Source organism: Saccopteryx bilineata, chromosome 5 (genome assembly GCF_036850765.1).
Source record: "Saccopteryx bilineata isolate mSacBil1 chromosome 5, mSacBil1_pri_phased_curated, whole genome shotgun sequence".
Lineage (NCBI taxonomy): Eukaryota > Metazoa > Chordata > Mammalia > Chiroptera > Emballonuridae > Saccopteryx > Saccopteryx bilineata.
The window spans coordinates 183,852,915-183,925,003 of record NC_089494.1 but is presented as its reverse complement, the minus strand read 5'-3'; the positions used below and the strand labels follow the sequence as shown (position 1 = coordinate 183,925,003).

The following is a 72,089-nucleotide window of genomic DNA, read 5'->3' as shown; positions in this document are numbered from 1 at the left end:
TGGGGCTTTTGGGGAGGGACTTTGGTAACAGGTCAATGTCAAATACTGTCTTTCATTGGGCCTAGACAACCTATTTGGAGCTACAAAAGATCCACAGTTGCTGGCTGCCACTACTAAGCCTTGTGTGCATTAGAAGGACAAAGCTGTATACCATGGCTGGCTTCTACCAGCACTGAGGGACATATCATCAAGAGGCCCACACACCCTGAGATCTGCTTCTTCCTGCCTCTGTCTGCTGACTACCTGTTAGGCTTATGCACTGAAAGAGCCTCTGGATGTACTCAAATTGCATGAGGTAGGTTTTAAGTGAATCAATAGGTAAGAGTGAGTGGTGTTTACTAGATTGATGCAGGTTCAAATTCTGTGCCAAGTGTTGGGTCTGAGACCATGCAGCAAAATCTGGGATGATCCTTGCCTCAAAACCAGATAACTCAATTAGTGATATCCCTGAATGTGCTTGTACCTTTACAAACTAGCCCAGGCAGCTGACTGCTCAGCAGGTGGGACGACTGGAATTCAGAAGGTGGGGCTCTTGCATTTCCCTGGCTTATGCCTTAAGGAAAGATGGATGCCTAGGAAAGATGGTGTCTTCAGTGTTGGAGAGGAATTCAGTGCAAAGACCCTGGCCTTGTCCTGTCAGCTGTCTGTTCAGAGCCACAAATCCCAGTTTGTCCTCACATAACTCTAGTCTGCTTTGCTCCTCTTCTGCTGGAGCCCAGAGTGAGTGGCTGCAAACTAGATTTTGTTCATTGGCCCTTTAAAAGGGCACCTGTGTCTCTAGCAGACTCCTGTCTTACTAGGGTGGACAGAATCCCAACTGATTTTCACATGCAGATGTTATGTGGGCGCCTCTTCTCAGTCCTGGTGCTATGGGCTGGGGAACCTGGTGTGGGGTTCAGAAACCATACTCTTCAGGAAAAATCTTTGTAGCTGAGATATCCCTCTGGAGCATCAGCTGCTGCCCATGGTAGCCAGGCCAACCATATTCATGTCTATGCCTTTCCTACCAATCTTGATGTGGCTTCTCTGTAAATCCTTGGTTATTATACTTTTGTTCAGCTAGTCTGTCATTGATTCAGGTTGATTGCTCTGTATTTTGGTTGTAATTACAATGTCCTGGGAGGAGGTGAGTATAATTTCCACCTACTCAGTTCCCAATTTGAAACTCCCACAAGAACACATTTGTAATGGGAATCCCAGGAGGAGAGGAGAGATACAATGTAACAGAAAAAAAATTTGAAGAAATAAATTAAAATATTTTCAAATATCATAGAAAATATCTAGCAAATCCTAAATCTCACAGATACGTAAGAGGGTAGAAAATAACATATATAGTCTCATCATAGACAAATTGCTAAAATCCAATAATAAAGAAATCCTATAAGTAGCTAGAGAAAAAAAGACATTCTATGAAGAACAGTGTAACAATGAAGAATGAATTCTAATCAAAGGATTGTATCAATAAAACAGTGGAATAACATTTTTTAAATGCTGAAAGTAAATAACCCTCCACCTAGAATTCTGTATCTAGTTAAAGTATTCTTTACAGTGAATAGAAAATGAAGGCATTGTTTGAGTTATGGTCAAAGAAGAAATCACAAGACAAAAATGGGAACTTATTTTTAAATGAATGATAATGAACATCTATCATATAAAATTTTGTGAATACAGTTAAAACAGTATTTAAAGGGAAATATATAGCATTAAAAGCTTTCTTAGAAGAGAATAAAGGTTTAACCTACCATCTAAAAAATCTAAAAATGAAATAGAAAATTAAACTCCAAAGTAGAAAACAAGAAGTAATAAACAGTAGAGATCAGTGATTTAGTATATAAATAAATAATAGAGAAAATTAATAAAATCAAAAGTTAATTCTTAGAAAAATATATAAATTGATATATTTATAATCCCTTGATTAAAATAAGAAGAAGACATTGCAAGAAAAAGGCATTGCAGAACAATATCTATTATGATAATAGGAACAAGTTATCAATGACAAAACATTAACAAAACAAAATAATAGGCCATGACCAAATGTGAATCATCCTAGTTTGGTGAAATATTAAAAAAATCATTCAACATCAATTTCCACATTCACAGATTACAATGGAAAAATTATATGATAATCTTTAAAGACGGACAAAAATTATATGACCAAATTCAATACCCATTTATGAGAAGACAGGTCAGCTAACTAGGAGTCAAAACTCACTTCCTCAATCTGATAGAAAGTTATGAAATACCTCCAGGTAATTACCATACTTGATGAAATATTAAACATGTTTTCCATAATGTTGGGAACCAAGCAGTGGTGCCTCTTCTTAGTAGGTTTTCCCACGTTCTTCTCAATGTTTGAGCCAGTTCAATAAGGAAAGTAAGAAATAAATATTATATGGAAAAAAATAATATGAACCTTATGTGACCCTTACATAATTGCTTAAAGAAACTGCAGTAATCTATAAGAATTAATAAACCTAACAAGATATCACTTTACTAGGCAAGTATACCAAAAATCAATTGTATTTTTATGGACTAGTAAAAAAGGAAAATAATTTTTAAATTATTTAAAATTCCATAAAAATAAAAATACTTAGAAGTAAAACCACCTAAATCTATAATATTCTTGAGAGCCTTACAAGGAAGTGGCACATTGGATAGAGTGTTGCCCTGGGATGCTTAGGAGCCAGGTTTGAAATTCTGAGTTTGCTGTTTTGAGTGTTGGCTAGCCAGCTTGAGCATGGGATCACAGACATGACCCCATGGTCACTCACTTGAGCCCAAAGGTAGCTGACTTGAGCAAGGGGTCACCGGCTTGGCTGGAGCTCCTTGGTCAAGTAACATACAAGAAAGCAACTAACAAACAACTAAGGTGTTGTGGCTACAAGTTGATGCTTCTCATTTCTCTGCCTTCCTGTCTGTGTGTCCTTCTCTCTCTATCTCTTTCTCACTACAAATTAATTAACTAATTAAAATGAATAGATAGATAGATATCCTTGAGAGAATTTAAAGAAGACAAATAAATGAAGAGAAACCACGTTTACAGATTGGAAAATTTCATATGCTAAGATACCTATTTTCCTGAAATTGACTTACAGATTCACCATTAACCCATCACAATCCTAGAAGCCTTTTTATGATAAGTGATAATAAAATTAGTATCTAAATGCAAAGAACCTAGAATAGCAAAACAATTTGGAAAATAAGAAAAATATTGGACTACTTACACAGCCTAACTTCAAGAATTAACATAAAGCTTCAGTAATCAAGGTAGTGTGGTATTGGACATAGTGTAGACAAACAGATCAATTAACAGAAATAAAGCCACACAAAAATTATCAGTTGATCCTTTCACAAGGGCCTAGTTAATCTGAGTTAGTGAAAGGGTAGTTTTTTACACTAATGATGTTTGGGCAACTGGATAACTACAATATATGGAATGAAAAATGAACCTCTATTCATACTTCCCAACAAACACAGCTCTATGGATCAAAGACTTAATTGTAAAGTTAAAACTATTGGGTTTGATATGAAAGCAAAGGTAAATATTTTATAATCTTGGAATAGGCAAACAGTTTTTAGAGAGGACACAGAAACCACTAACCAAAATAAATATAAAAATAAATTGGATTTCAGAACTTTAAAAGCTTCAGTTCATCATATCATTATAAAATCACATTGACTAACCCCAGATTGGGAGAACAAGTAAATTGGACTTTTACATAATAATGCACAATGAAAATAATGTTCATTTGTGGTATAATATAGAAAATACTTGAATTCTAGGCATGAACTTCTAATGATGAACTAAAAGGAAAAAAGAAAGAATGGTGGCGTAAGGGATACTCCTGAACTCTCTCCTTGAAATTTCAACAAATTCAACAACTAAACACAGAGAAAAAAATCTCCAGAGCACCTGAAATATACTCACAGCAGACAAAGGTATGATTGGTGAAAAGGTGGCTGAAAATAATTCACTCAGAAGGAAATAAGACGGAGGATGGGGTATTCTCTTTCCTCACTGATCTGAGGAAGAAGCACTTTTGTTTGGAACTGGGTAAAGTGGAGAGACTGAGATAGAGGGGAAGTAGCTGAGTTAGGGTAGGTGCTCAAACAAAAGAAAGAACACACTGGCTCTAAGTTCACAGACACTGGGCCCGCACATGGGTGGTGGGCTCCACCTAAAATTACTAACACCAGGTACTCACATGGGCCCGTGCAACCATCTTTGTGCATTCCGGGCTCCAAGATCACCAGCACTGCGGTATGAGAAACTCCAGCTAGCATCACCGGCACTGGGCATGTGCACGGGCCAAATTGGTTAGCCCAAGATTATTGAAGCTAGGCATCTGCATGGGCCTATGCAAACATCTTTGAGCATTTCTGGCTCCACGATCACCATCGCTGGGCACGTGCACGGGCCAAAATTCTTAGCCTGAGACTGCCCAAGCTGGGCAGGTGCAAGCATCTGTGTGTGTTGCTGGAGTCATGGGAACTGGGCACACACGTGGCCTACTGCGAGCTATCAAACAGCACACACAGGAGAAGCCCATGGAGATCAGACCAGTGGCGTGCTGAGGTATACTAGATCTGACTTCGGGCCATGAATTTTGCCTGAGTTGAGCAGAAAGACACTTGATCTGCGATCTGCGTCTGGCCCTGCCTGCTCTTGCTGGTGGCTCTCATTGCCACTGCCTTGCCCAGAACCGTGCTTTGAGTGGTACTGGAGGAAGGATCTGGCTGTGTGTACCTCCCCTTGCTCTGAAAACTGTGGCTAAGGCAAACCTTACAGCTAAGTCTTCCAGGCTGCTAGCTCTGGTGGGAGGATGTGTGGGGAGAGGCACCTGGAAGACTGAGACTCCACTGTTAGAGCCTTAAAGCCCTAACAAGTCCTACCTACCAACGGGATTGGGGCCCAGCCTATGTCATTACCACAGTGACACACTAGGAGACCCCTGCCCAAGAGCCCCACAGAGGTAAAACTTCTAGTACAGCGCCACCTGCTGAAAAAAGGAAGAAGTTACCTCTCAAAACCAGGAAAAATTTACTTTTTTTGAACAGTTTTTGTTATTTTTTCTTCTTTCCTTTTTCTCTTTTCTTTTTTTCTTTTGAACTTCATTATCTATAATTGTTACATTTTTTATTCTTGTTTTTTGTGAGGGTTTTATTTCAGAAACCTTTACTTATTTTGTTTTCTTTTTTCTCTTTTTTTTCTTTTCCTCCTCTTTCTCTCTTTCCATTTATTCTCTCTTTTTATTTTTTTCTTTGACATTTTTTGTTTTGTGGTTTTTTTGCTCTCAATTGAACCACATTTATCATCAAAATATGGACTCATATTTTTATTCATAGTATTTTGCTTGTTTTTGATTTCATTTTTTCTCTCTTCATTTTTTCTCAGTTCTTGCTCCTTCTTCTCTGTAGTTTTTGTTCCACTTATCATTATAGACTTCATTTTTTTACTGTATGTTGTCATTTTAAAAACTTTTTAATTATCTCTTCTTAGAGTTATTAGCAATACCACTCTCAAATGCCATTAAGAAAAAATAAATCAAATATCATGAATACAACAGAAAGAGACATAGCTCAGATAAGTGATGAAAAATCTCTAGAAAAAAATTTCAATTACTTGGAAACCTTGGAGTTAAGTGAAAGAGAATTCAAAGTTGAAGTTCTAAAAACACTCAATGAAATACAAAAAAGCACTGAAGAGCAATTTAGTGAGCTCAGAAAAAAATTTAATAAACTAAAACAGTACTTCACCAAGGAAACTGAAACTTTAAAGAGGAACCAAATAGAGATGAAAAACTCAATACATGAACTGAGAGAATTAGTGACAAAGAAGACAAACAAAAAGGCCCTGGCCATTTGGCTCAGCAGTAGAGCATTGGCCCAGCGTGTGGTAGTCCTGGGTTTGATTTTCAGCCAGGGCACACAGGAAAAGCATCCATCTGCTTCTCCACCCTTGCCCTTCTCTTTTTCTATCTCTTCCCCTCCCGCATCCAAGGCTCCATTGGAACAAAGTAGGCCCAGGCGCTGAGGGTGACTTCATGGCCTCCACCTGAGTCACTAGAATGACTCCAATTGCAGCAGAGCAATGCCCCAGAGGGGCAAAGCAATACTTCAGAGGGGCCAAGCATTGCCTCCTGTTGGGCATGCCGAGTGGATCCTGTTCAGGCGCATGCAGGAGTCTGTCTGCCTTTCCCCACCCCTGATTCTCACTTCAGAAATATACAAAAAATAAAAAAAGAAGACAGACAACTAGAGATACTACAAAAAGAAGAGAGAAAATCACGAATTTTTTAAAAAAATGGAAAAAGCCCTACAAGAATTGTCTGACTTCATCAGAAAGAGCAATATAAGAATAATGGGTATATCAGAAGAAGAAGAGAGAGAAAAAGGAATGGATAATATATTCAAACAAATAATTGAGAACTTCTCAAGCCTGTGGAAAGAACAAGAGCCTCAAATCTAAGAAGCAAACAGAACACCGAGTTATCTTAACCCAAACAGACCTACTCCAAGGCACATTGTAATGAAATTATCACAAGTAAACGACAAAGAAAAATCCCCAGGGAAGCCAGGGAAAAGAAGACTACACATATAAAAGAAGGCCCATTAGGCTATCATCAGATTTCTCAGCAGAAATTCTACAAGCCAGAAGAGAGTTTACCCCAAAATTTAAAGTACTGAAAGAGACTAACTTCCAGCCAAGAATACTATATCCATCAAAGCTATCCTTCAGATATGAAGGAGAAATAAAAACATTCATAGATATAGAGAAGATGAGGAATTTATCACCAGAAAACCCCCACTTCAGGAAATACTAAAGGAGGTTTTCTGACCAGATACAAAGAACAAAACAAAACACAATCACAAGTAAAAAGCTCCAGCAAGATCACAGTAAAAACAAGGATAGTTTTTATATGAAAACTATTTTTTGTTTTCTGTGAAAACAAAACAAAAAAGTGGAGAGGACAAAGATTAGTAGTAGCAAAGGAGGATGGACTGCAGAAGCACTCATGAGATAACAATGAATATGATATATATTCTTTTAATTACTTAATGGTAACCACTCCTGAAAATACCACTTCTGAAACACATAGCTTAAAAAAACAAGAAACAGATGAAAGAAGTATAGAATACAACCAAAAAAAAAACAAATGACAGAAAAACAAAAGAGAAGAACCAAACAAGAAACAGAGCTATCAGAAAGCAATATATAAAATGGTAATAGGAAACCCTCAAGTGTCAATAATTACATTAAATGTAAATAGATTGAACTCACCAATAAAAAGGCACAGAGTAGCAAGAGTGGATCAAAAAAGAAAATCCAAGTATATGCTGCCTTCAAGAAACACATCTAAGCTACAAGGATAAAAAATAATTCAAAGTGAAAGGTTTGAAAATGATTCTCCAAGTAAATAATATCCAAAGAAAAGCAAGTGTAGCCATACTCATATTAACAATGCTGACTATAAGACAACAAAGGTAATCAAAGACAAAGATGGTCATTCCATAATGATAAAGGGGACATTGAATCAATAGGACATAGAAGCACCAAAGTATATAAGACATCTACTAACTGATCTAAAAATAAAAACTGACAAAAATACAATCATACTTGGAGACCTCAATCCACCTCTGACGGCTGTAGATCATTCATCCAAACAGAAAATCAATAAAGCAATATTGGCCTTAAAAAAAACACTAGAACTATTGGATATGATAGACATCTACAGGACATTTCATCCAAAAATGTCACAGTATACATTTTTCTCTAGTGAACATAGAACATTCTCAAGAATTGATTATATGTTGGTGGATATGATAGACATCTACAGGATATTTTATCCCAAAATGTTAGAGTATACATTTTTCTCCAGTGAACATGGAACATTCTCAAGAATTGATCATATGTTGGGCCACAAAACTAACAACAACATATTCAGAAAGGTTTAAATTATACCAAGCATATTCTTTGACCATAAAGCTTATAAACCAGAATTCAACCTCAAAAAAGAAGTAAACAAACCACAGAAATGTGGAAATTAACATACTTCTAAAAAATGACTGGGTCAAAGAAGAAATAAAAGTAGAGATGAAAAGATATACAGACAAACAAAAATGATAACACGACATATCAGAATCTCTGGGATGCAGCAAAAAGAATAGTAAGAGGGAAGTTTATATCATTACAGACTTATATGAACAAACAAGAGAGAGCCCAAGTAAACAACTTAACATAACAACTTAAGGAACTAGAAAAAACAAGAACAAAGGCTACCCAAAACCAGCAGAAGAAAGGAAATAATAAAAATTAGAGCAGAAATAAATGAAATAGAGAACAGAAAAACTATAGAAAAAATTAATAAAACAAGGAGCTGGTTCTTTGAAAAGATCAAAAAAAAATAAAAAGTCCTATGCAAGACTCACTAAGAAAAAAAAAAAAGAAAGGACTCATATAAACAAAATCCAAAATGGAAGAGGAGAAATTACCACAGGTATCATAGATATACAAAGGATTATTGTAGAATACTATGGAAAACTATATGCCACCAAATATAACAATCTAGAAGAAATAGATAAATTTCTAGAACTGAATCTTCCTAGACTGAACCATGAATAAATAGAAAGCCTAAACAGACCCATAAGCAGGGAGGAAATAGAAACAACTATCAAAAACATCCCAAAAAATAAAAGTCCAGGGCCAGGCAGCTATATTAATGAATTCTATCAAACATTCAACGAAGATTTGGTTCCTACTTTTCTCAAAGTCTTCCAAAAAATTGAAGAAGAAGCAATACTTCCAAACTCATTTTATGAGGCCAACATAGCCCTCAAACCAAAACCTGGAAAGTACAACACAAAAAAAGAAAATGACAGACCTGTATCTCTAATGAATACAGATGCAAAAATCTTAAACAAAATACTAGCAAATCAAATACAACAACACATTAAAATAATTCACCATGATCAAGTGGAATATCCCAGAATCAGAAAGATGGTTCAGCATACGTAAAACAATTAACATAATACACCATATCAACAAAGAACAAAAACCATATGATCCTATCAATAGATGCAGAAAAGGCATTCAATAAAATACAACATCATTTTATGTTTAAAAAACTCAACAAAATGGGTATAGAAGGAAAATATCTCAACGTAATAAAGGCCATTTATGACAAACCATCAAGTAACATCATAATAAATGGCAAAATTATCATAACTTTTCCTCTAAAATCAGGAACAAGACAAGCCTGCCCACTGTCTCCACTCCTATTCAACATAGTGTTGGAAGTTCTAGCCAGAGCAATCAGACAAGAGAAAGAAATAAAAGGCATTCATATTGGGAAAGAAGAGTAAAGGTTTCAGTTTTTTGCAGATGATATGATCCTATATATAGAACATCCCAGAGACTCCACAGAAAGGCTATTAGAAACAATAAACCAATACAGCAGGGATCAGGAACCTTTTTGGCTGAGAGAGCCATGAATGCCACATATTTTAAAATGTAATTCCATGAGAGCCATACAACAACCCGTGTACGTTACGCATTATCCAATAAAAATTGGTGTTGTCCCAGAGGACAGCTATGATTGGCTCCAGCCACCCACAACCATGAACATGAGCAGTAGGAAATGAATGGATTGTAATACATGAGAACGTTTTATATTTGTAAAGTTATTATTTTTTTTATTAAAGATTTGTCCTCAAGCCAGATGCAGCCATCAAAAGAGCCACATTTGGCTCACCAGTTACAGTATCCTGACCCCTGCAATACAGTAATGTTGAAGGATACAAAATTAATATAAAGATGTCTATTGCTTTTTTATATGCCAGCAATAAAACTTCAGAAAATGAACTCAAAGAAATAATTCCTTTTACAGTTGCAACAAAAAATATTAAATATCTAGGAATAAACATGGCAAAGAATATAAGGACCTTTATAATGTAAACTACATAGGGTTGTTAAAGGAAATCAATAAAGACACAATGAAATGGAAATGTATTCCTTATCCTTGGGTAGAAAGAATAAATATACAGTGTGTCCATAAAGTCATGGTAAACTTTTGACCAGTCACAGGAAAGCAACAAAAGATGATAGAAATGTGAAATCTGCACCAAATAAAAGGATAACCCTCCCAGTTTCTGTAGGATGATATGGCAGCATGTGCACATGCGCAGATGATGATGTAACACTGTGTATACAGCGGAGCAGCCCATGGCCATGCCAGTCGAGATGTGGATGGTACAGAAGAAAGTTCAGTGTATTCTGTGGCTCCCTAAATTCAAATCCGTGACCAAAGTGCAACATGAATATTGGTGCATTTATAATAAAGCACTACCACATAAGAATAACTACTCAGTGGGATAAGCAGTTGAAGGAAACTGGCAGTTTGGTGGAGAAACCCTGTTCTGGTAGGCCATCAGTCAGTGATGAGGCTGTAGAGGCTATACGAGATAGCTACCTAAGGAGCCCTAAAAATTCTGTGCATGCATGTGCTCGACAATTACACCTAAGCAAGACTACAGTTTATAAGGTGTTAAAGAAATGTCTCTGTTTAACAGGGTACAAATTGTGGCAACAAATGGAGCCCACATCGAACTGCACTGAATAGGTATGAAACTGGGAGCATGTGCACATGCTGGGAGAGTTTTGCTTTTATTTGGTGCAGATTTCACATTTCTATCATCTTTTGTTGCTTTCCTGTAACCGGTCAAAAGTGCACCATGACTTTACAGACATACTGTAGTTAAAATGACCATATTGGCCAAAGCAATATACAAATTTCATTCAATTTCAATCAAAATTTCAATGTCATTTTTTAAAGAAATGGAACAAAAAATCACCAGGTTTATATGGAACCATAAAAAACCCCAAATAGCCAAAGTAATCCTAAGGGAAAGAAACGAAGCAGGAGGCATTATAATCCCTGACTTCAAATTATACTACAGAACCATGATACTTAAAACAGCATGGTATTGGCAGAAAAATAGACACACAGACAAATGGATCAAAATAGCCCAGAATAAAACCACATATATATTGTCAAAACATCTTTGATAAAGGAGCCAAAAACATAAAATGAAGAAAAGAAAGCCTCTTTAATAAATGGTGCTGAAAAAAACTGGAAAGCCATCTGCAAAAGAATAAAACATGACTACAGTTTTTCTTCTTGCACAAAAATTAATTCAAAATGGATCAAAGGCCTAAATATAAGATCTGAAACAATAAATTACATAGAAGAAAACATGGGTACAAAACTCATGGACCTTGGCCGTAGAGAACATTTTTTTTTTTTTTTCATTTTTCTGAAGCTGGAAACAGGGAGAGACAGTCAGACAGACTCCCGCATGCGCCCGACCGGGATCCACCCGGCACGCCCACCAGGGGGCGACGCTCTGCCCACCAGGGGGCGATGCTCTGCCCATCCTGGGCGTCGCCATGTTGCGACCCTCCTGGGTGTCGCCATATTGCGACCAGAGCCACTCCAGTGCCTGGGGCAGAGGCCACAGAGCCATCCCCAGCGCCCGGGCCATCTTTTGCTCCAATGGAGCCTTGGCTGCGGGAGGGGAAGAGAGAGACAGAGAGGAAGGCACGGCGGAGGGGTGGAGAAGCAAATGGGCGCTTCTCCTATGTGCCCTGGCCGGGAATCGAACCCGGGTCCTCCGCACGCTAAGCCGACGCTCTACCGCTGAGCCAACCGGCCAGGGCCAGAGAACATTTTATAAATTTGACTCCAAAGGCAAGGGCAGTGAAGGCAATGATAAATGAATGGAACTACATCAGACTAAGAAGTTTTTGCACAGCAAGAGAAACTGACAACAAAATAAACAGACAGCCAACTAAATGGGAGATGATATTCTCAAACAACAGCTCAGATAAAGGTCTAATAAAATATACAAAGAACTCACAAAACTCAACAACAAACAAGCAAACAATTCAATAAAAAAAAATGGTAAGAGGACATGAACAGACACTTCTCCCAAGAAGAAATACAAATGGCAAATAGATATATGAAAAAATGCTCATCTTCACTACCTATTAGAGAAATGCAAATCAAACTACAATGAGATACCACCTCACACCTGTTAGATTAGCTATTATCAACAAGACAGGTAATAACAAGTGTTGGAGAGGCTGTGGAGAAAAAGATACCCTAATGCACTGTCGGTGGGAATGTAAAGTAGTACAACCATTATGGAAGAAAGTATGGTGGTTCCTCAAAAAATTAAGAATAGAACTACCATATGACCCATCAATTCCTCTACTGCAGGGGTCAGGAACCTATGGCTTACAAGCCAGATGTGGCTCTTTTGATGGCTGCATCTGGCTTGCAGACAAATCTTTAATAAAAAATAATAATAACATTAAAAATATAAAACATTCTCATGTATTACAATCCATTCATTTCCTACTGCTCATGTTCATGATTGTGGGTGGCTGGAGCCAATCACAGCTGTCCTCTGGGACAACACCAAATTTTTATTGGATAATGCATAACGTACATGGGTCGTTGTATGGCTCTGATGGAATTACATTTTAAAATATGTGGCGTTCATGGCTCTCTCAGCCAAAAAGTTTCCCGACCCCTGCTCTACTGGGTATATATCCCCCAAACTTAAAAACAGTGGTACATAGAGACACATACAGCCCCATGTTCATCATAGCATTATTCTTGGTGGCCAAGACATGGAAACAACCGAAAAGCCCTTCAATAGAGGATTGGATAAAGAAGATATGGTACATATATAGTATGGAATACCACTCAGCAATAAGAAATGATGACATAGGATCATGTACAACAAGATGGATGGACCTTGATAACATTATACTGAGTGAAATAAGTAAATCAGAAAAAACTAAGAACTATATGATTCCATACATAGGAGGTTTATAAAATTGACTCAGGGACATAGGTAAGAGTGCAGTGGTTACCAGGGGGTGGGGAAGGGAGAAAAGGGTGGTTGGTGGGGAAGGTGAGAGGCATAAAGAAAACCAAATAAAAGGTAATGGAGAATGATTTGACTTTGGCTGATGGGTATACAATATAATCGAATGTCAAGATGATCTGGAGATGTTTTCTCTAAATCTATTGACCAATGTCACCACATTAAACGTAATGTCTAAATAAAATTTAGAAAAAAGTAAAATTACTAGAAATTTATATTTTATACTTGATTGTGTAGATCAAAATAAAGATGACAACACTTTTTAATTCAGTAAAGATATTTTAATGTAATACTAATTAACTTTTCTCAGGATATTTTAAATAACATTTTAAATGGATTTTGAAATCAAAGAAATATACTATCTTTAGTTTATTGACTATTGCTAATAGTGCATTTTTATCATATTTAGCTGGGGAAATCAGAAATTCTATCATTTGTCTTTGATTTGCTAGTGGATATTTAAGCAAACCTTCAAAAAATGGTAAAGAATACTGGAATAAAAATTAGACCACAAGCAGCCCCAAATACCATAACAAGAAACATTATCTTAAAAAATGCCCTGAAGCCTGACCTGTGGTGGCGCAGTGGATAAAGCGTCGACCTGGAAATGCTGAGATTGCCGGTTCGAAACCCTGGGCTTGCCTGGTCAAGGCACATATGGGAGTTGATGCTTCCTGCTCCCCTTTCTGTCTCTCTGTCTCCTCTCTCTCTCTCTCTCTCTCTCTCTCTCTCTCTCTCTCTCTCTCCTTTCTAAAATGAATAAATGAAATAAAATAAAAAATTAAAAAAAAATTTAAAAAAAATGCCCTGAAGATGTATGCTTTAGCTGCAGATAAAATAGACACCCCTATTATTGTTGAAATTGTACTTTGTAACACAGGGTAGCCTAGCACATTCAGTGCCTCATTTGCTTTTTGGTTTACTGAGGGATTAGAACTGGAAACAAATGCATAGGAAATGTGTGCAGAAAAATTGAAATAAAACCCTATACAAATAACAAGATTAATCATGGATATGGATCAAGATTGATGTTCCAGAATGCCATGAAACCCATTACTCCTACAATCACAGAAGTAATAGATAAAGTTACCCAAAAGGCACACATGGGATGAGGAGTTAACAATAAGGAAACAATGAACATAGCTTCTGATGCAACAATGACATTTCAAATAATGTTTCCTAATACAGTATACTGATCAAAATATATGAATGCCAGGTTGTACACATTAGGGGAACTTTACAGTTTTCAGCCAAGTCTCGTAAATGGATTAACATCTTCTTTTTATTGACTGAAGAAGAAATACCCATGGTCTGAATAAAGGCCCAGAGGAAGTGACTTTATGTGACAATGAAATATTAATATCATGTGTAAAAAGTGGAAAATCCACAAGAAAATTGAAACTACTGTTTATAAAAGTATTCTTATCATTTACATCTTGTTTGTTACATTTTATATATTGCACATATTCTTGTAACCAAAACTCTGAAAGACTTTTATCTACATACTTATTGTTTTCAAAATCTGTCAGAAATTTTTCCAGTATTTGCCTAGCATCTTTATTCCAGTAGTCAACAGTTTGGGTAACAATAACCATAACCCTGGGACCATAATCTGAAAAATATTTTACCTGTACATTAAAATATGGTATAATGTAGGATCACTTGCCAAATTTTAAAGGTCTAAACATTCCTATACTTGGAAACAGCCATATATACTACTTATAACATACAAAATGTATAAAAGCACTACAAAAATCTTGGACTTAGTATTTGTGAGAAAAGGCCCAAAATAGTCTCTAAAGAGCACATTCATTGGATGAATATCAGCTTCCTCTTCATCCGGGAGAGAATCAAATGGGAGACAGAAGCATCTTTTTAATGAGGAACATTTTTGGTCAGGCATTTCTGACTTTTTTAACCAACATAGATAGACTGCTTCTCTTTTACCATCCAGGGCCATGATTGCTCCAAAATAGGTGATGCTATAAAAGTAATAAAAGAGCAGTGTTGTTTCTGTATAAATGCAAAAGTATTGTACAGCCCTGAAGGATGACATAACCCCTGTATAGAAAGCCAGGATGTTAGTGGTGGTGGTGATTGTAATGGACACTGCCTCTTTTGAATAGACACTGGACATTCCTTGCTTTAAGCTATCTGTGAAGTTGGTCTTCTGCCAGGCAGAAATCATGATAAACATGTCATCCACCCCAACACCTGTTAAAAAAAAGAAACAATCTTCATAAATATAAATATCCATTAAAAATTAAACAGATCAAATCATTTTCTTTGCCCTGGCTGGTTGGCTCAGCGGTAGAGCGTCGGCCTGGCGTGCAGGGGACCCGGGTTCGATTCCCGGCCAGGGCACATAGGAGAAGCGCCCATTTACTTTTCTACCCCCACCCCCTCCTTCCTCTCTGTCTCTCTCTTCCCCTCCCGTAGCCAAGGCTCCATTGGAGCAAAGATGGCCCGGGCGCTGGGATGGCTCCTTGGCCTCTGCCCCAGGCGCTAGAGTTGCTCTGATCGCGGCAGAGCGACGCCCCGGAGGGGCAGAGCGTCGCCCCTGGTGGGCATGCCGGGTGGATCCCGGCCGGGCGCATGCGGGAGTCTGTCTGACTGTCTCCCCGTTTCCAGCTTCAGAAAGAAAAAAAAATCATTTTCTTTGTTCATCTCTTAAGTCCTTATTTATCTTGCCCAATCTGTGCTTTGATACTGCTTTCTCTGATTCTTTCTGTTTGTCTCTGAATCCACAACAGAATTCATCACTCCTTTTATAATAACTGTGTTTTATACATCCTACTATTCTTTGCATGCAGCACAGTATATTCTACTTCTAAGTCTTTATTTAGGGTATTTTAACGATGAGTCAGGAAACCTGGTTAACTGGATGTTAGTCAAAGCAGAATTAGCAATGCACCTTTGATTTTACTAGTTTATATGACAGACCACTTTCTCTCATAAGCCATTTCACACTAATGCACATACACATTAAGTCAACATTTTGTTGCTTAAAATATAAGCTGGAGTTAAGTATTCTACAGTAAGCATCTAGCTATCAATGTGGTATGATGTGAGAGGCACCACATAGTTTACACACACACACACACACACACACACACACACACACACACACACACAGTTTTCCTGCTGCTCTGTTTTTGATAGCCAGAATGCTATTATTCAAACTTCACTTGCCCAGTTTAAAGCCTTATCTCATTAAAATGGAAGTTCTTTTGATACCAGAAATAGGTACCAAAGTAAATCTCAAGGATCCTTTAGAGATCCTAATGCCTACTATATAATTAGTTCTTTTACACAAAGACATTTCATGATTGGTTCAGAATAAAGCAGACTTTGAAAACTTCTGAAGACTGGGAAAGGACTACAAAGAAAAAGGAATTAGGAAGAATAGCATGAGCCTGTTGTACATAAGTTTTATCTCTTCAAAAGTTTTCTACTAGAGCTGACTCTGCTTTCACTCATGCACACCTTTGTTTCCATGTGTACTGATATAATTAATACTGGGAACTGAAATGTTAATCTTAATTTAAATTTGTGGGGATTGTCTCTATGGATTGCATAAGAGGATACTGGGAATTTCAACTTTGCTTCTAATTCAGATATTCTATGGTTATAAACAAAGTAGAGAATCTAAATTGACATTAGTTTATGTACTTTGTCATCAACTCCCACTGCTACCACTTTTGAGGATTTCAGTTATACTCACCTGGACAAAAGGGAAGAATCAAAAGTACTAAGAACCAAGAATGAACTCACTGATATTTACTATTAGATATTTAAAAACTGGCTTTATTATTTATAGAACATTGATAAGAAATTACCTGCACATAGTTCTTGAGTTGCAGCAATCACATACACTCACACACATACACTCATACTCCTATGCACAGCCTATATAAAAATGGTTTATACTAAATCATTCAGTTATACACACTTTAACTATAGTTATTTACAGCTTTCAGGAACACTGAGTGATTAAATGTGGGTGAATATGAGGAAGATATGCCCTGAGGAACTAGAATAAATTACATTCAGTCTACAGCTCATCTGCTGATCTCCCCCAGGAAGCCAAATATTATTCCAAGTTGTTCGCTTTTCAAAATATAAACACCTTTGTTTCCTCATGCTATTGTAAAATAAATTCTGAAATTACAGGAAAATACAAAGAAAAACTTAAACAACTGTAATTCCTCCCTTCAGGGATAATTTCTCCTAACATTCTGATGTTTATTCATTCAGAATTTGCTCTATACAGATATACAGATGTAACTGTACCACTCTTATTTCAAGGACCTTACTTCATAACCAGTGTTTTTATTTAATATTCTATATCTACTTATTTTTATATTAAAAATGATTCCAAAAAAATGATTCCAAAATTTTAATATGCTATATTGAATTGACCAATCCCATGTTGATATGGGATGAGGTTGTTTTCAATATTTTTCTATTCTAAATCACATTGAAATGAACATACTTGTTCTACATTTGAGCTCTTGTCCAATTAATAGGACAAATTTCTAGAAGTGGAATTGATAGGTCAAAGATATTTTTAAGCTTTTTGATTTGCTGCAGAGTTGTGCTAAAAAAATAAAAGTGTGTACCAATTAAAATTTTTCTTCCAGTGAAGTACAAGTGTTCATTTGCACACAGTTTTCCCCCAAGCCTTCAATTTTGCTAATATTCATTAATCTAGTAAGAAAACAAGGTGTCTCACTTTTGGTTTCATTAGAATCCCTGATTCATTGAGAGGTTGAATTTTTTTCTTATATTTTCAGTGACTTATATTTTTTATTTTTGATGTGTGTATGTGTTGAGTGTGTGTGCAGTGTGTACTACCTGTTCATGTTCCTTGTATTTCCATTTGGAGTATTAGACTTTTCCAACTCTAAAGATACATAATTCATTTTGATTTTTCTTTTTCTGACACCTCATTTTGGATTTGTAGAACCATCTAACTATAGTTATTTAGCCTTATCTGACATAAGCACCTTATCTATCCTACACTGCCACAAACATAATGTGTAGCCTTACATTTTGTTTTACTCACCTAGTACAAGAAATGGTGAATTTGCAACTATGGTCACAAATGGCACCCCACAGTACAGTATCAGGCCAAAGCCACTCACCACTGCCAAGGCAACAGAAGTCACTCCAAAGTCTCCAACACACATTTTGTTTTGTGCACAGTCACACCTGTAAATATGGAGGAAAAAATGGAATTTGTGGTGATAACTTTTATACTGAAAATCTATCAGTTCATAACATTGTTGACTTGGACATGTATTGAGAAACCTCTTGGGCAATAATTCCCCTACGTGCCTGATGGAGACCTTTAATTCCCATGCACTATGAAAGCCAACTGGGAAATAAGAAGATGCAGAAAAGTTGGGAATCTGTTCTCTTACCAGACTTCCCTGGGTGATTCTTACATAGTAGCCAAATGCTGGCTACTGGCTGACATTTCATAACCTCATAGTTATGCTAAAATACTACAGATTGTTAATTTTAATTGTACTTAATGTACATATTATATTAATTTCAGGTGGTAAAATCCAAGTGATCTGACATTTATATAACTTACAAAGTGATCACCTCAATAAATCTAGAACTCACCTGACACCGTACATAGCTACTGCCGTATTATTGACTATATTCCCTATGCTGGACTTAACGTCCCCATGTCTGTTCTGTAACTCTCAATTTGTACTTAATCCTTTCACCTTATTCACCCATCCCTTTAACCCCCCTCCCATTTGCAACCTTCAAAATGTTCTTTATATCTGAGTCTGTTTCTGTTTTGCTTATTCACTTATTTTAAGATTCTATGTATAAGTGAAATCATGGCATCTGCCATTCTGTGTCTGACTTATTTCACTCAGCACAGTACTTCCTAAGTCGATCTGTTCTGTTGCACATGGCAAGATTTTATTCTTTTTCTTTTATATGGCTATTGATGTGTAATTAGTTTGCTTTCATATTTTGGCTATTGTAAGTAATGCTGCACTGATCATATGGATGCATGTATATTTTTGAATTAGTGTTTTGAATTTCATCAGCATACTCAGAATGGGAATTACTGGGTCCTTCTTTGTTTCTTGTTATAGCCTTTGTTTTAAAGTCTGTTTTGTTTGGTATAAGTATTGCTACCCAAGCTTTTTGTTTGTTTGTTTCGATGTTCTTGAAATACCTTTTTTCATCCCTTCAGTCTGTGTGTATCTTTCAATCTGAAATAAGTCTTTGTAGACAGCGTATGTAAGGGTCTTATCTTTTTATCCATTCAACCACTATATATCCTTCAATGAAGTGTTTAATTCATTTGCATTTCAAGTAATTATCGATAGTTATGTTTATTACCATTTTATTATTCATATTTTTCTTATTTCTTTCCTTCTTAAAAAAGACCCTTTAACATTTCTTGTAATACTGAAGTGGTTGTGATGAACTCCTTTAACTTTTTCTTATCTGGGATGCTCTTTATCTGTCCTTAGAATCAAAGTGGTAGTTTTTCTGGGTAAAATAATTATAGCTATAGTTCCTTGCTTACCATCACTGAATATTTTGTGCCAATCACTTCTGGCTTTCAAAGTTTCTTTGAGAAATCAACTTACAATCTTAATGGGAGCTCTGTTATAGGTAACTGCCTTTCTCCTTCTGCTTTTAAGATGCTCTTTGTCTTTAACCTTTGGTATTTTAATTATGATGTGTCTTGGTGTAGATCTCTTTGCAGTCATCTTGTTTGGGTCTCTGCGCTTCTTGGACTTGTATGTCTACTCCCTTTACCAGATTAGAAAAAGTTTGGTTTTAGTTTTTTCTGTTTTTTTTTTAAATTTCTTATCATTATTTTTCAAATATATAAGTTTTCAATTACTTGCTCTTTCTTTTCTCTTTCTGGCACCCTCATAATGCAAATGTTACACTTGAAGTTGTCCCTTTAAACTTTCCTTATTTTGTTTTTTACATTTCTTTTTCCTTCTTGCTGTTGTTATTAGGTGTTTTCTACTACATTATCTTCCAAATCACTGATTCAGTCATCTGTTTCATCTACTTTACTGCTGATTTCATATAATATAGTCTTCATTTCTGACCCATTCTTTTTATGATTCTTATCTCTCTGTTGAAGTTTTCACTAAGTTCACCTATTTTTCCCCTAAGTTCATTGAGGATCCTTATAACCAGTGTTTTGAATTCTGCATCCTAGATTGCTCATCTCCATTTTAGTTCTTTTTTGGGAGTTTTGTTCTGTTTTTTGATTTGGGACATATTTCTTTGTCTCCTCATTTTGGTAGCCTCCTTGTGTTTTCTATGCATTAGGCAAAGCTGCTACATCTCCTGGTCATTATAGACTGGCCTTATATAGTAGGTGTTCTGTAGGCCTAGTGGGGCAAGCTCCCTATTTGCTAGACCTGGGTACTACTCTCAGTGAGCTGTATGCAATATCCAGTTGTAGTTGAGCCTTGATTGCTATTGGCATACCAATGAGAGAAATTGACCCCCCTGGCCAATCTGCTGTGCAGGAACGGACCCCACTGAGCAGGACTCACTTTAGCAGGTCTCTGGTGTGTTGCTCACAGAGGTGGTTGGGTGCTGCTCCAGCAAGGTCTGAAGCTGGCCATCAGGAGGGGCCTGGTTTGGGGGCCTCCCAAGAAGTTCAGGCCAATGGCATGAGCCAAGGCAGGTTGTTTTACAGAAAAAACCCCACCAAAAATGGCTTGGGTGTACCTAAATTGGGGACAGTGGGGTCTTAGTAAATCACCAGAAGAACGTAACATTGTGAGCCAGGTTAATGGAGACTCATATGGCGCCCACCTACTGGCTCTGTGGAGGAGTATTCAACAAAGTAACAATGGCCTCTGCCAACACTTCTGTCTGAGATAAAGCTGCCCCTGCAGCCTTTGCTGGATAACTCAGTTTCTCTCTGTATATTTCTGAAGCCGTTTGAGCTGCTGCCCCAGCACTGGAGCTAAGAGCAAGTGGGTCTAAGTTCATGCACAGGCCCTTTAAGAGGAACTGCCTGCAACTCCAGCAGTTCTTTGTGTCACTCAGCCTCAATCCTAGCTGGTTTTCACAGCCAGAAGTTATGAGGACTTCTCTTCCCAGCACTGGAACCCTGAGCTGGGGGGTCTGGTGTGGAGCTGGAAACCCTTGCTCCTCAGGGTGAACTTCTGCAGCCAAGGTATACCTCCCAATTTTAACCACCACGTGTGGGTACAGGACCAGGCTATTTCCTCATCTCTGCCCCTCCTACTTCTCTCAAGGTGACTTTTTCTTTATAATCCTCAGTTATGGGACTTCTGTTCAATGTGATTTCAGATTCTGAATGATGGTTGTTTTGTAGTTCAAAAGTAATTTTGACGTGGTTGTTGGAGAATGAGAATACAACATTTACTTACTCTTGCTATCTTGGTCAGATACCTGTATTTTAATATTTCTCAACCTACTGGTGCTATGAGTTAAATTTAGGGCCTAAAATCAAAACTAAATGCACAAATTCCAGGAATAAAAGTAAATTTTTTGTTACAAATAAATTTTCATTAAAATGAAACTTTTTAAAACAATATTGTTGGTTTATAAAAATTTAAGATAAGAAAGTAACAAAGGCCTGACCAGGCAGGGGCGCAGTGGATAGAGCTGAGACACTGAGGACCCTGGTTTGAAACCCCAAGGTGGCCTGCTTGAGCGCCGGCTTGAGCATGGGCTCATCAGCTTGAGCATGGGGTCGCTGGCTTGAGCATGGGATCATAGAAATGACCCCATGGTCGCTGGCTTGAGCCCAAAGGTTGCTGGCTTGAAGCTCAAGGTCACTAGCTTGAAGCCCAAGGTCGCTGGCTTGATCCCAGGGTTGCTGGCTTGTGCTCAAGGTTGCTGGCTTGAGCAAGGGTCACTGGCTCAGCTGGAGCCCCCTAGTCAAGACACATATGAGAAAGCAATCAATGAACAACTAAAGTGCTGCAACAAGTTGATGCTTCTCATATGTCTTCCTGTCACTGTCTGTCCCACTCTCCCTCTCTCTCTTGCTAAAAATTTTTTTAAATAACAAAGATAAACATTGAAATCAGAAATATAATCGTGGATAAATGTTACTTATGTTTTTTTCATTTTCTCTTTCAAATTTTTGGATCTTTTGGTGAAAGTTTTCAAAGGATTGAAGGAGAGATGTATATTATTGGCTATAGTGATGTTGACTGGTTGTGTTGACTTTTTAAATGACCTTTATTTTAATGTTCAGCAGACAATGGAAGATCTGAACATAGAACACTGTAGGAGTTGGGTGAATATACTTGCAGATATGCCAGTTCCCAAGAAGGACCTCAGTTTAAGTCATTTTCCAAAAGACCTAGGGAGAATCTTAGAACTTTAGATTTCCTGGACCCCAGCTCTGTAGATTCTGATTCAGTATGGTTGTAGTAAAGCTGCAGAATCAATGTGTCTAAAAATTCTCTGATATGATTCCAATGCTCAGGGAGATTTGGGCATCACTGGCAGCAAAATGGTCAATTTTCTGAAATTTTTGTTCACTTAGCAGGAAAAGACTAAATTAGAAGTTAATACATTTAGATAACAATCTATATGCTTGATGAGGGATTCACATCTTCCTTGACAGGGGCCATAGTAAGGAATAGTTTATAGTGGATTTAAGAAGGGAAAGATTTTCCAGATTTTATCACAAGTTGATTTAATATTTGGTGTAAGTTTTATAATTTCCAAAATGTCAGAAAATTTTGAAATAGTCAATATACATACCACTACTTGCTATAGAATAAAGTTCAATTTGAAACATAAACTTTTTAAAAAGTCTTAGTCTTATTCAAATAACTTCAAGAGAATATATATATGGAACCCCAAAATGTATTTGAATAAAGATCTGCCTGAGGTAAATGCATGTAGGTAAGAAAAACCATATATTTAATATAAGTTTGTATGATGCCCTAGCCAAGTAGCTTGGTTAGAGCATAGTCCCAATATACCAAGGATGCAGGTTCTAGCCCTGGTCAGGACACAGACAAGAATCAACCAATGAATGCATAAATAAGTGAAACAACAAATCAATGTTTCTCTCTCTCTCTCTCTCTCTCTCTCTCAAAAAAAATTTTTAAGTGTCTGTGATACAGGTAGGATGTGAACATCTGAGGGACTGTCTAGAGGGCCCCATCCAGAAATGAGAGAAGAGATTCTCAGTGATAAAAAAGAAGCCAAGAGATGTCCAAGGAATGCACAAAATCACTCACATAAGAATTAGTTTTATATTTAAGCTCAGAGAGACATATATTAGAGACCATCATGGTAGCATCTGTGACTTAAGAATTGTTGTGCAAAGCAATCCCTCTACTGGGTATATACCCCAAAACCTCAGAAACATTGATACGTGAAGACACATGTAGCCCCATGTTCATTGCAGCACTGTTCACAGTGGCCAAGACATGGAAACAACCAAAAAGCCCTTCAATAGAAGACTGGATAAAGAAGATGTGGCACATATACACTATGGAATACTACTCAGCCATAAGAAATGATGACATCAGATCATTTACAGCAAAATGGTGGGATCTTGATAACATTATACGGAGTGAAATAAGTAAATCAGAAAAAAACAAGAACTACATGATTCCATACATTGGTGGAACATAAAAATGAGACTAAGAGACATGGACAAGAGTGTGGTGGTTACCAGGGGTGGGGGGAGGGAGGACATGGGAGGGAGGGAGGGAGAGAGTTAGGGGGAGGGGGAGGGGCACAGAGAACTAAATAGAGGGTGGCGGAAGACAATCTGACTTTGGGCGAGGAGTACACAACATAATTTAATGACAAAATAACATAGACATGTTTTCTTTGAATATATGTACCTTGATTTATTAATGTCATCCCATTACCATTAATAAAAATTTATTAAAAAAAAAAAAGAATTGTTGTGCAAAAACAAAAAATCTTTATACTCTTCTCCTTGGACATGCTCCAACCCAAGAACTGACTTAAGATAGAGGAAAAGGAAAATTAATAGAATTGGAAGGCAATCCCTTTTTCCCTATTAAGGGTTATCCCATGCAGCATGCTCCAGATAAGAGAATGAGGGGAAACATAAAGTTGCTTTGTGTTTAAATACACAGGTATATTTAAAATGTTAGTCACATAAGCATAAAAACAAATATTTCAAAGACAAATATAAATCACTTTTTAGTTGCCTTCAATGCAAGATTTTCTGCATTACTGTCCCAATTATTTGAAAGATACAGAAGTTATACAAATTTGTATCTTCAGAAACAACTACCTAGTAGAAAAGTTTTTCAATCCAGTCATTGGTAGACCCCATGCTCATTTTAAAAAATTCTTTATATTACTAATACTGAGTTTTGTTTTCTTTCTTTTCTCCTTCCTTCTTTCCTTCTTTCCTTCTTTCCTTCCTCCCTTCCTTCCTTCCTTCTCTCCTTTTTTTCTTCCATCATCCTCCCTTTTTTCCTTTTTTGCTTATTTTTTGTTTGTTTGTTTCCTAAGGGATGTGGTTTTCCTTTTCAGAATAACAAAGTTAAGATGTAATTAGTTTATTGGTTCTAAAGAGGTACCCACTGTGTTTAAGTCTCTCCACCTACTAGGACCTCATGTTTCTCTGCCTTAAATCCAGAGAATTAAATTATATAAATTGTTCCTAAACATATTTACTCATGGGAATCAACTAGAGAAAAATTTGAAATGTATATTCTCAGATTTAAGTCTCAGATCTTTAATTTAATAGGACTAGTCTTTACAATGTGTGGTTTTGGGGCTCTCTCTGTGATTCTGACTTGAGATTGGAATAATATAACCTTTGTGGTTCCTTCTACATGTAAATTCTATTGCTTGCTGACATTTTAGCTTTCTTATCATAAGAGCTCAAAATACCCTTATGTAATGCCTAGATAACAATTTTTAAGTGCTTAACAAGGTAAACCCCACATAAGTACAATCAGGACACGCAAGTCAATTTAATTTTTTATGTAACTAGAAGCACTTGTTCAAATTTATAGTAGAAATAAGAACTTGTTTCTTAATTCTGTTAGCATATTTTCTTCCAAATGGAACAGTTAATCATAATTACTACAATATGTCATATTAAAAAATATGCCAAATCAAACAGGACTGATAAAATTTTCTTTTTACTATTCCATTTGAGTACATACTATTCCCAATGGGAAAGTTTTTTTTTAAATGTCAAGTTTAAAAGTAAAAGTTTAGCAGCAAAGGATGGAGTAGGAGTTTTCAGATTCTCATCTCCCACATAAACATAGACAAACAAGCATAAATCTTCAAAACCTATTCTATGAACTAGGAAAAACAGTGAAAAATAATAAGAATATATTTCAAAACAGGAAGATTTATATGCCCTATCTGACCCCTTCTCTGGTATGATACAAATTTCCTTATGGTGGCAGTTGTATTAAAATGGCCAGAGTCTTAAAGGAGCAATAGTCTTATAGAACAGCAACAGCCATGTTACTAGTATGGTACTATTTGCATTTATGGAGGGAGCCAAGACTTTATATGTAAAATATTTAAATGTCTGTTCTAACCTGTTTAAGGGCTACCTAAAGGACTGATGCAAGGCACTCCTCTGTTTTCTCTAACTTAAATCTCAGGTTGAGAAAGCTAGAAACACCATGAGTTGAATTAACCCTCATATATGTAAAAGATTACAGCCCAAATATACAAAAGACTGCCTAAAGTAAAAGGTGGGGAGTATTTCTCTGGCAATGTAGGATGTTTAAAAGCACCAGTGTACATTGGAGATTTTAGGAAGTCACTCAGAACATGTATGCACTCAGAAAAAAAAACAACCTGAGAAAATGCTAAGCTTCCCCCTGGGGCTGATCCCCAGGCAGTGTAAGGCTGGCTAAGTGAGGAGGTTCCAGGCACACAACCATTTTTCAAAGACTGGGAGAGCTCCTGGCACCCAAGGAAGTCTGTGTCAAAACATTAGAAAAACAGGAGCTAAGGAATAGAGATGTCAGTAACCATATAAACAAGGAATACAGCGTTTGCAGTATTTATTTGGGACAGTCACTAAGAAAATGGATTGTTAAAGCCTTAAACAAGCAAGCAAACAATAGAAAACCCTGGAAAAGTGGGAATCTGATTTCTAGCTACCACATTTTAATAGTCAAATGTTAAGTTTTCAACAAAAGCAAAAGAAATCTCAAGGCATATAGAAAAAATACAGGAAAGTATGATTCAGACAAAGGAACAAAATTAATGAACAGATATCATCCTTGAGGAAAGACAGATTGAATTTACCAGAGGAAGACTATAAAGACAATGAAACACTGTCTCAAATATGCTCAGAGAGCTAAAGGAAAGCAGACTGACAAGAAAATGAGGAAACTAGTCTATGAACCAAATGACAATAGAAATAAAAAGACAATTTTTTTTAAAAGGATCCAAACAAATTCTTTAGTTAAAAACACAGTAACTTAAAAATCAAAACAGAAGAAGTGTTCAAGAGCAGTTTTAGCAGGCAGGAGAATCAGTGAACTTGAAGATAGGATCATTGAAATTATTGAATTTCGGCAGGGGAAAAAAAAAAGAATGAGGAAAAGTGAAAAGAACCTCAGAGTGCTGTGGGACATCAGCAAGCACAAAATATACAATATGGGAGCCCCAGAAGAAGACAAAGAGGCAGGAAAAATATTTGAAGAAATAATGGCTTACACTATGCCTGGGGATCAGCCCCGAGGAAAGCTTAGAGTTTTCTCAGCTTTTTTCTGAGGAGCTTGTGAACTTCAAATAGAATGAACTCAAAAAGATCCAGACTGAGACACATTATAATGTGAAACCATTAAAAGATAAAGAGAGAATCTAGAAAGCAACAAGAATAAAACAACTCACCAGATACAAGGGATCCTTAATAAGCAAAAAAGCTGATTACTCATCAGAAACCATAGAGGGCAACGTATAGTTGATTGATATTTAAAGTGTTAAAAGAAGAAAACCCACCAGCTGAAAATCTTGTATTCAGCAAAACTGTCCTTCAAGTCAAGTAGAGACTGACCAGGTGGTGGCACAGTGGATAGACCATCAACCTGGGACACTGAGGACCCAGGTTTGAAACCCCAAGGTGGCCTGCTTGAGTGCTGCCTTGAGCACCTGCTTATCTGGCTTGAGCACGGGATCGTAGATATGACCCCATGGTCACTGGCTTGAGCCCAAAGATCGCTGACTTGAAGCCCATGGTCGCTACTTTGAGCCCAAGGTTGCTGGTTTGAGCTCAAGGTGGCTTGCTTGAGCAAAGGTCACTGACTTGGCTGGAGCCCCCAGTCAAGGCACATATGAGAAAGCACTCAGTGAACAATCAAAGTACAACAACTAAGAGTTGATGCTTTTCATCTCTCTCCTTTCCTGTCTGTCTGTTCCTGTCTGTCCTCTCTCTCTCTACCATGCAAAAAAAAAAAGAAAGAAAAAGTAAAAATTAAGATCTTCCAGGATAAAGAAGAGTCAAGTTCATTACCACTAGATCTGCCATATAAGAAATGCTAAAGGGAATCCCTAGGGGTAAGTAAAAGAACAATAAAAATTAACTCTTAAGTCATATGAAGAAATACTGTTTTCCAGTAAACATAAATAAAGAATGGACAAATATAAAACCAAGTATTAGGCCCTGGCCGGTTGGCTCAGCGGTAGAGCGTCTGCCTAGCGTGCGAAGGACCCGGGTTCGATTCCCGGCCAGGGCACACAGGAGAAGCGCCCATTTGCTTCTCCACCCCTCCGCCGCGCTTTCCTCTCTCTCTCTCGTCCCCTCCCGCAGCCAAGGCTCCATTGGAGCAAAGATGGCCCGGGCGCTGGGGATGGCTCTGTGGCCTCTGCCCCAGGTGCTAGAGTGGCTCTGGTCACAACATGGCGACGCCCAGGATGGGCAGAGCATCGCCCCCTGGTGGGCAGAGCGTCACCCATGGTGGGCGTGCTGGGTGGATCCCGGTCGGGCGCATGCGGGAGTCTGTCTGACTGTCTCTCCCTGTTTCCAGCTTCAGAAAAATGAAAAAAATAAAATAAAATAAATAAAATAAAATAAAAACCAAGTATTATTTTATTTCAGGTTTATAACTCTACATTTTTTTTCCTACAGAATTTAAAAGAAAAATACATAAATGTAATTATAAATATATGTTAAAGGGCATACAAGTATAAAGATATAACTTGCAACAACAACAACATGGTGGGGGGGTACAGATGTGTATGGAAGCAACATATTTGTATGTTTTTTAAGTTGGTATCAGGTATCAATTTAATATAGATTCTTTTAAATTTAGGATGTAATATGCCACAAAGAAAATCTCTAAAAATCATTACAATAAGAAATAAGATGAGAATTAAAACAGCTCACTGGAAAAATATAAATTAAACATAAAAGGATGTGTAATGAGTGAAACGAAAAATAAAAAGCTGCAAGATACATGGGGAAAAAAATAACAAAACAAAGTTTTTGTTCACAATTATTTTAAATATAAATGGTTATGCTCCAGTCAAGAGACATGAGATTGGTGGAATGAATAACATAGCATAATTCAACTATATGCTGTTTACAGGAGACTCACTGTAGATCCAAAGACAAATAGATTGGAAAAAGATATTTCAGAGTAATGGTGGGGTAGGAAGCGATACCGATAAATCTCCCCCAAAACTCAACAATATCTTCAACCAGACACAGAAAAACCTATACTTGGAGCCTCCAGATGCTTCGCAATACACCCAAAGGTATGGTTGAGTGAAAAATTGGCTAAATATATAACCAAACCCCGAAGGAAATAGGGAGTAAGAAATGCTCCGCCTTCCTCACTAACCTAAACAGGGCGGCTTTCTCTGGTAATTGTGAATATAGAAACTGAGGCGGGCAAAGGGGGTGAATAGATCCAGGCCGAGGCACAAACGGCCGAACCAGGCTGTAGCACGGTAATCCAAGCAGAGGAAAAACTGATCCTGTGGCAACCCGGGCAATACAAGCTAACACTCGCGCCAAACCCAAAAAAAGAAAGACAAGCAGAGCGGCCATTTTACCCGGTCTCCTGGTCGGCGTGCGCGCAGTTAGTGGGCGAGAGATTTCTTCCTAGGCCCCGGGAGTGGGTGCCCGTGTTGCCCCATGGAGAGGCAGGGTCAGAGGCCTTTCTGTGGGCCGAGGGCAGAGTCTCTGGGCAGCCCCAGCGCCCTGGGAAAACCACGCACAGGAGGGAGTGAGAACTAATTCCAACGGTGGAGATTTTCCATGCTGGAGGGGGTTTCACTCAGAGGGAAACGCGGCCGGCCTCATATCTTGGTTTGCGTGCGCAGATAGTGAATGAGAGATTCCTCCGAGTGCCTCGGCAGTGCGCGCCCGTGTTATTGCACAGAGGGGCAGAGTCAGGGGCCTTTGTGTGGGCCAAAGCGGAATCTCGGGTGGCCTCAGTGCCTTGCAAAAGCCACGCGCGGGGACGGAGCGAGACTCAATTCCAACGCTGCAACTTTTCCCTGCGGTTGGGAGTTTCACTCAGAGCGTGAGACTGCTGGCCGGATATCCTGATCGCAGACAGTGAGTGAGAGTTTCCTCCAAGTGCCCCGGAAGTGGGCACCCGCCTGTGTTACCGGACAGAGTGGCAGAGCCAGAGGTCTTTGAGTGGGCAGAAAGCCTGCCTGATTATGCTAGCAGCTCTGACTGACTGAGCCTTACCCAGAGCCCTGTGCTGAGTGGAAACAGAGTGGGGAGTTGCCAGCTCTTTCAGCCTCTTACTATCCAGGCAGAGGCAGCAGGAAGCCCATAGCTGGATTATCAGGCTATTAATTGAGGAAGGAAAGACTAGGAGAAAGGCTCCAGGAACATGGACTCTCTCACTGTCGGAGCCTATAAATGCTAATGAGCCTCAACTACCAACGAGACTAAAGCACAATACATGACATTGCCATAGAGACTTATCAACTGCAAACCTCTACCTGAGCGTGCCAAAGGGGCAGAACCTGGGGTACAGAGTCACCGACCAGGAAGAGGGAGAGAAAAGAAAAAGCAAGAAGATAACCTCTCAAAATCAAGAATAATCTGCAGACTTTATAACCTATCCCATTTTATTATATTTGTTCGTTTGTTTCTCTTATCTTCATTCTTGATACTTTTTTTCCTCCTCCAATTTGGCCGATTAACTCTCTGCCGGTCTTACTCTCTCCTCTCCTTGAACTACACTACCCATAAGTGTTACATCTCCCATTATCTTTTCTCTTCTCTTCCTTTCTCTCTATGAGGGTTGCACTCCAAAACCCTTAACTTTCTCTCTCTCTCTCCTTTCTTTTTTCTTCTTTTAGTGGTTCCCTCTTTATTTCTCTCTCTCTCTTTCTTTTCTCCCTCTATATTAGTTTCTTCCTTTCTCCTTTACATCTCCTCTCATTCAAACCTCAATAACAAATAAATTATCTTATCTGGTACTCAAACTTATGTTTGTGGCTTTTTGGGGGGTTTTTACTTCATCTTTTTAACTCATTAGCAGTGCTCCCATCCCTGGCACTCCATATTATCTAGTTCTTGTTCCACTAAATACAATAGTAATTTTTTAATTTGTCCCCCCATTTTTCCATTTTCCTCTTATTCCTCTCATCATAACTCTTAGACAAGAACACCTAAAAGCAAATCATTTTATTCTTGACCCAAATTTTTTCCTTATTTGCTTTTTGTGGGTCCATACGCTCTTTTTTTTTTCTTTTTTCTTTTTTTTTTCTTTTTTTGCCCACCCTTTATTACCTTTCCCCAATTCAGGCCCTCCATCACAGGCATTGTTTGTTATAAATCACAGCTCACCACAAGATTTTCTCAAAAAAGAGGGGAGAGGAGAGGAGAGGAAAAAAGGAGGGGGGAATAATTTCCTTTTTTTTAATTTTTATTTTATTTTATATTTCTTTATTTCATTATTAAATTTAAAAAAAACTTCAATTTTTTATTTTTTTATTTTTTTAACTTTTTATTCTTTATTAAATCTCATTAATACTATCAACAAAACCACCCTCAGATGCCATTAAGGAAGAAAAAATCGAATATAATGCATAAAAAAGAAAGAGAGGTAACACAGCTAGATGAGGAAAAATCTATGGAGAAAAAAATTAATATATTGGAAACCTTGGAGCTAAATGACAGAGAATTCAAGATAGAAATCCTAAAAATCCTCCGAGATATACAAGAAAACACAGAAAGGCAATTTAGGGAGCTCAGAAAACAACTCAATGAACACAAAAAATATATGTCCAAGGAAATTGAAACTATAAAAACAAATCAAACAGAGATGAAAAACTCAATTCACGAGCTGAAAAACGAAGTAACAAGCTTAGCTAATAGAACAGGTCAGATAGAAGAGAGGATTAGTGAAATAGAAGACAAGCAACTTGAGGCACAACAGAGAGAAGAAGAAAGAGACTCAAAAATTAAAAAAAATGAGATAGCCCTACAAGAATTATCTGACTCCATCAAAAAGAATAACATAAGAATAATAGGTATATCAGAGAGAGAAGAGAGAGAAAATGGAATGGAGAACATACTCAAACAAATAATAGATGAGAACTTCCCAAGCCTGTGGAAAGAACTAAAGCCTCAAGTTCAAGAAGCAAACAGAACTCCGAGTTTTCTTAACCCCAACAAACCTACTCCAAGGCATATCATAATGAAATTGACACAAACCAACAGCAAAGAAAAAATTCTCAAGGCACCCAGGGAAAAGAAGAATACAACATATAAAGGAAGGCCCATTAGATTATCATCAGATTTCTCAGCAGAAACTCTACAAGCTACAAGAGAGTGGACCCCAATATTTAAAGTCCTGAAAGACAGGAACTTTCAGCCACAAATACTATACCAATCAAAGCTATCCTTCAAATATGAAGGAGAAATAAAAACATTCACAGATACAGAAAAGATGAGGGAATTTATCATCAGAAAACCCCCACTCCAGGAATTACTAAAGGGGGTTCTCCAATCAGATACAAAGAACAAAAAAAAAAAAATAGAGCCACAAGTAAAAGCTCCAAGAAGAACACAATAAAACCAAATTTAAACTGTGACAACAACAAAAAGAAAGAGGGGGAGAAGATGGAGATTAACAGTAGCAAAGGACGATGGAGTGCAAAAGTACTCACAAAAGAGTTCGCTACAATGAACAGCGTAGGGACCCTTTTCATTACTCAAAGGTAACCACCATTGAAAAAACCACCACAGAAGCACATGAGATAAAAAAGATAGCAACAGAGGAAAGATGTATGGAATACAACCAAATAAAAACAAAAGATAGAAAAATGAAAGAGAAGGATCAAACAAGACACAAAACTAACAGAAAGCAAGATATAAAATGGCAATAGGGAACTCACAAGTGTCAATAATTACACTAAATGTAAACGGATAAAACTCACCAATAAAAAGGCACAGAGTAGCAGAATGGATTAAAAAAGAAAATCCAACTGTATGCTGCCTACAGGAAACTCATCTAAGTAACAAGGATAAAAACAAATTCAAAGTGAAAGGCTGGAAAACAATACTCCAAGCAAATATCCAAAAAAAAGCAGGTGTAGCAATACTCATATTGGATAATGCTGACTACAAGACAGGAAAAGTACTCAGAGACAAAAATGGCCATTTCATAATGGCTAAGGGGACACTGAATCAAGAAGACATAAAAATTCTTAATATATATGCACCAAACCAAGGAGCACCAAAATATATAAGACAGCTACTTATTGATCTTAAAACAAAAACTGACAAAAACACAATCATACTTGGAGACCTCAATACACCGCTGACGGCTCTAGATCGGTCATCCAAACAGAGAATCAACAAAGACATAGTGGCCTTAAACAAAACACTAGAGCACCTGGATATGATAGACATCTACAGGACATTTCATTCCAAAGTGACTGAGTATACATTTTTCTCCAGTGTACATGAATCATTCTCAAGAATTGACCATATGTTGGGCCACTAAAACAACATCAGCAAATTCAGAAAAATTGAAATTGTACCAAGCATATTTTCTGATAATAAAGCCTTTAAACTAGAATTCAACTGCAAAAAAGAGGAAAAAAATCCCACAAAAATGTGGAAACTAAGCAACATACTTTTAAAAAATGAATGGGTCAAAGAAGAAATAAGTGCAGAGATCAAAAGATATATACAGACTAATGAAAATGACAATACGACATATCAGAATCTATGGGATGAAGCAAAAGCAGTGATAAGAGGGAAGTTCATATCACTTCAGGAATATATGAACAAACAAGATAGAGCCCAAGTGAATCACTTAACTTCCCACCTTAAGGAACTAGAAAAAGAAGAACAAAGACAACCCAAAACCAGCCGAAGAAAGGAGATAATAAAAATCAGAGCAGAAATAAATAAATTAGAGAACAGAAAAACTATAGAAAAAATTAATAGAACAAGGAGCTGGTTCTTTGAAAAGATCAACAAAATTGACAAACCCTTGGCAAGACTTACCAAGGAAAAAAGAGAAAGAACTCATATAAACAAAATCCAAAATGAAAGAGGAGAAATCACCACGGACACCGTAGCTATACAAAGAATTATTGTAGAATACTATGAAAAACTTTATGCCACTAAATTCAACAACTTAGAAGAAATGGATAAATTCCTAGAAAAATACAACCTTCCTAGACTGAGTCAAGAAGAAGCAGAAAGCCTAAACAGACCTATCAGTAGAGAAGAAATAGAAAAAACCATTAAAAACCTCCCCAAAAATAAAAGTCCAGGCCCTTACAGCTATACCAGCGAATTTTATCAAACATTCAAAGAAGACTTGGTTCCTATTCTACTCAAAGTCTTCCAAAAAATTGAAGAAGAAGCAATACTTCCAAACACATTTTTTGAGGCCCACATAACCCTCATACCAAAACCAGGCAAGGATGGCACAAAAAAAAGAAAACTACAGACCAATATCTCTAATGAATACAGATGCTGAAATACTAAACAAAATACTAGCAAATCGAATACAACAACATATTAAAAAAATAATACATCATGATCAAGTGGGTTTCATCCCAGAATCTCAAGGATGGTTCAACATATGTAAAACGGTTAACGTAATACACCATATCAACAAAACAAAGAACAAAAACCACATGATCTTATCAATAGATGCAGAAAAGGCATTCGATAAAGTACAATACAATTTTATGTTTAAGACTCTCAACAAAATGGGTATAGAAGGAAAATATCTCAACATGATAAAGGCCATATATGATAAACCATCAGCTAACATCATATTAAATGGCACAAAACTGAAGGCTTTCCCCCTTAAATCAGGAACAAGACAGGGTTGTCCACTCTCTCCACTCTTATTTAATGTGGTACTAGAGGTTCTAGCCAGAGCAATCAGACAAGACAAAGAAATAAAAGGCATCCATATCGGAAAAGAAGAAGTAAAGGTATCACTTTTTGCAGATGATATGATCCTATACATCGAAAACCCCAATGAATCCACAAAAAGACTACTAGAAACAATAAGCCAATACAGTAAGGTCGCAGGATACAAAATTAACATACAGAAGTCAATAGCCTTTCTATATGCCAACAATGAAACAACTGAGAAGGAACTCAAAAGAATAATCCCCTTCACGATTGCAACAAAAAAAATAAAATACTTAGGAATAAACATAACAAAGAATGTAAAGGACTTATATAATGAAAACTATAAACCATTGTTAAGAGAAATCGAAAAAGATATAATGAGATGGAAGAATATACCTTGTTCTTGGCTAGGAAGAATAAATATAATCAAGATGGCTATATTACCCAAAGCAATATACAAATTTAATGCAATTCCCATCAAACTTCCAATGACGTTTTTTAAAGAAATAGAGCAAAAAATCATCAGATTTATATGGAACTATAAAAAACCCCGAATAGCCAAAGCAATCCTAAAGAAAAAGAATGAAGCTGGGGGCATTACAATTCCTGACTTCAAACTACATTATAGGGCCACGACAATCAAAACAGCATGATATTGGCAGAAAAATAGACACTCAGACCAATGGAACAGAATAGAAAGTCCAGAAATAAAACCACATATATATAGTCAAATAATTTTTGATAAAGGGGCCAACAACACACAATGGAGAAAAGAAAGCCTCTTCAATAAATGGTGCTGGGAAAACTGGAAAGCCACATGCAAAAGAATGAAACTGGACTACAGTCTCTCCCCTGTACAAAAATTAACTCAAAATGGATCAAAGATCTAAACATAAGACCTGAAACAATTAAGTACATAGAAGAAGACATAGGTACTCAACTCATGGACCTGGGTTTTAAAGAGCACTTTATGAATTTGACTCCACAGGCAAGAGAAGTGAAGGCAAAAATTAATGAATGGGACTACATCAGACTAAGAAGTTTTTGCTCAGCAAGGGAAACTGATAACAAAATAAACAGAAAGCCAACTAAATGGGAAATGATATTTTCAAACAACAGCTCAGATAAGGGCCTAATATCCAAAATATACAAAGAACTCATAAAACTCAACAACAAACAAACAAACAATCCAATAAAAAAATGGGAAGAGGATATGAATAGACACTTCTCCCAGGAAGAAATACAAATGGCCAACAGATATATGAAAAGATGCTCATCTTCTTTAGTTATTAGAGAAATGCAAATCAAAACGGCAATGAGATACCACCTCACACCTGTTCGATTAGCTGTTATTAGCAAGACAGGTAATAGCAAATGTTGGAGAGGCTGTGGAGAAAAAGGAACCCTCATACACTGTTGGTGGGAATGTAAAGTAGTACAACCATTATGGAAGAAAGTATGGTGGTTCCTCAAAAAACTGAAAATAGAACTACCTTATGACCCAGCAATCCCTCTACTGGGTATATATCCCCAAAACTCAGAAACATTGATACGTAAAGACACATGCAGCCCCATGTTTATTGCAGCATTGTTCACAGTGGCCAGGACATGGAAACAACCAAAAAGCCCATCAATAGATGACTGGATAAAGAAGATGTGGCACATATACACTATGGAATACTACTCAGCCATAAGAAATGATGACATCAGAACATTTACAGCAAAATGGTGGGATCTTGATAACATGATACGAAGCGAAATAAGTAAATCAGAAAAAACCAGGAACTGTATTATTCCATACGTAGGTGGGACATAATAGTGAAACTGAGAGACATTGATAAGGGTGTGGTGGTTATGGGGGGTAGGGAGGAATGGCAGAGGGAAAGGGGGTGGGGAGGGGCACAAAGAAAACAAGATAGAAGGTGACAGAGGACAATCTGACTTTGGGTGGTGGGTATGCAACATAATTGAACGACAAGATATCCTGGACTTGTTATCTTTGAATATATGTATCCTGATTTATTGATGTCACCCCATTAAAAAAATAAAATTATTTAAAAATAAAAAAGATATTTCATACAAATAGTAATTTAAAAAGAGCAGGAGTATGTCTATACTGATATCAGACAAAATAGACTTTATTTCAAAAACTGTTAAAAGAGACAAAGAAGGATATTATTTATAAAGGGCAGATTTATCAGAGAAATAGTCCAAAATAATAATTGGAGAATTCAATGTACCCCTCTCAATGAAGGATAAAACAACTAGGCAGATAATGTACAGAGAAATGGAATGAATAATACAATAAATCAATTAGACTCCATAGATATGTATAGAACACTCAATTCAACTACAGCTGAATAAACATTCTCAAGTGCACATGAAACACTCTGTGGACAGACTGTATGTTAGGTTGCAAAACAAGTCTGAAAATTTTAAAACATTGAAATTTTACAAAGTCAATAAGGGAAGCTACAAATCAATATTAGAGGGAAAACTGGAAAATTCACAAAACATGGAAATTAAACAGCACACTATTCAACAATCAATTGGGCAAAAAGAAATATCAAGGGAAATTAGAAAATATTATGGCAAGTGAAAATATAGCATAAATTATGAAATATAGCCATACCAGTGTGTTCATAGATATATTTATAGCTGCATTAAACAATTAAAAAATCTCAAATTACCTTGTAGAACTATAAGGAGAAGAGATAAGGAAAACCAAAGTTAACAGAAGGGAAGAAATAAAGATTAGAACAGAGAAATAAAATTGAGAATAGAAAAAGACAATAAAAGAACCAACAAAACAATGTTGGTTACTTAAAAAGGTCCACAAAAAATGACAAACCTATCTCTAAAGTGACAAAGAAAAAAAGATAAAAATAAATCAGATATGAAAATGAGTACATTATTACTGACCTTATAGAAATAGAAAAGATTATAAGAGATTATAGCTTATGACAGCAAATTGGATAATGTGATAAAAATGCACAAATTTCTAGAAATACACAATGATCTAAACTGACTCAAGAGGAAATAGAAAAGCTCAACAAACATGTAACAAGTAAAAAGAGTTAATCAGTAATAAAAAACCTCCCAACAAAGAAAAGGCCAGAACAAGATGGCTTCACTTCTGAATTATACCAAACATATAAAGAATTAACACCAGTCCTTCTCAAATATTTCCAAAATATTGAAAATAGAACAATTCTTAATTCATTCTATGAGGCCAGCATTACACTGCTATCAATGCCAAATAAAGACACAAATTAATATCTTTTATGAATATACATGTAAAAGCCTTCAACAAAATTCTAGCAAATGCAATACAAGAACATATTAAAAAGATTATATACCATGAAGGAAGGAAGGAAGGAAGGAAGGAAGGAAGGAAGGAAGGAAGGAAGGAAGGAAGGAAGAAAGGGAGGGAGGGAGGGAGGGAGGGAGGGAGGGAGGGAGGGAGGAAGGAAGGAAGGAAGGAAGGAAGAAAATCAAAAAGAAGAGTAACTAACCTTTTCCCCAGATTACCTGATCCTGTATATGATAATTCCAAAGAATCTACAAAAAAAGTAGAGTTAATAAACAAAATCATAAAAACTACAGGACACAAGATCAACACACAAAAATCAATTGTGTTTATCCATGTGCAATGAACAATCAAAAAAGGATATTACAAAAGTGATTCCATTTAAAAGGTGTCTAAAAGAACACTTAGCAATAAATCTAACCTAGGAGGACAATGGCTTGTACACTGAAAACTACAAAACATCAATGAAAGAAACAAAATAAGAGCCAAATCAATGTCAGTCTCATCTAAAGCAGTTACAGATTCAACACAATCTTCATCAAAATTTCAATGGCTTTTTTTTCTATTTATAAATATAAAAGTTTGCCGTCACATTTGTACGAAATAGTAAGGGGTCCTAGATTTCCAACATAATCTTGCAAAGAGAAGAAAGTTGGAGGACTGCAATTTCCAAATTTAAAAACTTTTGGAATGATGTCAGAGAAATGGCACCATGAGGAGTGCTCCCAATACCTCTCCCGGAAACTTCAACAAATTCAACAACTAGAGACAGAAAAACAATCTCAGGAGCATCTGAAATACACATACATCAAACAAAGGTATGATTTGGTGAAAAGGTGGCAGAATATATAATCCACTCTGAAGGAAATAAAACGGAGAACGGAGTATTCTGCTTTCCTCACTGACCTGAGCAAGGGCTGCTTTCACTTGGAACTGAGAGAAAGCGAGGGCTGGGGGAATGGAAAAAGCCAGGCTAGGGCAGAAATGTTCAAGCTGAGGAGAGAGTGTGCCCAGGGCTCAGCCTACACGGAGCTAACACCAGTGGCAGACTCCAGCAGAGGTGGGTGAGCAGTTGCCTTGTTTAATCCAAGTATCTCAGTCAGCGAGTGTGGGCCTTGTGCAAGTGGATTCACCTGGCACTTTGGGCGTCGGTGCCTGCATTCTTGGATGGAGACTATCAGTAGTGACCCTCTGTGTGGGCTGTGACCAGAGTTTCTGAATAATCCTGGCTTCCTAAACAACAGCACTCAGGAAGTGTACAGAAGCTGGCTTCCCTACACCTGGACCTGTCTGGGCACAGAACCTCTGCTAGCCATACAGGCTAACAAAGCACACTCCTGGGAAAGAGAACTGCAGAAGTGGTGGGGGGAAGGGCACACAGGCAGCTTGCAGACAGCCTCTGGAGAGCAGACCTGTGGAGTGCTGAGGCATACTAGACATGCCCGGAGGCTGATAGAAAGACACCTGAAAGGCAGTTGGCTCCCAGCCCTGCCTGATTACACTAGTGGCTTTGGCTGACAAAGCCTTACCCAGAACACTGCATTGAGTGGGGATAGAGGGGGGATTTTGCAGCTCTTAGAGCCTCTTGCTCTCCAGGCAGTGGCTGGGGCAACTTCACAGCTGGGTCCACAGGCTGCTGGTTCAGGAAGGAGAGATTTGGGAAGAGGCTTCAGAAAAACGGACTCTCCCATTGTCAGAGCCTGCAAACACTAACAAGCCCCACCTACCAATGGGACTGAGGTCTAGTTTATGTCATTACCATAGTGACACAACAGCAAATCTCTGCCTAAGAGTGCCAAAGGTGCAGAACCTGGAGTACAGTGCCACCAGCCAAAAAGAGAGAGAAGAAAGCAAATGGAAGAAGATAACTTCTCAAAACCAGGGAAAATCTACAGTTCTTATAACTTTTTCCATTTCTTTTTTTTATTTTTTATTTTTTATTTTTTCTTCTACCTTGGTCATTTTATCCTCTTTCCATTTTATTCTTTTCATTTTGAACGTTATTACCTATAGGTGTTACATTTTCTATTCTTTTTTTTTCTATGAGTGTTACATTCCAAAAAACTTAATGTAATTTTTTTCTCTCTTTTTGTTACTTCTTTCTTCTTTCACTTTTTCTCTCATTCGAATCTCACCCACACACAAATTATTTTATTCTGGATTTAAATTTTTTCATTGTGGCATTTTGTGTGCTTTTTACTTTGCTCTTTATTTCTTTAGCATTTCACCCAACTCCAGCTCTCCATTCTGTAGTTTTTGTGCCACTTAATACAATAGAATTTTCATTTTTTATGATATTTTTTTCTCTTTCTTTTCTCTTACACTATTTCTCTCATTCAACCATCATTTAGAAACAAATTATTTTATTCCTGACCCAATTTTATTTCTTGTGGCATTTTGTGGGTTTTTGCCTCATTTTTGCCTCTTTGTCACTCCCCCCAACACAAAAATTCTACGTTTTTTTTATTCCACTTAGCACAATAGAATTTTCCGTTTTTCACTGTATTTTCTCAAAAAATTTTTTTTATCAACTCTTATTAGTGTTATTAACAACACCACTCTCAAATGCCATTAAAGAAAAAGAAATGAAATACCATGGATACAAAAGACAGTGGTGTAGCTCAGATAGATGAGGAAAAATCTATAGAAAAAAATTTCAATACCTTAGAAACCTTGGAGTTAAATGACAGAGAAGAGAGAAATGGCACTGTAAGGAGTGATACTGATAAATCCCCCAAAAATTCAACAAGATCTTCAACCAGAGACAGAAAAGTCTATCCTTGGAGCCTACAGAAATTACATACTAAATGCAAAGGTATGATCGAGGGAGAAATTGACTAAATATATAATCAACCCCGAAGGAAATAAGGAGAAAGAAACACTCCGCCTTCCTCACTAACCTAAATAAGGGCTGCTTTCACTGGGAACTGAGAGTATAGGAACTAAGGCGGGCATAGGGTGTGAATAGAACCAGACTACGACACAAACGTCCAAACCAGGCTGTGGCACGGACATCCAAGCCGAGGAAAAACTGCTTGTGGAAACCCAGTCAACACAAGCTAATGCTTATGCCAAATACAGACAAAGAAAGGCACTTGGGACAGCCATCCGCCCCGATTTCCTTGTCAGCGTGTGCAGATAGTGGGCAAGAGATTCCTCCTAGAGCCCCAGGAGTGGGCGCCCGTGTTCCCAGACAGAAGGGCAGAGTCAGAGGCCTTTGTGGGGCTAAAACTGGAATCTCGGGGTTGCCTCTGCACCCCAAAAAGCAGCACACAGGGAAGGAGCGGGAGCAAAATTCCCTACACTTGAACTTTTCTGTGCGGGTGGGACACTTCACTCGGAGTAAGAGGCAGCCGGCCTGATATCCTGGTTGGCGAGCGCGGAGAGTCAGCGAGAGATTTCCCCGGGAGTGGGCGCCCATGTTCCCAAACAGAGGGGCAGAGTCAGAGGCCTTTCTGTGGGCCAAACTGGAGTCTTGAGGTCCTCCTTGTGCCCCAAAAAGCAGCATGCAGGGAGTGAGTGGGAGCAAAATTTTCTACGCTTGTACTTTTCTGTGTGGGCGGGATGCCTCACTTGGAGTAAGAGGCTGCCGGCCTGATCCCCTGGTCGGCGAGCACAGATAGTGGGTGAGAGATTCCCCCAGGAGTGAGCGCCCGTGTTACCGGACAGAGGGGCAGAGTCAGAGGTCCTTGTATGGGCTGAACCAGAGTCTTGGGGTCACCACTGCACCCTGAAAAGCAGTACACAGGGAGGGAGCAGGAGCAAAATTCCCTATGCTCAAAACTTTTCAGTGCAGGCGGAGCGCCTCACTAGGAGTGAGAGACTGCTGGCCTGATATCCTGGTCGGCGAGCACGGAGAGTGGGTGAGAGATTCCCCTCGGAGTGGGTGCCCATGTTCTCAGACAGAGGGGCAGAGTCAGAGCTCTCTGTGTGGGCTGAAGCACCGCCTGATTATGCTAGGGGCTGTGACTGATTGAGCCTTACCCAGAGCCCTGTGCTGAGTGGGAACAGAATGGGGATTTGCCAGCTCTTTGAGCCTCTTACTTTCCAAGCAGAGGCAGCAGCAACCCCATAGCTGGATCATCAGGCTACTAATTCAGGAAGGAAAAACTAAGAGAGAGGCTCCGGTAACATGGACTCTCTCATTGGTGGAGCCTGCAAATTCTAATGAGCCTCGACTGCCAATGAAACTGAAGCCTAATTTATGACATCGCCATAGAGACTTATCAACTGCAAACCTCTACCTAAGCATGCCACAGGGGCAGAACCTGGCATACAGAGTCACTGACCAGGAAGAGGGAGAGGAAAAAAAAGAGCAAGAAGATAACCTCTCGAAATCAAGAATAATTCACAGACTTTATAACCTATCCCATTTTATTATATTTGTTTGTTTCTCTTATCTTCTTGTCTTGATTATTTTCTTCCTCTTCTAATTTGGTCATTTAATTCTCTGCCGGTCTTACTCTCTCGTCTCCTTGTACTACACTACCCATAAGTGTTACATCTCCCATTATCTTTTCTTTCTTCTTCCTTTCTCTCTATGAGGGTTGCACTCCAAAACCCTTAACTCTCTCTCTCTCTCTCCTTTTATTCTTTTTCTTCTTTTTGTGTTTTCCTCTTTCTTTTTTTATTTCCCTCTATATTAGTTTCTTCTTTTCTCCTTTACTTTTCCTATCATTCAGTCCTCAATCAAGAACAAATTATTTTATCTGGAACTCAAAATTTTTCTTTGTGGTGCTTTGGGGTTTTTTTACTTCTCTTTTTTAACTCACTAGCAGTGCTCCCAATCCTGGCTCTCCATTTTATCTAGCTCTTGCTCCACTAAATAAATACAATAATAACTTTTTAATTTTTTCCCCTTTTTCCTGTTTCCCTCTTATTCCTCTCATCATATATCTTAGTCAACCATCACCTACAAGCAAATCATTTTATTCTTGACCAAAATTTTTTCCTTTTTTGCATTTTGTGGGTCCATATCCCTTTTTTGCCCCTTTATCACTTCTCCCCAACTCAGGCCCTCCATTATAGTAGTTTTTGTTCTATTTAGCACAATATAATTCACAGTTCACGACAAAATTTTCTCAAGAAGGAGGGGAGAGGAGAGGAGAGGAAAAAAGGGGAAGGGAACAATAGTTTTTTTATTCTTTTTTTATTTTAATTTTTTTAACTTTTTATTCTTTACTAATTCTCATTAATACTATCAACAAAACCACACCCAGATGCCATTAAGGAAAAGGAAATTGAATATCATGTATACAAAAGACAGAGAGGTAGCACAGATAGATGAGGAAAAATCTATGGAGAAAAAGTTTAATATATTGGAAACCTTGGAGCTAAATGACAGAGAATTTAAAATAGAAATCCTAAAAGTACTCAGAGATATACAAGAAAACACAGAAAGGCAATTTAGAGAGGTCAGAAAACAACTCAATGAACACAAAGAATATATTACCAAGGAAATTAAAACTATAAAAACAAATCAAACAGATGAAAAACTCAATTCATGAGCTGAAAAATGAGGTAACAAGCTTAGCTAATAGAACAGGTCAACAAGCAACTTGAGGCACAACAGAGAGAAGAAGAAAGAGACTCAAAAATTTAAAAAAAATGAGAAAGCCCTAAAGGAATTATCTGACTCCATCAGAAAGAATAACATAAGAATAATAGGTATATCAGAGGGAGAAGAGAGAGAAAAATGGAATGGAGAACATATTCTAACAAATAATAGATGAGAACTTCCCTAGCCTGGGGAAAGAACTAAAGCCTCATATTCAAGAAGGAAACAGAACTCCGAATTTTCTTAACCCCAACAAACCTACTCCAAGGCACATCATAATGAAATTGGCACAAACCAATGACAAAGAAAAAATTCTCAAGGCATCCAGGGAAAAGAAGAATACAACATATAAAGGAAGGCCCATTAGATTATCATCAGATTTCTCAACAGAAACTCTACAAGCTAGAGAGAGTGGACCCCAATATTTAAAGTCCAGAAAGAGAAGAACTTTCAGTCACGAATACTATATCCATCAAAGCTATCCTTCAAATCCGAAGGAGAAATAAAAACATTCACAGATACAGAAAAGATGAGGGAATTTATCATCAGAAAAACCCCACTCCAGGAATTACTAAAGGGGGTTTTCCAACCAGATAAAAAGAACAAAACAAAACAAAACCACAAGTAAAACTCCACCAAGAACACAATAAAACCAAATTTAAACTGTGACAACAACAACAAAAAAAAGGGGGAAGAGGACGGAGATTAACAGTAGCAAAGGACAATGGAGTGCAAAAGTACTCACAAGATAGTGCACTACAATGAACAGGTTAGGAACCCTTTTCATTACTTAATGATAACCACCATTGAAAAAACCACCACAGAAGCACATGATTTAAAAAAGATAGCAACAGAGGAAAGATGTATAGAATACAACCAAAAAAACCAAAAGATAGAAAAACAAAAGAGAAGAATCAAACAAGACACAAAACCAACAGAATGCAATGTATAAATGGCAATAGGGAACTCACAAGTGTCAATAATTACATTAAATGTAAATGGATTAAACTTGCCAATAAAAAGGCACAGAGTAGCAGAATGGATTAAAAAAGAAAATTCAACTATATGCTGCCTACAAGAAACACCTCTAAGCAACAAGGATATAAACAAATTCAAAGTGAAAGGCTGGAAAACAATACTCCAAGCAAATAACATCCAAAAAAAAAGTAGGTGTAGCAATATTCATATCTGATAATGCTGACTACAAGACAGCAAGTGTAATCAAAGACAAAAATGGTCATTTCATAATGATTAAGGGGATGCTGAATCAAGAAGACATAACAATTCTTAATATATATGCACCAAACTGAGGAGCACCAAAATATATGACAGCTACTTATTGACCTTAAAACAAAAACTGACAAAAATACAATCATATTTGGAGACCTCAATACACCGCTGATGGCTCTAGATAGGTAATCCAAACAGATAATCAATAAAGATATATTAGCCTTAAACAAAACACTAGAGCACCTGGATATGATAGACATCTACAGAATATTTCATTCCAAAGTGACAGAGTATACATTTTTCTCCAGTGTACATGGATCATTCTCAAGAATTGACCATATGTTGCACCACAAAAACATTAGCAAATTCAGAAAAATTGAAGTAGTACCAAGCATATTTTCTGATCATAAAGCCTTGAAACTAGAATTCAACTGCAAAAAAGAGGAAAAAAACCCACAAAAATGTGGAAAATAAAAAACATACTTTTAAAAAATGAATGGGTCAAAGAAGAAATAAGGACAGAGATCAAAAGATATATACAGACAAATGAAAATGACAATACGACATATCAGAATCTTGGGATGCAGCAAAAACAGTGATAAGAGGGAAGTTCATATCACTTTAAGCCTATATGAACAAACAACAGAGAGCCCAAGTGAACCACTTAACTTCACACCTTAAGGAACTGGAAAAAGAAGACCAAAGACAACCCAAAACCAGCCAAAGAAAGGAGATAATAAAAATCAGAGCAGAAATAAATGAATTAGAGAACAGAAAAACTATAAAAAAAATTAATAGAACAAGGAGCTGGTTCTTTGAAAAGATCAACAAAATTGATAAACCCTTGGCAAGACTTACCAAGGGAAAAAGAGAAAGGACTCATATAAACAAAATCCAAAATGAAAGAGGAGAAATCACCAAGGACATCATAGATATACAAAGAATTATTGTAGAATGCTATGAAAAACTTTATGTCACTAAATTCATCAATCTAGAAGAAATTGATAAATTCCTAGAACAATACAACCTTCCCAGACTGAGTCAAAAAGAAGCAGAAAGCCTAAACAGACCAATTCGTAGGGAAGAAATAAAAAAAAACTATTAAAAACCTCCCCAAAAATAAAAGTCGAGGCCCAGATGGTTATATTAGCAAATTCTATCAAATATGCAAAGACTTGGTTCCTATTCTACTCAAAGTCTTCCAAAAAATTGGAGAAGAAGCAATACTTCTAAACACATTTTATGAGGCCAACATAACCCTCAAACCGAAACCAGGCAAGGACAGCACAAAAAAGGAAAACTGAAGACCAATATCTCTAATTAATACAGATGCTAAAATACTAAACAAAGTACTAGCAAATCGAATACAACAACATATTAAAAAAATAATACATCACGATCAAGTGGGATTCATCCCAGAATCTCAAGGATGGTTCAACATACGTAAAACGGTTAATGTAATACACCATATAAACAAAACAAAGAACAAAAACCACATGATCTTATCAATAGATGCAGAAAAGGCATTCGATAAAGTACAATACAATTTTATGTTTAAGACTCTCAACAAAATGGGTATAGAAGGAAAATATCTCAACATGATAAAGGCCATATATGATAAACCATCAGCCAAAATCATATTAAATGGCATAAAAACTGAGGACTTTCTACCTTAAATCAGGAACAAGACAGGGTTGTCCACTCTTTCCACTCTTATTTAATGTGGTACTAGAGGTTTTAGCCAGAGCAATCAGACAAGACAAAGAAATAAAAGGCATCCATATAGGAAAAGAAGAAGTAAAGGTATCATTTTTTGCAGATGATATGATCCTATACATCGAAAACCCCAAAGAATTTACAAAAAGACTACTAGAAACAATAAGCCAATACAGTAAGGTCACAGGATACAAAATTAACATACAAAAGTCCATAGTCTTTCTATATGCCAACAATGAAACATTTGAGAACGAACTCAAAAAAATAATCCCCTTCATGATTGCAACAAAAAAATAAAAAAATACATAGGAATAAACATAACAAAGAATGTAAAAGACTTATATAATGAAAACTACAAACCATTGTTAAGGGAAATCGAAAAAGATACAATGAGATGGAAGAATATTCCTTGCTCTTCGATAGGAAGAATAAATATAATCAAGATGGCCATATTACCCAAAGTAATATACAAATTTAATGCAATTCCCATCAAAGTTACAATGACATTTTTTAAAGAAATGGGAAAAAAATCATCAGATTTATATGGAATTATAAAAAACCCCAAATAGCAAAAGCAATCCTAAAGAAAAAGAACGAAGCTGGAGGCATTTCAATACCTGACTTCAAACTATATTATACAGCCAGGACAATCAAAACAGCATGGTATTGGCAGAAAAATAGACATTCGGACCAATGGAACAGAATAGAAAGTCCAGAAATAAAACCACGTATATATGGTCAAACAATTTTTGATAAAGGGGCCAACAACACACAATGGAGAAAAGAAAGCCTCTTCAACAAATGGTGCTGGGAAAACTGGAAAGCCACATGCAAAAGAATGAAACTGGACTATAGTTTGTCCCCTTGTACTAAAATTAATTCAAACTGGAACAAAGACCTAAATATAAGACCTGAAACAATAAAGTACATAGAAGAAGACATAGGTTCTAAGCTCATGAACCTTGGTTTTAAAGAGCATTTTATGAATTTGACTTCAAAGGCAAGGAAAGTGAAGGCAAAAATAAATGAATGGGACTACATCAGACTAAGAATTTTTTGCTCAGCAAGAGAAACTGACAACAAAATAAACAGCCAACTAAATGGGAAATGATACTTTCAAACAACAGCTCAGATAACAACCTAATATCCAAAATATACAAAGAACTCATAAAACTCAACAACTAACAAACAATCCAATAAAAAAATGGGAAGAGGACATGAACAGACACTTCTCTTAGGAAGAAATACAAATGGCAAACAGATATATGAAAAGATGCTTAACTTCATTAGTTATTAGAGAAATGCAAATCAAAACTGCAATGAGATACCACCTCACACCTGTTAGATTAGCTATTATTAACAAGACAGGTAATAGCAAATGTTGGAGAGGCTAAGGAGAAAAAGGAACCCTCATTCACTGTTGGTGGGAATGTAAAGTAGTACAACCATTATGGAAGAAAGTATGGTGGTTCCTCAAACACTGAAAATAGAACTACCTTATGACCCAGCAATCCCTCTACTGAGTATATATCCCAAAAACTCAGAAACATTGATACGTAAAGACCCATGCAGCCCCATTTTTATTGCAGCATTGTTCACAGTGGCCAAGACATGGAAACAACCGAAAAGCCCCTCAGTAGAAGACTGGATAAAGAAGATGTGGCACATATACACTATGGAATACTACTCAGCCATAAGAAATGATGACATCGAATCATTTACAACAAAATGGTGGGATCTTGATAACATTATACAAAGTGAAATAAGTAAATCAGAAAAAACCAAGAACTGCATTATTCCATACATATGTGGTACATAAAAATGAGACTAAGAGACATTAATAAGAGTGTGGTGGTTACAGAGGGAGGGGGAGGGAGAGGAAAAGGGAGAGGGGGAGGGGCACAAGTGAACTAGATAGAAGGTGACGGAGGACAATCTGACTTTGGGTGATGGGTATGCAACATAATTGATTGACAAGATAATCTGGACATGTTTTCTTTGAACATATATACCCTGATTTATTGATGTCAACCTAGTAAATTTAATAAAGAAAAAGATATTGTATATGTAATAAAGTTGAATGGAGAAATAAAAAATAAATAAATAAATAAATAAATAAATAAATAACAGAGAATTTAAAATTGAAGTCCTAAAAATATTCAGGGGTATACAAGAAAGCACAGAATGGCAACTTAGGGATCTCAGAAAACAACTCAATGAACAGAAAGAATACTTCACCAAAGAAATGGAAACAATGAAAATGATAGACAAATGAAAAAGTCAACTCATGAACTGAAAAACGAGGTAACAAACTTAGCCAAAAAACAGGCCAGATAGAGAAGAGAATTAGTGGCATAGAAGACAGGCAACAAGAGGCACTACAGAGAGAAGAGGAGAGAGACTCACAAATTTTAAAAAATGTGATAGCCCTATAGAAATTGTCTGACCCAGTCAGAAAGAACAACATAAGAATAATGGATATATCAGAAAGAGAAGAGAGAGAAAATGGAATGGAGAACATGATCAAACAAATAATAGACAAGAACTTCCCAAGCCTGTGGAAAGAACTAAAGCCTTCAATTCAAGAAGCAAACAGAACACCAAGTTATCTTAACCCTAACAAACCTACTCCAAGGCACATCATAATGAAATTGACACAAACCAATGACAAAGAAAAAATTCTCAAGGCAGTAAGGGAAAAGAAGAATACAACATATAAAGGAAGGCCCATTAGATTATCAACAGATTTCTCAGCAGAAGCTAGAAGCTAGAAGAAAGGGGACCTCAATATTTAAAGTTCTGAAAGAGAGGAACTTCCAGCCAAGAATATTATACCCATCAAAACTATCCTTCAAATCCGAAGGAGAAATAAAAACATTCACAGATACAGAAAAGATGAGGGAATATATCACCAGTAACCCCCCACTAAGAACTGCATGATTCCATACGCAGGTGGGACATAAAAACGAGACTAAGAGACATGGACAAGAGTGTGGTGGTTATGGGTGGGGGGGGGAGGGGGAGGGGCACAAAGAAAACTAGATAGAAGGTGATGGAGAACAATCTGACTTTGGGTGATGGGTAGGGTATGCAATATAATTGAATGACAAGATAACTTGGACATGTTTTCTTTGAACATATGTACCCTGATGTATTGATGTCACCCCATTAAAATTAATAAAAAATTTTTAAAAAGATACTCATCATTAGTAACTAGGGAAATGTGAATCAAAACCACAATGAGATACAACTTTGCACCTAGTAGAATGGCTTTAATCAATAAAACAGACAATAAGAAGTGTTAGTGAGAAAGTGGAGAGTTGCTGGTTGAGTATAAATGGTGTACCCTCTGTGGAAAAGTTTGGCAGATCTTCAGCAACCTAACAGAATTATTGTGCAAGCCACCAATTCTATTTCTAGGTTTGTATTGAAAAGAATTAAGAACAGGCTCAAATAGATATTTGTACACTAATGTTCATTACACCATTATTCATAATAGCCAAGAGGTATAGACATTCTAAGTGCCCATGAACAGATTTATGGATAAGTAAAATGTAATATATACATGCAATGGAATATTATTTAACCATAAAAAGAAATGAAGTTTTTATACATTCTATAACATGTATGAACCTTAAAAACATTGCACTCAGTGATGTAAGTCAGTCACAAAAAGACAAATATTACATTATTTCACTTATGAAATCTATAGAATAGGCAAATTCATAGAGACAGAAAGTAGATGAAAGATTTACCAGGGCAGGGAGGAGGTAATTGGGTGTTATTGCTTAATGGTTACAGTATTTCCATTTGGGGTAATGGAATATATTTAGAAGCAGTTGTGACAATTGCACAATAATGTCAAAGTCATTAACACTACTGAATCATACAATCAAAATTGATAAAATTACACTTTATGTTTTATATATATTTTACCACAATAAAATATTTTTTAAAAAATATAAAAGAACAAATAAAAGTTTTACCTATAGCCTGATGTAATCGCAAATAATATGATTAGAACGTATGCCACATAAAACAAAGGGATCACTGTCTTAGAAGTTTTTTTAAATTCCAGTCCTCTAGAAAGTGATATAAAGTAGATCACTGCCACAAAAAAATTACTCAGATAAATAACCTTTAATTATAATATTTGCAAGTGAGTTACAAACACTATTGAAACTAGGTTATTGATGAAAAATAAACATGTTCAAATTCATTAAAAGGTCAAATGAATTGTGATTTTAGAATACAAATATAGATTATTTCTTTCTACAAATCTCTTTCCAAAGTTTCTTACAAAAAGCCAATGTTTAAAATTTCTAAATATATAATATCAAATTTTATATAAAATTGTGAAATCATTAAAAACAAATTATTAGGCTATTATCTTCTACTATAAATATTATAAATATAAAATATATAAATAAAAAATAAATATTATTTTAGAAAGGCCTGGTATTCAAAGACTTTTTTCAATGGGTGTCTCACTTTCACCAGGCTATTCAAAAGTATTAGTAGGTTTGCAGGCCCAACAATTACTGAACAGTTAACATATGCCTGACACTATGCTATAATTCACTTTAAAAAAAATGTTGAGCTAGTTATCTTTTTAAATATCCTGATGGAACATTTGCTTAAAGGTTTTGCTGTTGCTGTTGTTGTTCCAGTGAACTTCAATCAAATTTTAGGGGGCTCCTGGAAACAGCAAACGCTTTTTAACTAAAAGAATTACCAAGTAATTTGGCTAAAAAACCAATCCCCAAAACTAAACCTGAAGATTAATCCTGTACTGCACAGGATTTAGGATTTATGTTTCCATCAGAATATTACCAAGGCTCTAAGATTTGTGGCATCTTCAGTGTGTTAGTTTAAGAATGTTGGATTAAGTACTAAATACAGTAGTGCACTCCCAGCTCAATTCAAGGACTCCATCAATACTCTGGGAGTCTTACTGCTATCTGTGGTCCTTGGAATAAGACTTCTCTCTCCCACTTTCTCCAGGCCTCCCTATTAGGCCCAGCTGCCACATACCTGGATCATCTTCAAGGGCAGACTCTCTTCAATATTGCTAAATTGGTTCAGGAAGTGGCTCAGCCACGTCTGGCTATACTCATTATCCTCTCCTACTATATTCAGATAATATTGCAGCCGCATAACTTTGGCCTGCAGCATTAATTGCTTTCTGCCCATCTGGTTGCCTAAGACGATTCCTCCAAGGGTGCCAGCCAGGGCGATAGGCCAACCATTTAATGTGTAGAAAGAGAAGGCAATGTGTCTAAAGTCAAGGTTCTTGTTCACCTGGCAGGACAGAAGTGGGTTGGAGGGCACATAAGTCCTGGTTCTTAGCACACACCTGGTTGTAGAGAATCTGGGTTCCGTTTACCTCTGTTGCATACAGAGCCTTCACCACATTATCCAGTTCGCTAACTTCTGATGAGATTTCTTCTTCCAGCAAGGAGGCAGTGTTGGAGACCACTAGAACAGAAGCAAAATTGATCTCAGTGCTCTTTTGGACACAGAGAAATGATTACTGTTATCAGAGGCAAAATGTTCCTGCACAAAGCATCGTTCAGACTTTGCTGGGCTCCCAATAGGAGTGTACTGTTCCTCGAGGTTCACCTCTTTGTCCTTGGGCACGGAAATGAAGCCAGTGCTGAGAATGATGGTCAGCAGTATGGGCATCAGAGAAAGACCCACCAGTGCAAACCCACCTCCCATCCCAGCCATTGGAAGTCCCTGGAGAGCAGAGCCTCCAGGCAGTTGGTGTGGCAGTAGTGCCCATGAGACACCTCAACTAAGGGCTGTCTGTGATGCAGGCACAGAAGAATCCCCCCTCACTGACACCAGGCGAGAATGTGACTCCTGCTCCGGTGTTCCTCGTGGCTCTGTGTGCTACCCTAGAGCTGGGCTTTGCTCAGACTCCTGTTCCTGACGATACCACATCTGAGTCTGGCCCAGGCCCTGCTGGCTTTTGAAATTCTGGCTTGGACTCTGCTTCTAGCTCTACTGAGGGCTTGGTCAGTGCCCCTGGGACAGTCCTTAATGAATTGAGACTCATTTCTGGAAGAGAAAGGCTACTTTCTCAAACACCAGAGCAGAGTGGAAAATAGCTGCTGAACAAGCTCTTATTTTCACCTTGGCCAACGGTTTCCTAGAGAAATTCTATGTCATCTGAGCAATGGCCGCTTGTACCTGAATGCTGGACATTCCGTTGAGCACGTGGTGACCCGTACCCTGACTGGTCTCAAATGTGTTTGTGGCGGGCCTGTTTACTCAGGAGTTTAGTTCATAGATGAAACACTTCAGTCACTCTGGCAGCACTGCTCCTAGGGGCTTGGAATTTAGACTCTTCTGGAAGAGAGGGCTGACTTTTGTGCGCCTCTGTCTGCCGTGAGCCATCAAGGCCCATCTGCGCAGGGAAAGCGCTGCAGCACTCACTGTCCCGTTTGTCTGTCTCTGGACCAAGTGATGCCAGAAGCGATGGTCCCGCAATGTCCTGTAGTCACGGACGCCGCCTGGCTAGGGTGACACCGTTAGGAGTGCGCCATGAGCACCTGCCAACAACAGCTATCTTCAGTGTGTTAGTTTAAGAATGTTGGATTAAGTACTAAATACAGTAGTGCACTCCCAGCTTCAATTCAAGGACTCCATCCACTACTCTTGGAGTGTTATTGCTATCTGTGGTCCTTGGAATAAGGCTTATCTTTCCCATTTTCTCCTGGCCTTCTATCAAGCCCAGCTGCCACATACCTGGATCATCTTCAAGGGCAGACTCTCTTCAATATTGCTAAATTGGTTCAGGAAGTGACTCAGCCACGTCTTGCTATTCTTATTATCCTCTCCTCCTGTCTTCAGGTAATATTGCGGATGCATGGCTTTGGCGTCCAGCATTAATTAGTTTGTGCCCATCTCGCCTAAGACGATTCCTCCAAAGGTGCCAGCCAGGGAGATGGGTCGACCATTTAATGTGTAGACGGGGAAGGTAATGTGCCCAAAGTCGAGGTTCTTGTTCACCTGGCAGGCAGACAGAAGTACATTGGAGGGCACAAATAAGCCCTGGTTCTTAGCACACACCTGGTTGTAGAGAATCTGGGTTCCGTTTACCTCTGTTGCATACAGAGCCTGCACCACATCGTCCAGTTTGCTAACTTCTGATAAGGTTTCTTGTTCCAGCAAGGAGGCAGTATTGGAGACCACTAGAACAGTAGTGAAATTGATCTTGGTGCTCTTCGTGGACACGGAGAAATGATTACTGTTATCAGAGGCGAAATGTTCCTGCACAAATCGTCGTTCAGACTTTGTTGGGCTCCCAATCGAGGTGTACTGCTCCTCGAGGTTCACCTCTTTTTCCTTGGGGACAGAAATGAAGCCAGTGCTGAGAACAATGGTCAGCAGTATGGGCATCAGCAGAAAGACCCACCAGTGGGAACCCACCTCCCATCCCAGCCATTGGGAGGCCCGGGAAAGCGGAGCCTCCCAGGCATCCCCAAACTATGGCCCGTGGGCCACGTGGAGCCCCCTGAGGCCATTTATCCAGCCCCCTACCACACTTCTGGAAGGAGCACCTTTTTTATTGGTGGTCAGTGAGAGGAGCACTGTATGTGGTGGCCCTCCAACAGTCTGAGGGACAGTGAACTGGCCCCCTGTGTAAAAAGTTTGAGGACCCCTGCTAGACACTTGATGTGGCAGCAGTGCCTATGAGACACCTCAACTAAGGGCTATGATGCAGGCTGAGATGAATCCCCCTCACTGACACCGGACGAGAATGTGACTCCTGCTCCGGTGTTCCTGGTGGCTCTGTGTACTACCCTAGAGCTGGGCTCTGCTCAGGCTCCTGTTCCTGACAATACCACATCTGAGTCTGGCCCAGGCCCTGCTGGCTTTTGAAATTCTGGTGTGGACTCTGTCTGCTTCTTGCTCTGCTGAGGGCTTGGTCTCCGCCTCTGGGACAGCCCTTACGGACTGAGACTCATTTTTGAAAGGGAAAGGCCACGTCTCAAGCACCAGAGCAGAATGGAAAGCTGCTGCTGGGCGAGCACCTATTTCCACCTTGGCCAATGGTTTCCTGGAGAAATTCCACGTCGTCTGAGCAACGGCTGCTTGTGCCTGAATACTGGGTGTTCCATTGAGCACGTACGTGGTTACCCGTAGCCTGACTGGCCTCAAATGTGTCCATGGCTGGCCTGTCACTCAGGAGTTCAGTTCATAGAGAAAACACTTCAGTCACTCTGGCAGCACTGCTCCCAGGGGCTTGGACTTTGGGCTCCTCCAGAAGAGAGGGCTGACTTTTGTGCGCCTCCGTTTGCCGCGAGCCACCCAGGCCCTCCTGCGTGGGGACTGCACTGCGGCACTCACTGTCTTGTGTTTCTGGACCAAGTGGGCCGTGCCAGAACTGATGATCCCATGGTGTCCTGTAGTCACGGACGCCACCTGGCTAGGGTGACCCCTTGATGAGCACGCCATGCGCACGCGCCAACAAGAGCTGCTGCCAGGCCACATGTTCTGCTTCACCTGCTTTCTGAAGATCCGCCGGTGGTGTGTCCTGCCTGCCCCTGAAAGTCCACAGTGGTGGGTGGCAAGTCAGGACAAGCTGTAGCCAGAGCAGCAGCCAGAGGAGAAGCGCTCTAGGCTGGGAGCTGCAGTAGCCTCCAGCACTTTTTATGTTTGGAATTCAGGAGACTTTTCCATGTGGAAGGATGACCTTGAAAAAGGAGGTTCTGGGCAGCGGCATGAACCCAGCGCGCTCATGGATGCACCTGGCGAGGGCGGTGGACACCAGCAAGGCTGCCCACAGTAGCGTAGGGCTGGTGCACATGCACTTCAACCTCTGGAAATTCAATTTTTTCCCCTCAGTGCTGGCACTGTACAACAGGCAGGGTAGAGATCTTAAGACTTCTTTGTGTACTTTGTGGAAAGAGAGCCCAAGAAGGAGAAAAGCAATAATGACATTCACTGGAAACTCCAGCTGTTGTACAGCAGTGGAGTCAGAACAGAACAGGATCTATATGTTCACCTCATCAATTCAATGATCAAACAGGCCATCATCCATTAGAGCCAAATCAAGACCTCGGAGATCTGTCATGTACTGCTGACTCACAAGATCATGCAGAGCCAGTGCTGTGACAAGAAAAGTCATGGCAATAAGAATAAGACACCCTCAGATCCTGCAATCATTGACAGGTAAGATGTTAGTTGCAAAAGAAAAGCTATTGAATTTTTGTGGAACTTAATCACATAACATAAGATTCATGGGGTATATGTAAATGCTCACAAAATTTAGGGGATATTTTGTAGCTTCATATTCATTTTGAAATATCCCCTAATTTTTGTGAGCCATATATACAGTGTGTCCGTAAAGTCATGATGCACTTTTGACTGGTCACAGGAAAGCAACAAAAGAAGATAGAAATGTGAAATCTGCACCAAATAAAAGGAACCCTCCCAGTTTCTGTAGGATGATGTGGCAGCATGTGCGCATGCACAGATGATGACATAACACCGTGTATACAGCAGAGCAGCCCACGGCCATGCCAGTAGAGATGTGGACAGTACAAAGGAAAGTTCAGTGTGTTCTGTGGCTCGCTAAATTTGAATCCGTGGGCCAGTTTGTTCACTGGTAGAGCGTCGGCCTGGCATGCAGGAGTCCCAGGTTCGATTCCCGGCCAGGGCACACAGGAGAAGCGCCCATCTGCTTCTCCACCCCTTCCCCTCTTCTTCCTCTCTGTCTCTCTCTTCCCCTCCTACAGCCAAGGCTCCATTGGAGCAAAGTTGGCCCGGGCACTGAGAATGGCTCTGTGGCCTCGGCCTCAGGCTCTAGAGTGGCTCTGGTCGCAACAGAGCAACGCCCTGGATGGGCAGAGCATCGCCCCCTGGTGGGCATGCTGGGTGGATCCCGGTAGGGCTCATGCGGGAGTCTGTCTGACTGCTTCCCTGTTTCTGGCTTCGGAAAAATGCAAAAAATAAATAAATAAAAAATTGAATCTGTGACCAAAGTGCAACGTAAATATCGGCACATTTATTACGAAGCACCACCACATAGGAATAACATTACTCGGTGGGATAAGCAGTTGAAGGAAACCAGCAGTTTGGTGGAGAAACCCTGTTCTGGTAGGCCATCAGTCAGTGACAAGTCTGTAGAGGCTATACGGGATAGCTAACTAAGGAGCCCTAAAAAATCTGTGTGTGAGCCCACATTGAACTGCACTGAATAGGTATGAAACTGGGAGAGTTTTCCTTTTATTTGGTGCAGATTTCACATTTCTGTCATCTTTTGTTGCTTTCCTGTGACCGGTCAAAAGTGCACCATGACTTGACAGACACACTGTATAACTACTCGGCAGACTAGGGGACCGTGCTGCTGGAGGACTGGCCAGCCATGCACGTGAGGGGAGCTCCGGCTTCCACTAAGAAATCATTCTCCAAAGGCTGCCTGCGGCCTGGCCTAAGAGTGATAATGAAATGTGACAGAAATTTCCTTGTGCTGGATCAGTGGCAAGAGAGGGCCTTCATGGCCTGGATTAATTCATCTGACTGATGTTCCAGGACTTGATCTACCTCATGATTAAAACTTTATGGTTTGCTCACCAGTTGAAATGAGATCTCCTCTGAAGCCCAGTGGTACTGATCCCTATTTTACGTCAAGGCTCAAAATTGATTGACATTGATCAACAATAAAAATGCAGCCTCCACATGCAGCTGCCAAGCCAATATTCTGATGGAGATGCACTGTGGCATTGTCCTCAGACCAATCTGAGAAGAGAAATGGCCCAACCTGCAAATACACAATATATTTTAATATTATTATAACTGGATGCTAGACCAGCAGTGCAAATTGATTTTATTCTTGTTGTATAAGATAAATATCTTTAATAAAATTCTCACTTTTTTTGTTTTGTTTTTTGTTTGTTTGTTTGTTTTCAGTGAGAGGAGGGGAGTCAGAGACAGACTCCCACATGCGCCCCCACCAGGATCCACCCTGCAAGTCCACCAGGAGTCCGATGCTACTTCATCTCTTAGCACCTGAGGCGACACCATGGAGCCATCCTCAGTGCCAGGGGCCAACTTGTTCCAATTGAGCCATGACTGGAAGAGAGGAAGAGAGAGAGAGAGAGAGAAGTGAGAGGGGAAGGAATGGAGAAGCAGAAGGGTATTTCTCCTGTGTGCCCTGACTGAGAATCAAACCCGGGACATCCACACATTGGGCCGTACTCTCTACCACTGAGCCAACTGGCCAGGGCCATTTCTTCCCTTTTTAAAGGAATTTACGGGAATAATTTAAATATTAGAACAGTGATATTTTTCTTATCCTATGGGGTAAAAAATAAAATATAAAGGCTATAATAACAACACTAAAAAAAATAATAAATCACTTTAAAAGAAAATAATACGTGTGCCTATCCTACATGAGCCTCGAGTTATTGTGAGATTTCAGCTAGTTGACAGGCATACAGATACGCGTGGAAACGGCACAGATACTACATGTGTTCTGAGTGGCAGCTTTTACTTTTCTGAGCATCATTCAGTAGCACAGTTCCCAAGACTTTTGTGAACCTGGTTTCACCTAATCTAGTTATTTTTTATTCACTACAAATGTAATACATACATAACATTTTTCTTATTAAAAGTTATGAAAAGTGAAAGAAAAAAACCCTCCAAAACCCAACCTTAAACCTTCCTTCTGTTCCACTTCTTAAAGGAAGTGTTCAAAAGTGGGTGTTTATCCTGACAAACCATTTCTCTGAATTTACAGGCATATCAAAATACATACACATATGTCCTTTTCATAAATATTATATTATTTATATGTGCAAATTATATATGTCAGAAGATCTTAACATGTAGGTGCATGTAGATTCATCTTATTTTTTTGAACCACTCTATAACTGTCCAATGTATGGATTACACATAGATTAATTAGGTTTGTTTTGTTTTTTACAGGGACAGAAAGAGAGTCAGAGAAAGGGACAGACAGACAGGAATGGAGAGAGATGAGAAGCATCAATTATCAGTTTTATGTTGCGATACCTTAGGTGTTCATTGATTGCTTTCGCATATGTGCCTTGACAGCAGGCCTTCAGCAGACCGAGTAACCCCTTGCTCAAGCCAGCGACCTTCGGTCCAAGCTGGTGAGCTTTTTGCTCAAGCCAGATGAGCCTGTGCTCAAGCTGGTAACCTCGGGGTCTTGAACCTGGGTCCTCCGCATTCCAGTCCAACGCTCTATCCACTGTGCCACCAACTGGTCAGGCTAATTAGGTTTTTAATAAATTTGTGGGTTTAGTCTTCTGCTGTTATAAACAGTGCTAAGTGAATGAATGTCTTTTATTTAGTGCACCAGAACTATATCTGCCAGGTAACTTTTTATAAGTGGTTTTACAGGGCCAAGGGATTTTCCTTTTAAATTTCTAGAGCTATTGATAACTAATACCCATAAAAATTGTATCATAAGCAGTTTTGCTACAGCCTATCACAGAATGCCAGGAACATGTTCAATTTGTGCCGTTAGTGTCTTATTTTTAACATTTCTAAAATATTATATTTCTTCTAAAAGTGAACTCATAATTTTTGCCAGTTTTCCTTTAGGATCATTAGTATTTTCATCTTGATTTCTAGGAACCCTTCATATATTAAAGAAATGGTTACTTTTTCCTGTGTTTTGAGTCACAGGTTCCTCTACCCCCATTTTACTGGTTGCCATGGTTTATGTGAATAGTTAAATTAACTTTGATGAGTTCTAGATTTGTCATAATAAACAAACTTTTTTGTTTCTGTCATAATTATCTACTTTTCTATATTTAAACATTTATTCAATTGGAATTTTTTTTAAAAAATCTTTTTTAAGATTTTATTTAAAGGAGGGAGAGAGAGAGGAGAGATAGAAGGGGGGAGGAGCAAAAAGCATCAACTCCCATATGTGCCTTGACCGGGCAAGGCCAGGGTTTTGAACCAGTGACCTCAGCGTTCCAGGTTCCAGGTTGACACTTTATCCACTGTACCACCACAGGCCAGGCCTCAATTGAAATTTTTTAAATGTAATTAATATAAGCAGTTAAAAGTCAAATGACATTCAGTGTTTGCTGATAACCAAACATTGTGCTACCTTTTCGTAATATGTAATTCAAGGTGAAATATGGCTGCGCATTCAAGGACTACGTATTCTAGTTCCTTTGGCTTACATGTGTGACCATGTGACCAGTAATCAACTACAGAATATAAGGGAAGTGACCTGTGTCACCTCTTGGTCAAGACTTCATCTTATTCGCAGGTTTTACCATGTTCATCATGGTAAAGCAGCTGGCTGATAAAAGGGTGGAATGTCTTTTTGAACAGTCTGTTACAGCTAGGTAGCAATACCTTGCAGGACTGGGGCAATGTTCTTTTGGATGATATATGTTCTGTAAATCAGTATGTGGTGCCATTTTTCCCATAGCCAGGATTCACAAGTCAAGGAATCATCTCTAGTGATCCACTAGCAAAAATTTTTCTTCCAACGCCTATGACCTTATGTTTTGCTGGTCTGGAGGTCTTAGTTCTAAAGGGAAGTATACTTTCACTTGGAGACACAACATGATTCGATTGAACTGGAAGTTAAGACTGCCACCTGGCTGCTTTGCGCTCCTCATGCCTCTAAATTGACAGACATAGAAGAGAGTTACAGTACAGGCTGGAGTGATTGGTCGTGATTACAAAAGGGAAATTGGGCTGCTGCTACACAATACAGTTTGAGAAGAGTATGTCCAAAGTACAGGGGATCCATAAGAATACCTCTTAGTAGGACAGGGCCCTTGATTAAAGGCAATGGAAAACTACCACAACCCAATTCAGGTGAACTAGAAATGGTCCGGACCCTTCAGGGATAAAGGTTTGGGTCACTCTACCAGATGAACAATCATGATCAGCTGAGGTGCTTGCTGAGGCAAAGGGGATATGAATGGACAGTAGAAGATGATAGTTACAAATACCAGCTACTGTGTGAGCTATCAAATATCACATTAGCTCTTTTATATCTTCAGTACCTAGAGCAAAACCTAGACATAATATGTGGCCAATAAATGTTTATCAATAATTTTAAATATTTTTTTATGATACTTCAACTTTGGACTTTCTAAACTGAATTTAGAGAAGTTTCCACTCTCCCTTCAACTCCTGATTTTGGTTAAATATTTCATTGTTTTTTTATGCTGTTATAATTTATTAAGTTTGCATCATATTCTGTGGCCAAAATTATTGTGATTCTTTATATGTGTACTATTTTTAATGGTTGCAATATTATCTGTAAGCTCTTTACCATGACTTCCCAATTTCTAAGTTTTTAATTTTTTTATTAATTGAACTGAATTGCCAAGAAGGTTTCTTTAAACAAGGACTAATATTACATCTACATGCATTTTGTGTATTTGAGGATATATTTCTGTTATTTGCCAAGAAGACATAATAGATTTTGCTTCACTGTCTTCTGGCATTTGGTGTTGTCTGTGTGGGGCCATTCCCCTGCTTCCCCCTTGTAGGTGACTTTCCTTTACATTTTTTGGCTTGCTGTCCACAGTAGCCTTTATTTGTGCTTGAAAATCAGTTCCTTCACTAACATATCTTGCATTTATCAATCCCCCCCCCATTTTTTTTTGAGAATGGGGAAGAGGTGCTGGGAACAGCGAGGGCCCAGAGGAGCTTCCTAAGGTGACATTCTGCAAAAGCAACAGCAGTGGTGCAGGTGATGGGGGCTGAGGGTCAGGGAGGGGCAGGCCACCGACTGGAGGGCACACTGCAGACCTGGGCTCTTCTGCGGGGGGAGCTTCCCCCGATCCCCAGCAACTAGTCACATGCTGGGGACTGGGATGAGGCTAACACTGATGGTTCAGCAGAAGGGGTCATTGCACTTGGCAGTGGGTCCCACTGCCACAAGGCTGAGGCCACATGGGCCACTACATCCCCCCCATAGTCAAGGTCAGTTCAAGGGGGCCTTCTGTCCCCTGATTTGTGTAGGGTGGGGGACCAGAGCAGTCTATCCATCATGGTTAGTCTTGCTAATCCATTGGCGGATGAGGTCAGGGGGAGGGTTACAGCTAGGGGTCAGTGTGAGGGAACCTGACATCCATGGCTTCACATAACCATGTCACTTGGGGAGCTGGTTTGGAGGCAGTGCCCTATACCAGTGACTTGTTGGATGAACTGGGACAACTTCCTCTGTCTGGCCTGTGAATGCCTTGCCAGGTGAGCCCAGGTGCAGATAATGCCCTTCTCCAGGAGCAGGAGGATGGCAGCCACTCCTGAGTGATCTTGCACACCAGGGCTGGAGTAGCAGCACCTTGTGGATGCCCAACTACAACGGTCCCCAGCACTTTGGCTGGGTCCAGCTGGGGGTGGGGAATGGGGCTGCTGGCCCACCTGCCTTGCCACTGCCCACCAGAGTGGGACAACCATCAGGAGCCTGGGGCCTGGATCGCCACCCTGAGAGCTGCTGGCAGCCAGTGCTGTGGTGCCAGCTGTGCTGGGGAGCGTGCATGTGTGGGCCAGGGGTGGGTGTGGGGTAAGAATGTCTTTGGTGACCTGTGTGTCCTGGCCGGCCGAGCCCTAGCAGTAGGTGATGGAGCTGGCCTTGGGCATTGGGGACAGCGGGGTTTCCCCATGCCAGCCTGAACCAACTCCTCGGAGTCTTCCTGCTCCTCAGCACTCCACTCTCCCGTCACAACTGGCTACTGCTGCCTCCTCAGCCTTCGTGGTGGGTTTGAAGGCCACGGCATTGACCCAGTACTTGTGGCCGTGGCCTATTATTGCAGTAATACAGTATAGGGTTATAGTAATTAAATATATACAAATATAGAAAAATATGGAAGATATATAAAAGTAATTAAGATATAATATTAAAATCAATTAAGGAAATTAAATAAAGTTATGCTGTCTGGATAGGAATTAATATAGTGGGTGCAGATGTTATAAACAGACTCTGACTTTCGAGCAGGGGCCAGTTAGTGTGTGTATGAAGTTATACCTAGATAAGAAGTGGCTTGATGTCATAACTCCATAAATTAACGTAAACAAGAAGCTTCCCTAGGAACACCTTAAAAGTGGCTTGATGTAACATTTCAGTAGATTAACATAAAAAGGGCTGGCTCCCTGCCAGGAACTCCCAAAACAGGTGGTTTGAGGTGGTAATCCTGTAAATTGACACTTGTTAGAAGGTGTAGGCCAGAAAAAGTACTAACGCTAAGGGCCCCCCCTCCTGCAGTAGTCACCCAGACTGCAACATGAATGGGGAATGTCTCCATGCAGCTTTGACCAAAGACAGCCGAGAGGAGCACGCTGATGGGGTGCCCTTAAACTGTACCCAGGCATGCCATAAGGATTTGTGAGTAATAAACTGCCTCTGTGATTCTTACAACTAACTTATATGTCAGTCATGTCTTTCCTCCAGTGGCAGTTGGTCTCGGCACTGATAAGTAGAATCCTCATAGCCGCCTCAAGAGTAGTCTCGAAGAGGCTGCCAGCCCTGCTGATAACTAGGAGTGTCCCACTGTGCGGGGAAGTCAGGGACGCCTGATCAACAGAGAGCTCAGGCTCTACTGGGACACCCACCCTACGGCCCTCAGTGAAGAACCACCCGGTGACCAGGTCATCTTCATCACCCATCATGACGTAGCGCCTGTCTGGGGTCCAGCACATGCAGAGCAGGCCCCCAAAATAGTTCTTCCTGAGCCCCCGCAGGACCATGGAGTCCAAGTGGAAGATGGGCAGTCAGCCATCTTGGCTGGCACAGGACAGGCACCAGCCATAGGGCGTGACAGCAAACTCATTGAGGGGTCCCTCACCCTCCATCCACTTTGCCAATGGGTTTCAGAGCGCCTCACTGTTGGACTCTGGCCCCATAGAGGTGAAGCCCTCACCCTGCTCAGGCAGGCTGCGCTGGGGCGGTGCCTAGGTGCACGGGTGTTTCACGCTGTGCTACTACAGCTGGCTGCTGGTATGTGATGCCAGGAACAGAATCTCCGACTCAGGCGGCTGTAGGGCATCACCCATCTAACCTTGAACCCTCTATGACTTGCATTAGGGAACTTTAGTTAAAAGCCCTGAGTGAATGTCTCTTGGATGGAAACACTAAGAAACTGTTTGAGTGAGTGACCTTTGTGCAAACACAAATGAATGCATGTGAAGGAGCTTTAGAAAATTAGCCTAGAGGTTCTGGATTGCCCCTTCCTTTGTGCCTGTCAATTAGCAAAAGAAAAAGAATGTACTGACCCAAATTAGACCTTTCTCCATGTCAGCAAAATGGCCACTAGTCATTCTTTCCCCTTATCACCTGGCCACTCTCCTTTGTAATCCTGTTACCTCTGTTCTGCTTCTGATCAATAAAAGCTAAGGGAGAAGGAGATTCAGGAAGTCTTCTTTGCCTCCTTGGCAGGCCTCCCCCTCTTCCTCTTGACATAAGTTTGTGTCTTGAATAGGTTTCTCCCACGAGACACTGGTAGTTCCTAGTGGGCTGGAGTACAACAGGCAGCCACTTCGGATATGTCACCGTGGTTTTGTTGATCACTCGTTCTTCATTGAATAGCTTGCTACTGTCCTTGATGAGATCCAGATACTATACCTGGCTGGCTGAGAACCCCACCAGCAGGGAGATGGCCTCTGTGACAGCAGTGAACTGGTCAAAGTCGTGACAGGTAGGCTGGGTCTTGGCCAAAGCCGGACCCTACCTGACAGCGGCGCCATCTGAACCCTAATGGATGTTAAACTGCAACCTGATCTCTGTGAAGTCTCCCATGGAGGCGTCCGGCCTGAGCCGCCCTCTGGGCAGCCTGCCCCCATATTGCCCCCACCCCCTGCCCTGCCCTGCCTTGCCTCACCTTAATCATAAGACTCAAGTCTTCCTTTATTCAGCAAAACTTTATCTGCTCATTTTATTTTTGAATTTTTTTCCTGAGGGTTTCATAAAGTTGGAATATAGAAAAGATTTCTCATATCTTTTTTTTTAGGTATTCTAGTTATGCAAGTGCTGAATTATATATAGTCTTTCCCATCCTTCATCATTGTTGGTCAAGTAAGTTTGTAAATATGATATATATGTTTGCTCACTTATAGTTTGCATTGGGTGTGAGGGACAGGCTGTAAGCAAGCAGGGTCTTTATAGCCTAAGGCTTAGTTTTAAGACTAAGCTTTTCCCCACACCAATGACTGTTGCATGATGTGGGGTAGTACACTGTCATGAGGAATCCCATTATGCCTCAGATAAGTGACTGTGTATCAGAGACTTCCTTGTTTATATATTGGATTAAAGGTTTTGATTTCTACACTATAAAATGGGGCAGAGGAGCCCATGCTGGGGAGAGCAGAGAAAGGCCACATGGAGGAGAGGAGAAGCAGCCAAAATGGTGGAGTGCTGAAGGAGAAGCTAGTCTGTGCAGAGAGAAGGAAGTGGGGAACAGAAGTGAATAAGGCTGGTGAGGTAGAAACCTTTGATTCTAGAAAACTCAGATAAGTCAGTGACTTTGAGAGCCCTGAATGGAAAGGGAAGTGTTTTTCCACTGTGTATATTTCTTGCCTGCTGGGTGTAAGCTAGGATTAAAGCTAATGACCCACCAGTTCTTGGCTCCATTGTTTCATTACCATCTGTCCGAATCAAATGCAAACCTGCATGCGCCAGGCGGCTGAGATGGTGGTCACACCTACTGGATTTACATTTGGTGTAGTTGGCAGGATTTGATACAAATCGGTATGGAGCCACCACCACCTTTGAGCAGTGGAGTAGAGGACTGGCTGCTGTTACGATTCCCCACGGCTGTCCTTTTGGGGGCCATAGGCTGGCTGACTTTTACAGCCATGCATGAGGAAACCAAGAGCTCTGTGTAAGAGGCTTCCCAGGACCTGCAAACTGAGCAGTGGAAGGAGCTGGAGCAAACGTGGGAGAAAGAAATGCTGACCTTGGAGCTGTAGCAAGCAAGAGAGAAGGCTGACCAGGTTCATGAAATTTGCTTGGAAATGGAGCAGCTGCTGGAGAAAAAAATCATAGGTTCATGAATTGCAGATTACCCTGTACATTGTGGAGAGCCAGCAGCGGCAGGATGCCAGGGCTGAGGCCAGAGCTGGGGCTACAAGGCCTGCAGAGCAGAAATCAGCAGTGGCCTAGGGCTTGAGCCTGGTGATGAGAGCTCGTGTTTTTAGTTCTTTTTTGGAGGATGAGGAGAATTGGTCTGGAGTTGCAATCCTCAGTCTCCAGAAGGTGAGAGCCCAGCAGCAAGGAGTACCTACTATGCCCTGGTAGGTCTGCAATTTTGGGACATAGTGGTAGATGCCATCATGCTCTCTGGAGCAAAGATAGAAATACTGACTGCCATTGCCATATGCTCTTCCTTGGGACAAAGTAAGACCTGCCAGGATGGCAGGGATGAGGGGGGTGGCTGACGCCCCATGTGCATGGACTGATTTCTTGGACTATGACCGGAATGAGCACTGACTCTTTTGTTGAATGGACTTACAGATTTTGGACAATGTAAAATACCCTGATGGGGGTGGGGGGGGCGGGTTTGTTGCAGGGTCCTCCCCTGCCACGGGAAGCTTTTCATATGGCTAGAAAGAAGTTCAAGGACATTTTGTGCTTTTGGCAAAGAACTCAGAGACTGGTGAAGTACACTTCTGTAATTGTTGAAATTGTATAATTTGTCATGTTATAATTTGTGTAATGTGCCCAGTTTCCTTGTGCAGAAATATCCATGCTTTAGATTGTGAAGCGAGCAAAAAAGGTGGAATGTTGGTCAGATAAGTTTGTAAATATATATGTTTGCTCGCTTATACTTTGCATTAGGTGTGAGGGACAAGCTGTAAGCAGGCAGGGTCGTTATAGCCTAAGGCTTAGTTTTAAGACTAAGCTTTTCCCCACACCATTGACTATTGCATGATGTGGGGTAGTACACTCTCATGAGGAATCCCATTATGCCTCAAATAAGTGACTGTGTATCAGAGACGTCCTTGTTTATATATTGGATTAAAGGTTTTGATTTCCACACTATAAAATGGGGCAGAGGAGCCCATGCTGGGGGAGAGCAGAGAAAGGCCACGTGGAGGAGAGGAGAAGCAGCCAAAATGGTGGAGTGCTGAAGGAGAAGCCAGTTTGTACAAAGACTGTGCAGAGAGAAGAAAATGGGGAGCAGAGGTGAATAAAGCTGGTGAGGTAGAAACCTTTGATTCTAGAAAACTCAGATAAGTCAGTGACTTTGAGAGCCCTGAATGGAAAGGGAAGTGTTTTCCCACTGTGTGTATTTCTTGCCTGCTGGGTGCAAGCTAAGATTAATGCTAATGGCCCACCAATTCTTGGCTCCATTGTTTCATTACCATCTGTCCGAATCAAATGCAAACCTGCATGCACCAGGCGGCTGTGATGGTGGCCACGGCTACTGGCTTTATAATCATCTATTGTTTTTCTCCATTTTATGTTTATTTGTTCTTTTTTTTTTTTTTTGGCTTTACCAATTTATTTTAGTTTTCCCAGAATTGTTGAGATATAGATGTCAAAATTATAGTTAAAGTATACAACATGATGTTTCAATAGATGTATTTATTGTAAAACAATTACTATAAACTACTTAACACATCTATTGTTTCACTATCATTTCACCATCTATTTTAGGGAGTGGAAAAAACACTTAAGATCTACTCTTTTAGCAAATTTCAAGTATGTGATACAGTTTATTAACTATACATCACCTCTCTGGAACTTTTTTTTTTTTTTTCTGAAGCTGGAAACAGGGAGAGACAGTCAGACAGACTCCCGCATGCGCCTGACTGGGATCCACCTGGCACGCCCACCAGGGGGCGACGCTCTGCCCACCAGGGGGCAATGCTCTGCCCCTCTGGGGCATCGCTCTGTTGCAACCAGAGCCACTCTAGAGCCTGGGGCAGAGGCCAAGGAGCCATCCCCAGGGCCCGAGCCATCTTTGCTCCAATGGAGCCTCGCAGCGGGAGGGGAAGAGAGAGACAGAGAGGAAGGAGAGGCGGAGGAGTGGAGAAGCAGATGGGCGCTTCTTCTGTGTGCCCCAGCTGGGAATCGAACCTGGGACTTTTGCACGCCAGGCCGACGCTCTACCACTGAGCCAACCAACCGGCCAGGGCCTCTGGAACTTATTGATCCTGCATAACTGAAACTTTATATTAATACTTTTTTGCCAACATTTCTCCATTTTCCCAATCTTCCATCCCCTGGCAAACACCATTCTATTTTCTGTTTTATGAGTGTGACTTTTTAGATTCTACATAGAAATGAGACTTTTGGTTTTCATTTGCATGGAATATATAGATATCTATTTCTATCCTTAACTTTCTATCTGTGTGAGCCCTTAAAGATAAAATGAGTCTTTTGGTGGACATAATATTGCTGGGTCTGCCTTTTTTAATCTATTCATCTGCTCTATGTGTTCTAGTTGAAGAGTTTAATCAATTTACATTTAAAGTAAATATTGATAGGTAACAATTTACTATTACCTTTCAGTTCATTGTTTTTTGAGTGTTTTATAGTTTCTTTTTTTCTTTTCTCCTCTTGATGTTTTCCTTGTGGTTTGTTGACTTTTGTAGTGGTATTGTTTTGATTCATTTCTCTTGATTTTTTGTGAATCTTTTATAGGTCTTTTTCTTTGTGGTTACCAGAAAGCTTACATCAAACATTTTATGATTGTAACAATGTATTTCAACTTAATTTCTTTTTATTTAATTTATTTTTATTTAGACAATTAATTTAGCAGGGTGACTTTGGTCTACCAGAGTACATAGATTTAGAGAAAACATCTCTACATCATTTCGACAGTTGATTATTCTGTATACCCAGCACCCAAAGTCAAATCATCCTTCTTCACCCTATATTTGTTTCTCTTTGTGCCCCTCCTCTCCCCCACCCTAACTTCTATTACAAAAACTCTTGACTTTTACTTCTCTCCTCCTCCCATTTTGTTATTTATGTCTCAATTTACATATTTTATACTGTATCCATTAGTAAATTATTATATTTATAGTTATTTTAATATTTTTATCTTTTTACTTTTGTACTAGAGTTTTAAATTATTTACACACACCTGTTACAGTATTAAACTATTCTGAATCATATCCTGATCTTTACAGTGAGTTTTATACTCCCATGTTTTTAAGTTACTAATTAATGCCCTTTCAATTCAAATTAAGGAATTCCCTTTAGCATTTCTTATAAGACAATTTAGTGGTAATGAGGTCCAAGTTCAGTTTATCTGGGAAGGTCTTTATTTCTTCTTTTCTTTTGAAGGACAGCTTTATTGGGTATAGTATTTCAGCTTTTCTGGGTGTAGTATTCTTGGTTAGCAGGGTCGCTTCCCCCAATGCACTTTAAATATATAATTCCACTCTCTCTTGACCTGCAAGGTGCTTGTTGACAAATCTGCTGATAGGTCTATAGGGAACCCTTATATGTGAAAATTCCTCATTTTGGGGGGAAATTTTTTAATGTTTGTCTTTATTTTCTTTTTCTTTTTAAATTTTCTTTAGAAAATTAACTTTAACAGGGTGAGATTGATCAATAAGAGTACATAGGCTTCAGGTAAATATTTCAGTAACATTAGAACTGTTGATTATGTTGTACACCCATCACCCTAAGTTAAATCATTTTCTGTCTCCTTATATTTGTCCCTCTTTACATCCTTCCCCCACCACCTCTCCTGTCCCCTCCCCCACATCTCTTTTCCCCTCATAACCACTTAACTTTTATCTATGTCCATGAGTCTCAGTTTTACATCCCACCTATGTGGGAAATCATACAGTTCTTAGTTTTATTTGATGTACTTATTTCACTCAGTATAATGTTCTCAAGGTTCATCTATGTTGTCATAAATGTCATATGTCAGCATTTCTTATGGCTGAGTAGTATTTCATTGTATATATTTATATGTTCCACATCTTCTTTATCCAATCCTCTATTGAGGAGTCCTTTGGTTGTTTCCATCTCTTGACAACTGTGGATAATGCTGCGATGAACATGGGGATGCAGGTGTCCTATGTATGAATGTTTTCGAGCTTCTGGGGTAGATACTTAGTAGAAGGATTTCTGGGTCATATGGTAATTCTATTCTTAATTTTTTGAGGAACCACCATACCTTCTTCCATAATGGTTGTATTAATTTGTATTCCCACCAACAGTGAATTAGGATTCCTTTTTCTCCACAGCTTCTACAATACTTGTTGTTACCTCTCTTGTTGAGAAAAGCTAATCTAACAGGTGTGAGGTGGTATCTCATTGTAGTTTTGATATGCGTTTCTCTCATAGCTAGTGAAGATGAGCACATTTTCATATACCTGTAGGTCATTTTTATGTCCTCTTGGGAGAAGTGTCTGTTTAGGTCCTCTACCCATTTTTTAATTGGATTGTTTGCTTATTTGTTACTGAGCTTTGTGAGCTCTTTATATATTTTGGATATTAACCACTTATCAGAGCTGTTGTTTACAAATATCATCTCTCATTTAGTTGTCTGCCTATTTGTTTTGTTGGTTTCTTTTGCTGTGCAGAAGCTTTTTAGTTTGATATAGTCCTATTTATTTATTTTTGCCTTTACTTCCCTTGCCTTTGGGTCAAATTTATAAATTGTTCTCAACAGTAAAGGTCCAAGAGCTTAGTACCTATTTTTCTTCTATGTAATTTATTGTTTCAGATTTTATATTAGGCATTTCATTTATTTAGAATTAATTTTTGTGCAGAGTGACAAACTACTCAAGTGTCATTCTATTGAATGTGGCTTTCCAATTTTTCCAGCAATATTTATTGAAGAAGCTTTCTTTTCTCCATTGTGTGATTTTGGCTCCTTTTTAAAGACGATTTGTCCATATATATGTGGTTTTATTTCTAGGCTTTCGGTTCTGTTCCATTGGTCTGTGTGTCTGTTTTTCTGACAATACCATACTGTTTTTATTATCATGGCTCTATAGTATATTTTGAAGTCTGGTAGTGTAATTTCTCTGGCTTCTTTTTTTCCTCAGGATTGCTTTGGCTATTCGGAGATTTTTATGGTCCCCTACAAACCTAGTAATTTTTTGTTTTATTTCTAATTTTCTCTTGCTGCTTTGTGTGTGTGTGTGTGTGTCTGTCTGTCTGTCTGTCTGTCTGACAGAGACAGAGAGAGAGACAGAGAGGGTGACAGACACAGACAGACAGACAGACAGACAGGAAGGAAGAGAGATGAGAAGCATTAATTCTTCATTGCAGCTCCTTAGTCTCCTTAGTTGTTCATTGATTGCTTTCTCATGTGTGCCTTTACTAGAGTCTTACAGCAGAGCGAATGACCCCTTGCTCAAGCCATAAACCTTGGGCTTCAAGCCAGCGACATTGGGTCATGTCTATGAACCCACAATCAAGCTAGCAACACTGTGCTCAAGCTGGTGAGCCCTCGCTCAAGCCAGCGACTTCGGAGTTTTGAACCTGAGTTCTCATTTTCCAGTCTGATGATCTATCCCAGGAGTAGTCAACCTTTTTATACCTACTGCCCACTTTTGTATCTCTGTTAGGAGTAAAATTTTCTAACCGCCCACTGGTTCCACAGTAATGGTGATTTATAAAGAAATAACTTTACTTTATACAATTTATATTAAACTGATAAGAACAGATACTACACTTGATCTTAGCCAAAAGGCCGAGAAGCGATTTTATACAATTTATAAAGCAGAGTTACAGCAAGTTAAAATAGTGGTCCCCAAACTTTTTTAGGCCACGGACCGGTTTAATGTCAGAAAATATTTTCACGGACCGGCCTTTAGGGTGAGACAGATAAATGCACAAAATAAAATTATACGACCAGTGTAAAAACTGTGGTATTTTTAAATATAATTGTCGAACTGAAGAGACAAGCGTCAAGAGCGAGTCTTAGACGGATGTAACAGAGGGAAACTGGTCATTTTTTAATAATTAAACATCACTTAGACTTAAATATAAATAAAATGGAAATAATGTAAGTTATTTATTCTTTCTCTGCATACTGGTACCAAATGGCCCATGGACCGGTACCAATCCGTGGTCAAGGGGTTGGGGACTACTGAGTTAAAGCATATAATAATAATTACTTACCAAGTACTTCATGTCGGATTTTTGCCAAGTTTGACAGAATAAATCTTTATAAAACAACTTACTATAGTTAAATCTATCTTTTTATTTATACTTTGGTTGCTCCGCTACTACCCACCATGAAAGCTGGAACACCCACCAGTTGGCGGTAGAGACCAGGTTGACTACCACTGCTCTTTCTATTGCACCACCACCTGGTCAGCCTGTCTTGCTGATTTAAAAATTCTGTCTTTGACTTTGGCTTTAAATATTTGATTATAATATATCTCAGTGTAATCTTCTTTGCGGTGAACTTGTTTAGGAACTTTTAAGCTTCACAAACATGGATGCTAATATCCTTTCTGTGATCTGGGAAAGTTTTAGCCATGGTTTTTTTAAAATAAGCTTTCTGCCCCTTCTCTCCCTCTCCTCCTTCTGAGACTCCCATATGTGAATGTTAGTTCTTTAATGGTGTCCTATAAATCCCTTATGATTTTTTCTTTTTAAAATTTTTCTTTCTTTTTATAACTTTTGACTGAATAAACTAAAATAACTTCAAGTTCACGCATTCTTTTACTTTTTGTTATTGAGTCTACTGATGGAACTCGATGTTGCATCTTAATTTTATGTGTTACATTTGTGATTCAACTCCTAAATTTCTGTTTGGTTCTTGTGATTTCTATCTTTTTTGAACTGCTTGTTTCATTCATGTATTGTTTTCTTGATTTTGATTGATTTGTTTATCCATATTCTCTTGTACACTGAGTGTTCTTAAGTCAGTTATTTTGAATTTTTTGTTAAACAATTGATAGAGCTCCATTTCGTTGGGGTTGGTTCCTGGAAATATATGGTGTTCCTTCAGTGGTGCCATGTTTTCTTCATTTCTTTTTTCCTTGAAGACTTGCATTATTGTCTTCACATCTGAAGAATCAATCAATTCTTCCAGTCTTTAATG

At 38.9% G+C, this 72,089-nt stretch overlaps 1 protein-coding gene and 1 pseudogene across 1 annotated transcript; both read right to left on the bottom strand.

Annotated features, from left to right (window-relative positions):
• Positions 1-13,960: 13,960 nt before the first annotated feature.
• LOC136306598 (patched domain-containing protein 3-like) lies at positions 13,961-52,998 on the bottom strand. The gene is given in 10 exon segments (XM_066233074.1): positions 13,961-14,013; positions 14,902-15,168; positions 18,023-18,168; positions 50,091-50,211; positions 51,135-51,433; positions 51,435-51,612; positions 51,615-51,794; positions 51,797-51,912; positions 52,418-52,626; positions 52,858-52,998. Coding segments are annotated over 10 exon segments (1,710 nt in total).
• Positions 52,999-70,637: 17,639 nt separating this feature from the next.
• Positions 70,638-70,739, bottom strand: LOC136306989 (U2 spliceosomal RNA; annotated as a pseudogene).
• Between the last annotated feature and the right edge of the window lie 1,350 nt (positions 70,740-72,089).